Source organism: Cetorhinus maximus, chromosome 26 (genome assembly GCF_964194155.1).
Source record: "Cetorhinus maximus chromosome 26, sCetMax3.hap1.1, whole genome shotgun sequence".
Taxonomy (NCBI): Eukaryota; Metazoa; Chordata; class Chondrichthyes; order Lamniformes; family Cetorhinidae; genus Cetorhinus; species Cetorhinus maximus.
Window position 1 is genome coordinate 24,449,480 of NC_135904.1, and position 72,089 is coordinate 24,521,568.

The 72,089-nt window shown below is 43.0% G+C and overlaps 1 long non-coding RNA gene across 2 annotated transcripts; it reads left to right on the forward strand.

The window, feature by feature from the left end:
* The first annotated feature begins 6,854 nt into the window (after positions 1-6,854).
* LOC144668182 (uncharacterized) lies at positions 6,855-26,253 on the forward strand. 2 transcript variants are annotated; one of them, XR_013573440.1, is made up of 2 exons: positions 6,855-7,305; positions 25,278-26,253. It is a non-coding gene; the product is annotated as an uncharacterized LOC144668182 (long non-coding RNA). The 2 variants fall into 2 exon arrangements; XR_013573441.1 differs by lacking the exon at positions 6,855-7,305 and adding an exon at positions 21,808-21,923.
* Positions 26,254-72,089: the final 45,836 nt, after the last annotated feature.

A 72,089-nucleotide genomic window follows, 5' to 3' on the forward strand; every position in this document is an offset into this window, starting at 1 on the left:
AACAGAGGGAAGATCATGATGAAGACCTATCGCTTCTCATCTCTACCATGCCTATGCAATTCCTACATTACAGCAGTGACCACACCTCAAAAATGTTTATTGGCAGTAAAGTATTTTGTGACACCTGGTGGGTTGCGAGGTGGAGATCTAGTGGCGCAATGGGTAGCATCCCTGCCTCTGAGCCTGAATCGTTGGGTTTGCGTCCCATTCCAGGCCTTGATGGCCACTGAGCCTGTGTTCATGATGTGGCTAAATAGGTTTATTATCAATCTGTAAATCCTTCCAGTGTGATCATTGCAGGCGGTAAGAGAGGGAGAGTCTCCTTGTTAGCCATGCTTGATGCGGAGTGGTGTCCATCAAGCTATAGCCTTCAATGACCTGTGACTTGTTCCAGGAATAATTAGCGCAGAAACAGGCATAAGCGTGTGTGCTTTGTCTGCCTCATGTGTCATTAGACATGGGAAAGCCTCTAAGGCTGGAATTTTCTGGCCCTGTTGGCATCAGATGTCATGGCAGGCAGGTGGGACAATATGGCGAGAAGGCCAAAAATCGGTTTTACGCTGTCGTGAAACCAGTTTGTGATTGTCTGCTCCACCCTTCAATCGTAGGCTGTGTTTCCCGTTGCACACATTGGGAACTTAATTTGAATACTTTAGCATCTAATTAAAAGCTGAGCTGGCCGGAATCATCCCCCGACGTCAACTTTACCAACCACGTCAGCGTGACTTCAGAACAGCGTGCTTCATGGCTGCCTTTAAAAGGCGCGCACCTGGCGACCTGAACTTTGAGGGAAACTTGGAGGTGAGTGCACACACCTTGCGCAGAGTTCTTGATCATCGGCCATAGGACATCAAGGAAGAGGCACTTTGCATTTGCGGGGGACAGAGGCAAGTCGCTTTTTCCTGGCTGGCTTTCAGTGAGGTGCAGGGGCAAGAGCTCCAAGTGCAGGTCAGGATGGGGTTGGAGGGCAGTTGGGGGGTGGTGGGGGTGGGGGCGGGGGGGTTCCTGTGTGGTAGAGGGGGGGGAGGGGGGGGTGCAAGAAGTGGCCATGCCAGTGGAAAAGCTTGTCAGAAGTGAACATTCTTTTGCAGCTGAGACTGTTCAGCTGCAGCTCCATTGAAAGGCTTGCAGTCGAGCATCTGAAGCTTTTCTGCCCACTCAAGCAACACAAAAGCATGAAAGTGCCACCAAATGCTCCAGAACCTTTCACCCCTCGGGCACAGACTGCAAATTAATGTGCATTTTAGGGGGCTGCAGAGCAATTGGCCGACTGGGCAAGTTGTACAAACCCCTTGTGAAAGGTGGTCATGGCGCAGTCACTGGCGGAGGTGCTCAAAGCCCCTTGCAATGTCTTTATTAAGGTTTGGACCAGTATCCATCATGGTTCAAGCTAACAGTACAGCCTTGCAGTGCGGGATAGGAGAATGCCTGTGCCCGAGCTGAGAGCACAGCATGCAGTCCAGTGGCTGAATCTGCCGCCAATTGGTCAAGTGGAGTGGGACAGAGGTGGGTTGGGTTTTGGACAGCCAATGAGCACACTACACACTGGCCATCCAAGTGGTAGCCAGCACTCTCCTGCATGCGTGAAGAGGCCTTTACCAAGAAAGGTTCTTAGGACACATATGCTAACCCCCATCTCTCTCTTTGATTCTGCAGGAGGAGGACATCAGGATCTTGGAGCCTGGTGATTTAGTGGTTTGCCTCATGGCTTACAGGGAGCAGAGAAGAAGAAGAGCAGCGGAGGCTCTTGGCTTAGCAAAGGGAGCAGCACCTCCTTCAAGGTGAAGGGGCTGCAGGGCCTGCTGCTGAGGATCCACAGAACACCATCACTCGTAGGCACCTCACTAGACCCAGGGTCTATAGACGGTGCTTGTCATTCTTGCAGATGACTGAGAATAAGTGTTGCCGAAGACTGTGCATGCCTAGGGAACTGGACGGTCACATATGCCACCAACTGCAGGATTTTGCGCCACGGGTCATGGAGGGCATCCAATGCCAATGGTGATGAAAGTGACCATGGTGCTCAATTTTTATGCCACTGGCTCCTTCCAGGGCTCCACAGGTGACCTATGTGGGATCTCACAAGCCTCGACCCGCAAGTGCATCCAGAAGGTCACAGACGACATCTTCGTGAAGGCAAAGAACTTTGTGCATTTTGCCCAGGATCAGGAAAGGCAGGAAGCAAGAGCACTGGGATTTGTGCAGACGTCAGGTTTTCCACAGATGCAGGGTGACATCGACTGCACTCACGTGGCGCTTTGATCTCCATGGCAACAAGCAGTCAACTATGTCAACCACAAAGGCTTCCGCTCGCTGAATGTTCAGCTGGTGTACAACCACCAGAAACACATCCTTCAGGTCCGCGCATGGTTCCCAGGGAATGTCTACAATGCCTACATCCTTAGCAGGTCTCAGATTCCTGACATCTTCCAGGGTCCAGAGAAGCAGCAGGGTTGGCTCCTTGGGGACGAGGGCTACCCACAGAGGATGTGACTGATGATGCCCGTGCAGTGGCCTCAGACTGCAGCAGTTTTGTTGTGACCTCTCCATTTTGTTGCGTGCCAGCTTGTCCTACATGAATACAGATGGAGAGAGTGTAAGTAGGACACCTGCCAGGCCAGATAAGAAGGATGCCTGGCATGTGTGGGTGGTGAGCGGTGCCCATGGATAGGATGAGGACATGCAGGGCACTTTAAGGTGTCTGTGAGAGAGTGAATGGTGATTTCCCTTGAACTGGCAGTGAGTGAGACCCCTGTGGATGTATGATGGGTTTGTGAGTGTGTGAGTTGAGAGTGATGAGAAGAGTGACTTACCTTGGTGGAATGGAGGAGATCATTCATCCTCCTTTGGCACTGGGTGGCTGTCCTCTTTTGACCACCGCTGCCACTGCCTCCCATGCAGGATTGGTGAACTCACTTGCTGGCCTTCGCCCAGAGCGGGGATAGAGGACTTCACAGCGGGGTCTCCACTGCATCCAGTAGGCGCCCAAGGGAGCCGTCACTAAATTTGGGGGCAGCATGTTTCCTCCCTTTAGCAGCCATTGACTTTCCAGCAGTTTCTGATCCCCTTAGAGAGAGCTGGCTCTGTGCAGGGGCGCCCTTTAAGTATGGTGCCCAGATTACTGAAGGCCTGAGGTGATGGCAGGGTGGGCGAATCAGAGGCCGTCCTGCCAGTGATCCAGCGTGTCTCCCAGGAATGCATTATTAATAAGGCAGGATGCGCCAGGAATAGGATGATATGGTATGAAAGCCTGCTATCGCGGCCGACGGGTAAAATGTCTTTCTTCCCGCCCACTACCGCACTTATTGTAAATCTGGGATGATTGCACCCTGAGTCTAAGTCTAAAGTGATCTCGAAAGGTGCTATATAAATCCTTTCCTTCTTACCCTCTTTCCCTCCTTCCTTCCTTCCCTTCCTCCTTCCCTCTTTCTTTCCCTTCTTCCTTCCATCCCTCATTCCCCTTGTTCCTCCAACCCTCCTTCCTTCATTTTGTCCTTTCATCCTTCCTTCCATTCTTCCTTCCTTCCTGCCTTCCTTCCCTCCTTTCTTCCCTGCTGGCATATCAACAATCATTGTCCCTTTCTGCAGAATGTCCATTAACATGTCAATAGAACCGTTACCATTTATGACATTTATGAATGAAGAAAATTAGCTACTTGCTAAAGTTGTTTTCCTTGTTCAAAATGATACGTTCTCCACACACTGTGCTTTCACCTAGTCATGTTCTCAAATTTTGCAAAATGTGTATAGTGTAATGCTTTATTTTATTTTATTTCATATTTTGGCACTGTTGGCCTATATTTTAAAATGGACTGCAGCATCAGCACTTGTACTGTTGGAGTATATGCCCAAGGGTTCATTTAATGAATGTGCTGTCCCAGTGCAGAGCCACTGCCTTTCTACTGTGAGTGCCACATTCATAAAATTGGGCCACTAATTTCAGTGTAGGAAAGAAAAGAAGGAAAGAAATTGCACCTATGTAGCGTCTATGAAATCTGCAGGCCATCCTGAAGTGCTTTGTAGCTGAGGAAGTACATCCGAATACCGTTTAGTATAAAGTTTTAAAACCGCACCTTTTCCCGTCTTCTTGTGGGGTCCACTGCAGCATGCAAGCTAAAACAGTGAAATCCCTTACTCATGTAACATCACTGCACAGGATGAAACTTCCTTTTTCCAAAGTTAACTCAATTGTTTCAGGAGAAGTTTAGCCGGGTATCTTAGATAGTGGAAAGAAAGAGCAGAATGTGTGGCCTGGACATGAGGCAACATTTTGACAATGGCACTAATATGTGCTGACTCAATCTTATTACATGCTTGTTCAATTTTGTTCAGTGCTCATCCATAGTTCCTGCCATGTCTCATTAGTCCCCTTCACATCAGCACTTAGAATTCATGTCCCTCTAGCCTCATGGGGATCATTTGCTTAAGCTTTACTTTCATTTTGAAGTAGAAATTGCAGAATCATGCTTTGCATCCCTCCTTCTAAATATTAATTTTTACCATTGTTATAAGACTTGCGGTGCAGATTTTACAAATAGCTTCAAATTCAGAAATAAAATAGGGTTTTCTCAGTTGACATTGCTTTATTTATTTAAAAAGTGAAAGTTATAGTAAGTATAAACGTCAATAGCTGAAAGTACCCTAAGGTAAACATAAATTTCAGCATTGCAGTAGTCTCAGCAAATAGGATAAGGGTGTAAAAGTGATAACAGTACACTAGGCTAATGTCGAGCAGTTTTATTTCTGTTGGAAATGTAGATAGACAAGTGATTTGAGAGCCAAAAATCTATCAACCATGGTGAGTGAGCATTGTACCAATATGTGTAGTCTTGAAAGGATATATAGTGGAAACATTATATTACAAAACACCTCAATGACTAGATTTTACAGTATATTAAGCATATTAAAACTGCACACCCTAGAATTTGAAAGCATTATTATCATAGTGCTGTATGAACCAATGTGAGGTAAGACTTTTTCCATGGGATATGTGTAGCTGGGTTATAACTGCACTGATTTTCTAAAAGGATTACAAATTTGTTTCACAAAGATCGTGGAAGGGCTCTTCCCCTTATATTCCTCTAAATACCTTAAAATAAATATGCTGGTTGTTTAAAAGAAAATATTTTTTATTGGTTTTCCATATTCTTCATCAAGTTGCTTGGAGCCTTCAATGTATTTGCATTCTCTCACTTACACTGTTACTCCAAGCGGGGCTGGCGGGGAAGGGGGTAACTTAGAGCAGAGTTTCTGAAATTCATGCTTTGGATACTAAATCCATCAGCCCCCTTGGCTACTGAATCAGACTGAGCCGGTGGTACAGAATCTTGGCATTCTGTTCAACCCTGAGGTTTCTACTCTACATTAAGTCTATCACCATGACCATCACATTTGAGTACTGCTGTCCACTTCTGCCCAATACACCCATTCTGCCTGAGACCCATCAGAGAAGCAATTTCTCAATTTCCATACTTCCTTGCCTATTTCCATTCCTCCTAAACTTAATTTAATCCAGAACTCCATGGGAAAAGTCCTTTCCTGCACACTCATCACTCCGGTTTTCACCCAGCTCCACAGGGTCCCTGTCTGCCAGCAAATCAACTCCGCTAGACTATCTAATCCTGACACTGCCTTTCCTAACTCCATTCCTATAATCCTCGCCTGTCAATCTCCCAGCCCACATACTCCATTCTTCTCCCTTTGGAAAACTGCATTGCAGTATTGTATAGAAATGCAGTTCAGAGACATCTGATGCATATGTTTTAAGTAACTGATTTTCCCATAATATGTAAATATGGTTGCTGTTCTTACATTTGTTTTTTTCATGTGGTCTGAATCTTGTACCATTAAAACTGAATTTTCCAATTTATGCATGTCAAGTGTGTGCTTGGTAAAACTAGTCTCTAAAAAAAAAACACAGGCCAGTTTCATCGGAGAAGTATTTAGGACAAGATTAAAATTTTGTTGTAAAGGAGTATCTGCTTTAAGTGAGTTCATTACAATGAACTTGTGCTGTAGGTGGAATGGACAAGGCCCATTAATGCCATACGCGTGAACTCATTTAACGTTCCAATGCAGAAACATTGGCTTAAATAAATCTATGAAGCCTGGGGCTTTGGTGGTTTGATTCAACAAGAAGCCTGACCGCTATTGCTTTATTGAAAATTGTGTCCATATAATCTCATTTTAGTACTGTGAGTGTTGAACACTCACTGCGTGTCATGGGTGATTGATTCTCGACCAATAGTCACTTAGAATTCTTTTGAATTGTAATATACATAAATAAATATTCCTAGAATTAAACAAAACATTATAGCAGTTTATTCCAGAAATATTATTTTGATGTAAAAGTTCCGATTAAGTCTTTAAATGAAAGTCAAATTGCGAAGAAAACAAATGCTGGAATTTTACCAGTTCTTTGGTGACGGGCTGAGAGTAGGGAAGGCTGGCAAAATGGCACAGGAAGTGTCAATCGGGTGCCCGATGTCCTCCTGCTCCAATCCCATTTTGCCAGTGGCGATGAAGTTGGCAGATCGGCCGCCTGCCAGGAGGGCAATTGAGCCCAGTAAGATGTACCGCGACCACCCGCCTCAATCACCGGGGCCTGCACGCCTGGCCATGGCAGCCCCCGAAACCACTCACCCTTCTTCGTGGGTGCATGGCGATTGAGGCACTCTCTCCCAGCAGCTGCAGCCCCAGAAATGGCCACTGTTAGCTTTGGCGTTGCTGAGCTGCTGGCCCAGAGGGGCGGTTTGCTGTCTTTAATCGGATGGCAGCCCCAGGGGCAGCTGCTAAGTCGGCCACTTCCTGCAATATGACTCATCAAGTTCTGGTGCCAGTTGAAGCAGGGTCGCAGCAAGATTCAGCCCAAAGACTATAAAGTAGTTTTAAAATGCTTTATTTTTTGTTTTCATTTTACCTATGTATCAGAATAATTATGGGGGAAAGTATAGCAGCAGTAAAGTAATTTTGCATTTTTCACGAATAATTATTGTGAAGAATATAGAAATTTCACCCTATTACAGAGATGTATATTCAAGTGCTCAGTCAACAGATCTCCCTGAGGCCCTTCCAGTCTCACTCCGATGCCTCTCATCTCTTCCTACTTTCTTCTCCGCTGTGGTTGTGGCCTGATACTGAAGGACTATCACCCCACAGCCAGCCAGCCTCTCAAAGCACATACTAAGAACTGCTGACTTCTAAAAGAGACAGAAGACTTTTGCAGCTTTTTAAACTCAAGTTCAGAGTTGAAGAAAGAAATCTGAAAAAGAAAGCCTTCCCCTTGGCAGGCATTTTACAACTGTTGTAAGTGTGACAACATTGCCTTATATTTTATATGATGTGTCTTGCACCTTCTGATTTAAATGTAAATAAATACTGGAGTGATTTTAACATTCATAAGTTTGATATATGTGGTGATAGTCATTACTCAAAGTAATTGAGAGTAGCACAAGACAGCATAAAGTGCAGTACACAATTAACCACAATTAGGGCCTAGTGTTGCTCAGCGCTTTGAAACTGGTACAGATGAGGAAATAATAGTGTTTTAAAAGACTGAACAGCAATATTTTATTGAATTTCGTTCCCACTGATTAGCCTGACTGGGGTTTTGCCTCCTGTGTCGATATAAACATGCTTCAAAAAGCAGGCATAAAGCACCTGGGAATAGTGTAATAAAATACTGATTGAAATGCTGTATAGCACCAAAATCTTCCAGGAGTAGAATCGTGGACCCATAATAATCTGCTAAAATTTTGGCAAGCAAAGCCCATTCATCCATCCAGCCTACCACCCATCAGTTTGTTTACTTAGGGTGGAACCTTCCTGGTCTCGCAGAGACAGGTTTGGACGCAGGACCGGGAGCAAAGTTAAAGAACCCCACCTCGGGGTGGCTCCCAAAGGTGTTCCCACCTCTGAGTGATCTAGCCGGAGACCAGCAGGAGCGGGTAGCTAACTATGCTCTATTAAGTGCCCACTTAGGGGCAAATTGGTGACACCGCCCGGATCTTCCCTGTGGTGGATGGGGCTCGACTGAGGCTGAAGCCTGACAGGCGGCTGATGACGGCCTCCTAGCGCAGGGCAGGGGTCAGTGGGGCCTCCTTAAATCTGCCCCCTCCCACCAATTGCCCCCCCTCCCCACACCATCTACAGCCACGAGTGCCAGGGGACTACAGCTGCGACCACTGGCCATCCTGTGGAGAGATGGAGATTCCTCCCCCACAGCGATGGCCTGGCAGCTCTGGCCATATTTATTTTTACCAGCTGAAGAAATCTTCAGAAGCCGCCTCCATCTTGATGCTACCCACAGCCCGTGGAGACCAGCCACTGTCCCTAATTGACGGTAACAGAGTTGCAAGACTTTTTTTCTGATGGGTTTTATCGTTCAGATGTTTGCCTTCAGGACATTGGAATAACCCCTATCGACAGAGTAGATGAAGCGTATGCAGAAAAAAATCTTTGCCCCTGTCCTCATTGCAGTTTTATCATGCATTCAATGATATTGCCTCCAGACACATTTACATGCTGAATAATTATCTGTTTGTAATATGCAGTTTTGAATGACAAGTTATTATTTTGCAAACAGGAAAATGTTATGTTATGAAGGTCAAGTGATGTAACAGCTTTGTCAGTAGGACAGATGGTTTGCTGATTTATTATTACTAGATGTAAAAGGAAAGCATGAGTGTACTATAGTCGCATAATTAGAAATTAAGATTATAAACATGGTTTTGGATGAAACAGAACATTTAGAACCATTAGGTCAGTTTCGTTCTGGCACAAAGACAAAAGATTAAGAAAAACTATTCTGTAAAAATAGGTCCCTTTCCATATTCAAAGTCTTACTACTCAAATGGCCTTCCCATTATTAGGATCTTATAACAATTAACTTTGATGGGTTTTACATTCTGGAATTCTGAGACTATTTGTAAACGGAAAAGAAACCGCTACAGCGATAAAAATAAATAACTGACTGACAGCAGGAGGAGAGGCAACTGTGTGCTAGACAGAGCAGCTGCTGCCAGCTTTAATCTCATTACCTAACTGCAATTTGTCCACAATGCTTGAAATTCCTAGGCTACTATATTTGGTTATGTGTGTGGAGCACTGAAGCCTTGTGCTGCAACTTTGCTAAGATTCAATTTACCACAGTGATTTTTTTTAGCCGCTGCATGTATTTTTGCCAGAAGTCTTCAAGATTACAGGTATATATTTTGATTTTAGTGTTGTTAGGGCTAAATAATAAAGAATTCCCTTAATGTCTGTCCTGCAAGATTTGTGGGACAGAACTTTAGAAAGGATATTGTGGCTGGTTTGAACCTAAATGTAATTCATATTAATAAAGTAATTTTGCAATCCTTTTATTTAAAATTTGAATTTGTTGAGTACAAACCAAAGCGTACTAAATTCTTGATTTATTATCTTCTACATGACATGTGGAAGTCAGGTAATCCCATTGGGAAAAGTACAAGAGGCTCTTGTCGCTTTACTTCCCCATTTTTACTGGATTTGGCATCAAGTGATGTTTGTATTGATGTTCTATGCTGCAGAATTGCAATTTGCTGTGACTGTGGAAGGCTATCTTTAGCCAAAACATAGTATGAGATGTTGAAGTAATTCATTATAATGTTAATGCAGAGACATTCATGGGGATCATAAAGATTACTCAAAAGTGCTTGGAGTGGGCACACATAATTTCCATCCTCTGAGAGTTAGAAACCATATTGGAGAAACCAACCATTCATTTCACTGTAACTGATGTTTACATAATTTGTGAGCAAACCAGTTACAAGGATAGGCTTCCCACTTCACAGAGCCAAAGAGGTCTGCAATACAGAAGGAAGCCATTTGGTTCATCCTCTCTGTGTTGCTGCCTTCCAGAAAAAATCCCATGTCATGCTCTGTCCCCGTAACCCTGTTTGTCTCACTGCTCCAAATATATATCCACTTCAACAAATACGATGGTCTCAGCCTCAGTCATCTCCATGGTGAAGCATTTCATTTTGCAGCAACATTCACACACCATTTTTTTTTACACTATCACCATGTGGTCTATTTTTAGTTGCTTTTTTCACAACATCAGCGTCAATCATATTTGCTACTCTGATAAGTGGGACTTTTTTTAACAATAATTTGCATTTATATAGCACTTTTAGCCTATAAATGTCCCAAAGGCTAAAGTAGACCTTGAGCAGTTGGAGGGAAATATTTAGGGCTGGTTTTGGGAAAATTTGTGAGCAACTAGAAAAGTAGCAAGGCTGAAGAGGGGTAAGGAGAAAATCCCAATGTGAAGGGTCAATATAGCTCCTGACTATGGAGTGGTGGAAGGAACAGGTAAAAGGAGGGCAGAACTAGAAAAATGGAATGTGTGCACTTGTATGTAGTAGGAGACAGGATCTCTCTGGAGGCATTTATAGATAAGAAAAAAACATTGAATTCAATCCACTGGGAACAAGGCACCAATGGAGGGTGTTGGGAAGAAGAAAGATAGGATGCAGCTTAAGCAGTATTAGTTATTTTGGGATTATGTAAGAGCAACTTTCCACCAAGGAAATCATTGGGGAATCCGGGTATGCAATAAGTGCAGTGGGAGATAATGTTGATGACCTTTTATCAAAACAACCTGAAACATTTACTTCGTTTCTCTCTCACCAGATGCTGCCTAACCTGCTGAGTATTTCCAGCATTTTATGTTTCTCTTTCAGATTTCTAGCATCTGCAGTATTTTGCTTTTGTATTAGCACTAGTTGAGAATAAAGTAGGGCAGTTGAAGGTAATATTGGAACAGTAGAACTGTGTGTCATCAGCATTGTTATGGAAGCTGGTCTTTGCCTATTTATGTTGCGACTTTGAAGCATGTGGATAAGGAATAGAAAGGGGCCAAGGTTGAGGGCATTTCTAAGGGAGACATGCATAATTAGGAGGAGAAACTGTTGCAGGAGATGTACTGACTGTTTTCGGACAGGTAGGAGTGGAATGGAGGCACAATCTTGTCTATAGATATGGAAAAAGTTTTTTGTGTGCAGATGACACCTGGCCCTATCTTTTCACTCCACTTCTGCCTCTAACCAATTACCTGCCTGATAATTAAGTAATGAGTGAGCTAGGATTTCTTCCCATTGTGTACTATCATTGAGCTCAACTCGCACAACAAAAGACTCCACATCCTTACCCACTGGCTGCATGCCCCTCCTGGCTGAGTTGTACACCACCCCAACAATGTATTTGGCCTAGAGCTGAACTTCTAATCCCTGAGTCTGGCCTTCTGTGCATTCCTCCTTTTCCTATGTCCTCCTTTAGCATTTTTGCTCTTATCCTCTGAAACTTCTCTTCACCTATTTACTTCCCTCCCCACCTTTAAAGGATTTCTGAAAATCCATATCTTTGGTTAAGCTTTGGATCACTCCTCTCTGAGCTTTCTCTTTCAGTGTCTGTTCCTCTTCCTCCTTTGTAAATTGCCTTGGAGAATTTCCTTACTTTGAAAGCATTATATATATATATATATATACATATGCAAGTTGTCATTTGCTGAAATTGATTAATGAATACATTGTTACACATTCACTGGTTCTGGATTCTTTGGAGATGGGCAAGGCTCAGAAGATAATGTGGAGCTCCAGTTCAAGGTAAGTAAATAGGACCAGAGTGGCAATCCCATGGTGATGGCCACTCCTCAGAAGATTTGGCCCAATCAGTATTATTAGTAGTACAGCTCTTGCTATGTATATTGTTCCTGATCCGTTGCATACAGTTTTATCATTGAGCTCTGAGGGAAGTGACAGAAATGTTGTTCTAAAAGTATGAATATCGAGAGACAGATAAGACAAAGAGACCTGAAAGAGCATCTTCTGCTTCACGAACAAAAATCACAATATTCTTATGAGTCCATTATTTGCTAGTGTAGGTATCTGTAAGCTCTCCCACTCCTCCCCCCTTTTCAGCTGAGCTACAGGTTCAGCAGAATGATGAAAGAGGCAAATCTTAATGCTCTATATTGATCACATAAGCCAAGATGCTGCTTCCTAAAAGTTGCTCCTTCTCCAAGCCAAATATAGCTCAGATCTCTCCTAAAACGGACAAGTATTTTGCTACTTTGCTTTGTCTAATCCATGAATAATTATTTTTAAAAAACGCAAATTAAGTATAATCACTGCCCAATCAGAGCTTTCAAAAAACTCCATCCTTCAACAAATTGCTAAAGTTACATGAAGTTAGCTCGAAGAACGAGAGAAAATCCCATTGTGGATGTAATCCAAATGATCATCCTGTGGACTGAGTTTGCTAGAAGAGATTTACCGTGTCAGTTCAATTTCTCTTTCACCCAGCCTTTTCCTTCTGCCACACTTGTTTAACAAGTGTGTATGTAAGTTTCCAAAAATTCTGAATTTTTATGATATTATTACCTCCTTTTAAGTCTACACAGAGTATAGAAAGCTTTTTCAAGGTCAGGCACACATATAGCACGCCTTTGATGTTTCATTCTGAGCCATGATTTCATGATCTGCAAAAGTTATTAAAGGTTTTCAGACACAACTACGCAAAACAGGTTTCTTCATCTTAATTCAGGTGGAAGTGGCTGTTATAATTTCCAGATAAAAGAAAAAGGCTTATAAAAAAGCTGGTGTGAAGGGAAGAACCTCCGAGGTTTTGATGATGGATTTCAAGCTCCTCAAAGCTCCGTGCTGATGCACAACTATGCATCAAAACCAAAATGCCTCAAGAAAAACGCTAGCTCTGATTGCTCGACATCATAAGCCAGATAGATACTGTATAATAGTGTATTCTCTTACATAATGCTTTGAAGCATCTTATTAGCAATATGCTGCAGATTGACTGCCTACAACTACAATGCTGCTGCAATGTCTCCACAGATGTGTTGTGCTCCTCCATGAGGCTACTGGAGACCACAGACCACTCGTGGCTAAAAATGTCACTAATTCAGCTCACGTTTCAAAGCTTGCTTGCCCCTTTTGTGGCAGGAACTTGTTCTGGAGGAAAGTGAAGGAACCCTATCCACGTACCGAAAGGAACAGCAGCTCTCTGTTCTCTGAGGCAGGCTTTGGAAAGGCATAGGCATACTGAGGACACATATCCTGGACCCCATAGCAACAGCCATTTTGTGGCAGCAAATCTTTTTTTTCCTCCCACAGAATTATACACTAGAAACAACAGGCTGCTAGTGACTTGGTTCTTTCGTTGAGCCAACAGTGATGTACAGCAAATACCCCCAACATTGTGTATTCTGATGGGAAGCTAACTAATTAGGTTCATCAGTCAGCAGGAAGCCATCAACACAGGAATCTGGCCTCAGAAATCATTTTAAGTAGGTTTGGACTTTAAAGGATATCCACCTCAGTTCTCTTTGTTCTTTCACAGGATGTGAGTGTCGCTGACAAGGCCAGCATTTGATTCCCATCCCTAATTGCTCTTGAACTGAGTGGCTTGCTAAGCCATTTCAGAGGGCAATTCTGGAGTCACATATAAGTCAGACCAGGTAAGGATGGCAGATTTTCCTTCCCTAAAGGACATTAGTGAACTGGATGGGTTTTTACAGCAATGGTCACCATTACTGAGACTAGCTTTATATTCCAGATTTTTTATTAATTGTATTTAAATTCCATCAGCTGCCATGGGATTTGAACCCATGTGCCCAGGGCATTAGCCTGAGCCTCTGGATTACTGTTCCAGTGACTTTACCACAATGCCACCATCTTCCCAGTTCAAAGGCATAACCACATAAACTATGTGAGATTCCTCCAAAGAGATTCTCTGTCATATGAAGTAACATCAATCTTGCATTTCCAAGCTACAGTGGAAGTATCATATGGTCAAGAATGTAGGAGGTTTTATTATTGTTATTCTGCAGTCCACAAGAGAACAGGAAGATTCTAGAACAGAAGTTGCTAAACTGAGATCTGTAATGAGATTATAGGGGCAGCAAGGAGGGTGACTGTTATAGCTCACTAACAGATAATGCCTGCGCTACATATATTCTCCATTGGTGGCATTGAAGCGCTTAACACTCAGGCCTGCAACATGTTGCTATTCTCCCTCTGCTGTTATTTGTTATCTTCTCATTTAAGGTAAAAATAAGGAAACAAAAAGTGAGATTAACATTGGTTTCCATGAGCTGCAGTAAAACCCAGCTGTCAAAATGTATCGCGTGATGAATGTGATGACAGATGCATTAAATTCCTTGTGAGCTTTTAGTGAGGTGACTGTGGAGAAGAATGTGAGTGACGGAGCACTTCCACGTGAAGGCTGGGGACGTAAAGGGAATTGTGCTCTCTCTTAGGCACTGATGTTAAGCAATTCAAGTATGAAGGGAGATTACCAAGTGGCTAACGTTTTCAGTAATGGGGATATGCAGTACACTCTGCTTACCTTGCCATCTCATTGAATTTCCTGCCCTGTGTTGCTATGCATATGGTGGTTCCAATGACAGTCATTGCTCTGTCTGCCTCCTGCTGCAGCGGCTCTGCTGCTTTCCTTCTGTTCTTACATTTCAGCTTGCCAAACAATGTCTTTCTCCTCTGCGTGATTTCACGTAGAAGCATTTCCACAGCTACACCCATGAACTTTGGTCTCTGGGCCATCTTGAAAATCTGACAAATATCCTTGAAGAAATAAACTTCCTGTTGTGCATGGGAAACAGTTCTAAATGGCATGGCTCCTTTACACTACTGCAGAGCTTTAAATTCTACAATAATCTGTGATTTCCTATCCTCAAATGGCAAGATCCCAATGTTGGCCACTCATACTGCCCGGAGTTCATTGCAAATAGTGGGTGTGAATTGTGGTCTGCCATTCATTCAGGATTTCACCCATGACAAAAATCCAGATCGATATTTTTTATGCTCATTCCTAATGATTTTACTTCCTGAACTGCAGTGATTCTCCTCCAAAAGCAGTCAAATACAACTTAAATGTTCACCAGATGCATGCGGAACAGAGAGATAATGTGTCAATGAACGTGCAATTGATTTGATGACACTGCTGCCATTTTGGACCTCCAACCAGCACATCTTAAGCTCGCACAAGTGAATGTGCTTTAAGTAGCATGTAAGAAACCCACCAGCGCTATTGAATGGGATCATTAGCAACTTACAGGTTAGTTGCTGGTTGATTTATTCTGGCTGTTGCTATAATTCTACATCTTTTTGGTGCTTTCCATAGTTGATTCAAGTTTCAGGAGTCTACAGGGTGTGGTGTGGCAAATGCTGAAATACTTTTTGCTGACTTCAAGGCTTTTGCACCAAAGTTACTTCCTGGCATGGGTGCACTAATAGACCTTTCTTTTGAAATTGAGCATTCTTAGAAGAATAAGCAGAGGTCATGCAGAGCAGGACAAGCTGCTAAAAGAGGGAGGAGGAGGAGGGGGAGAAGGACTCTCAGCAGGAGGCCATATCCACCCAGGGTGTTTAGGGAGCAATTCTCTTATCTGAACCTCAGTGACAACCAATGTTTGAGACTTCTGCAATACAGAGGTTGTCACTAAAATCTTCCAACTGCTGCAGCCACAACTGCAACTTCAGAGCAGGGCAAACCGCTTTGCCAGTGGCTGAAAAGGTGATTGTGGCAATGAACCTTTATGCATCTGGCTCTTTTCATGCTGGTACTGGAGATATTAGCAACATCTGACAGTTTGCAAACTTTATATAGGGGAGGTCATTGAATCACTCTATTCGAAAAGTGGTAACTTTATTTTATTTCTCCTTGCAGGAGACAAGGAGACAGTGTGGGAATAAGAGTTTGCAAGCTTTTCGGGCTTCCCCATGTGCAGGGTGCCATTGACTGTATGCAGATTGCTTTGTGGATGCTTCATAGTGACTTGCCATGTACTGGAACTCCAAGGGATTCCACTCCCTTAATATGCAGCTGTTGTGTGAGTATAGGCAGCATATCCATGAGGTCATTGCCCTGTATCTTACCTTCATTTTAGGGTAGTTCACTGTGCCAGCTGTACTTCAGCCACCATGGTGGTTGCTGTGTAACAAGGGATATCCACTGATAACACAGCTCATGACTCTGGTTCATAACCCCCACACACGTGGCCAGCATGCATGCAGTGAAAGCCATGCTTCCAGAAGAAATGGGATAGAGTAGATAATAGGTGTGCTTAACCAATGTTTCTACTATCTGGACTGCCCTGGAGGAGCCCTGCATTACTTTGCTAAGTGGGTCTCAAGATTTGTGGTGGCATGCTGCACAATTTCACCACATGGAAGCAGCTCTTGCTACTACCTAATCAGGCAAGAAGCAGAGGAACAGGAAGAAAAAGAGGGGGAAGAGGAGGAAAGCTAGACAGCCCATTTCTGACTGGGCTTTGTGTGAAGAACTCATATGAGTCCAATACTAGTACCTTCAATGCCAATTCCCTATTCACAAACAATCCCATACCTTATCATTCTTCTGTTACTGACGATCACAGCATCCACTTAGTGACAATGCAGAAATAAAAACCAAAACAAAATAAACATTCCAAAACAAATTTACAAATGAAATCATGCCATAGTGCATACCAAAGTCAACAATCACCATTGTGCCTGTCTTCTATTGCCTTTGCTTGTCTTAGTGCTCCTATGTAGTGCTATCCCAGTGGTGGTAGCATGGCTGATGGAAGGCTGTTGATGCAGAAAACACTTCAAATGGGCTTGGAGGAAAACATTGAGTAGCTCTGGGCTGAGAAGGCTCTACAGCTAATTGCACCATCTTGGCAAGTGCAGCAGCAGGCGAGGCGGGCTGACAGGCAACAGCACAAGGGTGTTGGCAGAGTGGCTGGGGTGGAATCATGAATACTGTCATCCTTGAGACAGTTTTTTCCATGGGGTGATGCATCAGCAATCCTAATAACCTGTTGGAAGACATATTGCTAGACTATTGTGACACCCTTCAATCCTCTTTAAACACTGGTACCTACGGTCAAAATTACAGCAATCTGACCATGTACGGCAACAAGCTGACTTGGCATTGTATTAGTCTTAATTTGCATTGCAGCATGCAGACTTTCATTGGAGGCCACTTGTGCTGCAGTAGAAGCTGAGACATTAGGCATCGGCTAGTGGAGTTGGCCACCAGTTTCATGCTGGAGAGTATGGGTTCCAAGCTCTGCACAAAGCCCCATGCCAAGCTGGTGCTAGATTCCTCCATGCTCCTTGACATTGAACACAGGGCCCTATTTAACTCTGTGATGGGTCTTGAGTGAGTTAAAATTGAGCCCACAAATTTTCTGGCAGGCTTCCCAATGTAGCAAAAAGCATTTTGTTCTGGACACCCATCCACCTTCTTCTGTTGCCTGGCCCAGCAAAGTCCTCACCTGAGTAACCTGCAGCAGAATCTGTGCATGATGTCGTCCTCTGCTGAGCTGCCATTTGTATTATCCTTGACCCTTGCCCTGGTTGCAGCACATTCATGTCTGGTACCTCATCATGTGCAGATCCCAGCTCTAAGCTGTGTGAAGGTAATGCACACTATCAATATCTGAGCTGGTGGCTGCAAAAGCAAAATCAAATGATGGTGGTTTTTCATCATGGCTGTCTTCTTGGTCCTCCTCCACTGGCTGGCCATGTTGCACTTCTTGGGTATTTGAAAGGAAAGATGCACACAAGGGTAAGGTTGTCAGAAGGAGTAAGGGGAAAGTAAAAAATGTGTGCTTACACCATCTGCAGCTTGTGACAGAAAAAATCGTGGGATGAGGGCCAAGTGGTATGTGAGAAGGAGGATTGGATATGAAGACATCGTCATCTTTAATGGATTCAGCTCTGCTTCACAGGAAAATGTGCCTGCCCTCTCCGGTTAGTTCCTGCTGTCTCTGGTTGTGCACCACCTTGATCTGCAAGAGAAAGGGAAGTTTGTCCGTTAGCGTTATACAGTCTGTTAAGCTAATGTGGATGTCATAGTCAGATGTGTCTGCAAGTTGTGAGATGAGGATGTGAGGCTTTCAACAGTGCTAAGTGGGTGAGGTGAGGCTATGAATGCAAGATTGATCAAGATTGTTGGTAGGTGAGTGATAGGGGTGTGGTGAATTTAACAGTGACTTAGGTTAGGTGTGCAGTTGGTAGGATATGGCATTTGAAGAGGAATTTAGGTGAAGTCATTAAATTTCTTTCAGCACTGCATTCAGGTTCTCTGAGCTAAACTCTTGGCATTGACTTCCTTAGTTATCTACTCCCTCTGCCTTGTCCTTGTCTGGAGGGCCTCCTTTGGATACAGGACATCTCTCCTCCTTTTCATCTCCTCCACAAGATCTCTAGTACAGCATCCGAAAACCTTGGGTGCACATGGTCTCCCATGGTCAGCTAATGTTCTTTGTTGCACAGCACTATTCCAAATAATGTCAGCTCCTCCAGCTGGCACAATGTACCTTACTCATAAGAGGTGCAGGATAGAATGAAGCAATGCAGGCTAGCTTCAAGTAGTGCAAGAAAGTAACAATATTGGGTCCTTTGCTGACGTGTGCAGTCAATGAACAGCGTGGTTAATGCAGGTTGCATCGAGGAATTTCTTGCGCCCATTTCTGGGAACTATCCATGGGGAGAGGAAGGCAATGTCAAAGGAAAATTCACCTGCAGCTGCTTTTTGCTCAACTTCTAGTTACAGCACTGGTTGAGAACTGGGTACTGATTGCCTCCCTCTGTCTGGAAAATTGTGCAGAGTATAGAGGAAAAAAGAAAAAGTAATAACATAATAAATAATGTTCCAAAAGAAGAATGGCTGGAACACAATGGCAGTTGTATAATGAAGAAGAATTTTAAGATTGTATTCAACTGTATCTTTGATCAGTAGAAGAAGATACTTTTGCTTTCTTCTTATTCTTTTTTGTTTCAATTATTTTATTTATTTTTCCATACAATTTACACACAATACAAATGATCATGATCACAGCATTTAAGACAATTGCTAGAATGAAATACACCAATACCTATGGATTGAAGTATATGTTTGTATGGGAGAGGGAGGTTGTAAGCATTTTCATGAAGGTTGACTCCCCTCGAGGGAGAGAAAGAGAGAGATATGCCAAGTCATGGCATATAGATAGGAAAGAAAGCCAGAAAGCTGAATCCTCATGTTATACGCTGAGATAATTACAGTTAATTACCATACATTTACAATGGGAGAGTACTGATTCAAACAGGAGAGCAAGAAGGATGAATTTAGACAGCAGTACTTAAGATTACTTTAGAGCATTAAAAAAGTGCATAATATAAGAGACCGTTGGTCAGATATTTTACTGTGTTGTCATGAAGAGTATCTGTCAAGAAGAAAGATTTTCACTTTAGACTTGAGCGTATGTTTTGTTGATTTGATCCATATATCCAAGGGTATTGAATTCCACACATCTAGGCCAGTGTCTTATTGATTTAAGCGCTAAAGCAATTTTTGGATTGACCAGATGCGTATAGCTGGAATTTCTGGTAGGGTAGTTATGAAGAGAAGAACTCAATTGAAATATTTTGTCGAACAAGGGTAGTAATTGATTGGAATGAAATCAAAACATAAGGAGGGAATTTTGTACAAAATGTATCACATCAATTTTCAAAGTCTTAAGGCGAATAAGTAATGGTCAGTGTTGTCAAAATCGCCTGTGCCAGCACAAATTTGTATAGCTTACTTCCGTAATAGGAGATTAGGATGTGTTTTTGATTTGTGGTATGCTCACACATTGCTAATAGTGTGTTAATTGTATTGTTACGTTTAAGGATACATAGGTGATGGGCATTAATTGATTGAGTACCTTGAGCACATATAAAGAAAGACCTGTGTGCTGCCCATTTGTCAAAGGGTATGATTCTCACTTCAGAATTTTCATTGACTGGACATGCAAGAGGTCCTGGGTTTAAATCCTGGACGAGTCCTGATGTGTCGTCACTAGTAGTCCGAGTTGCCTGTTGCATTTCAAAAAAAATCCTGCACCGGAGTGTGCTTAGAGAGGGAGCATGTGGTGTCCATTGGTACCCTTGAGGCCTTCCACAATCAGTGGGTACCGCAGAGGCTGGAGTGCATCATCTCCCCATAAATATTACTTTTATTTAAATTAGATAACTTTCCTCTAAAGATTTGGTTTTTGTTACAGTGCCCTTTGAAGGGGCTGTCAGTTTGTTTATTAGTTAATTTGTTTATTTGATTTTTACTCAAAAGTGTATAAAGAAAGACTTCTGTGACTGGTAGGCACTGCAGGGGCAGGAGTGCATAATCATTCCCCAAAACGATGTTTTCATTTGATAAATTTCCGTTAAAGTTTTTGTTTTAGTTACAGGCAAGTTATAGTTCCCCTTTCCAAGGGGTTGTTCATTAGGCTATTTGTTTATTTGTTTAAGGCACTTTCAAAAGAGTACATAGAAAGACTTCTGGGAGATAGTGGGTTGAATTTTACACTGATCGGGCGGGCGCGTGTCCTACCTGATCGGGCATGAAATCATGCGAAATGCTGTCAGGCGAGTGTCCCAACGTCATCCCGTGCTTGTGCGATATTTCAGTCGGCAGGCGCGTGTGAAAGTCAGAAGTGCGCCCGCCGACAATTAAGAGGCCAATTAAGCCCATCAATGGTGCAATTGTCTGTTATTTTACGTAGCCCGTCCAACCTTACGGTTGATGGACGAGCGAATCGGCCAGGTGGTCTTTGCATTTTTCAGCAAAGCTCATCCACGAGCGGAATGAGATTTCTGTGATGAAACAAAATATAAATACATTTTTGCGGGTAGCATTTTCATAAGCTAAATTTTCAGGTGACTGATTATGATGCATGGACATTTTTCTTCAACTTTTGGAACCATTAATTTTGCTGATTCAGGTCTTCAGCTCCCTGAGGCAGCTGTCTGCCTTCAGGGAGCTTTCTGTCAGCGCTGGCGTGCGCCCAGGCTGACATCATCACCTGCCCCCTCCCCACCCCGGCAGTGCTGAGTTTTTCAGTTGGTCAGCCAGCGTGAAATCGCAGTCAGGGGCCGATCGCAGTCGGCGGTCCGTTTCCCGGCCAATCCCGGGCCCAACGATCGCGCCCACCCGCCAAGCTGAAAATTCAGGCCAGCATGTCGGTTAGGGAGGAGGCAGGCACAACGTAATGTTGTATTCTGCAAATAAATCTAGTATTAAGGGAAAAATTGGTGCCTGGTTCCCTACTTCACCATCTGGCTTCAGAATGAATTAACAACATTGTTACGGTTGGTTACAAAGAATAGAAATATGTATTTGAACTGGCAAATGATATCTCAATTTATACAATATTCCTATGCAATGAGAAACATTTTTTAAACATTTAAAAACTTGCCAATCAAAACACCTAGGAATGTTGTAGTCTTCAGGTCGTGTTTCTAGAGGGCAATCACAAGTCTTCATTTCAAAATTAAAGAGTACAGGAATCCCAGAGTTATTTCATGATTTTATCTGTCTTTATTTATTATTTTCCTATTTCCTACTTTTCCTATTGCAACGTTGTTAAGGCCAAAGCAGCATTTATAACTGAATTCTGAATCTTGACCTCCAAACATATGCAAAATAACTTTGTCCTTTACATTTACTGTAATTGAAATCAAAATTAGAGATTAATTTGCTTAGGTTTAGGGCATTAGGTTTGATTCTCAATAGTAGTATTCTCACTTCTGGGTCAGAAAGTTGTGGGTTCAGCTGCACTTCAGAAACTTCATAATCTAGATTGATAGCACCTGCATTAGGGTATCTTTCGAATGAGACATTAATCCAAGTTTCTGTCTGCCTTCTCAGGTGGCTGTAAAAAGGTGGACTTAAAAGATTCATGACACTATTCGAAGAAGAGATCTGTCCATGGCCTGGCCAGCATTTATCCTTCAGCAAGCATCACTACACAATCTATATGGTCATCTATCTCAGTGTTGTTTGTGAGACTTTGCTGCATGCAAATTGTCTGCTGTATTTCCCTAAACTGCAGCAGAGACTCTTTAGGACCTCCTGAGGTATTGAAACGAAATATATCTGGTGCAGTTTGCAAAAGCATCATTGTTACATTTCTGCATGTTCACACATGACTGCAGATTTCTCATTACCTATTTGATTATAAATTCAGCAGCCTGTGCTATTGCTATATGTTTACATACTCTTCGTTTTGATTTGAGATCGTTTATTGACAGTTGCAACCCTCAGACTCACAAAACCACCAGATTTTGAATTCTAGACCCAGAGGGAGTCAGCCGACCATGTGAAAAACTCTCCATAAAACTGATGTTAACTCTGAAACAACTAGAGAGGACTCAAGTAACTTGATGATCACAGTCATCTCTCTGGATCATGTGCATTTCCAAAGACATTAAAATTAAGAACAATACACAATCCAATGATTCGTTACTTAATGAGTGCAAAGATATTGAATTGGTGATTGTGACTGTCTTGCTAGATTTCTTTTCCATGTTCCCATTTATCCTAATTTGCTGTCTGCCTCAGTCATCACAGAGCCGTTGTTCTCCAAACCTTAATAATTAAATGAGCTTCTGCAGCCAAAGATTCTTATTTTTGAAATATACCTATTGATATTCTGTTCTTACATGTCTCTTTTACAAAGGCAGTGATCAGGGCTGATTTGTAGATGAAAGAATCAAAACTGGGGACCATTGACACTGACATTTAGTATTTCTTTAAAGAAATGCTTGAAGAAAGCTACACATACACATATGATCATGTTGGCTTAATCATTAGATCTTGTATGATTTTGGCAGTCTCACATCAGCACAATGACAAACAAAACCTAACTCCAATCTAAATATTGATAAGTATCAAGTGCCCTTTTGCAATTTTCCTTCAAGTATTTTAAGAGGAGAATTTATATGAATAAGTGGGAAAAATTAAAGTATGGAGATGTTGATAAAATTGAAAAAAAAGTAGAAGAAAAAGGATCAAGGGCATCCTATATAAATAAAAGTGGTAAATTACTCTTCAATGTCAGAACCAGATGAAAGCATCAGAACAGAAGACATGTGTTGGGTGAATGGGGAAAATGTTCAGTAATAATCTAAACTACTTAATCCATAAAAATCAAAGTTTCCAACAGGTTCTATCACAGTTGTATTATCATAAATATTTTTCACATTCTTTCAGCTTTCCTAATGCTCCTGGTTTGATTCCATAGAGATACAACAATGCTCATCAATGCCAGATAATAGATTACTATCATCAGACATTGTTGCTGAAGCACTATGCCCTGACCAGTCCTTTGTTAATAGTGCCTTTCTGCCCCAGTTACCCAAACCTTAAATGCTGCTGAACAATGCACATTATTCATGTAGCAAATATTTTACAGATACTGATTTCACCATTCATTTGCTAGCAGATCACTGATTGGAGAAGAAATATTAGGCTTTATATCAGCAGGTGTCTTTCTGAATCCGAAACCTGGTAACTCATTGATTAATGATAGCTGCATTCCTTGCAATCTGTGCATTCGGTATTTCATAATCTGGTGGAGAATAGGTTAGCTAACATCATGGTTGTGATTAACGCAGTGATAGCTAAGTGCATTGTGGATTCGGCGATCACCAATCCTGATTTTTCCAACAGCTCTAGAAATGTTGAAGGCAGCATGTATTGTTTCCAAATTATTGTTTACAGATCTCTGCAACTCAGTAACCATTTTTGGGTTGATTCTCTGAGCCACTGCTTCCATCGAAGCACCTTAGCTGTCACAAGGGTGTAATGGAAAATCATAAGGAACATGCACATGATTTTTCAATACATCCTCATGCTACCACACCACGGCTTAGTGCACTGACAATTTCATTTTATTTTAAGACAAAGGAGTTTCATTCACTATAACATAACAAAAGTTATAGAAATATATGATCAGAAGTAAGCAATTCAGGCTCTCGAGCCTGTTCTGCCATTCAATTGGATCATGGCTGATCTGTATCTCAACTCCATATCCTCACAGCTGGTTCTGTAATCCTTAATACACTTATCTTTAATACACTTACTATGAGAAAATGATGTTTATGCCACAACTCTGCCCTTGATCACACTAAACAGTGCTGGAAGTGGTTGGCAAATTCTGCTGCTTTGTGTCTACAGTGACAGAAAATCTGATTCTTGTTGCAGAACTTGACGCACACATAGGCAAAGCAGCTACCACTTTGGCCAACTCAGGAAGCGTGCGTGGAAAAACAAGAGCCTGACTCTTAGGACTATTATGATCCCTGTAGAGGCTGATAACTTTTAGAAAGATATTCAAATTTCTAGCTACTGACTGTAAAGACCACAGGACAAGGTTTCAAGTTTTAAGACTTTCATGTAATAGAAAAACTAAAAGCAACATTTCTAACACCATTCAGTCGATTTATACTCTAAAGTACAGAAACATTTTCCCATTTAACTTTTAAAATGACCGAAAGTCTCCCTCCATGACTATACTTTAGTCTGTCCCTTAAGTGGACACTTCATTCTCCAGGAACCAGTTCAAAGCTATTCTCAGCTCCTGATGGCTTGCTTCCTTTTCCCTTTTCTAACCAGATAACCTCTAATCCACAAAGTGACTTCCATGGTGAGGGTTACCCTGGAGATTCCTTCCTCTAACCAAAGCTAGGCAAATCTTCCAGCCCTGTGTAAATCTTCATGAACTTGGTCTCTTCAATCAAGCATGAGCTCCCACACGCATTGTGATGAACAATAGAGGCTGGCTGCCTCTATCTTTCTGCTCTCTCTTTCACAGATTCTTGCAGACTGACCTGTCTGTATGATTCAGGGATATCTTAAGAAAAATCCAATGACATGGTGCCACAATGGCTTTCTATGGACTCCTCCCCTCTCAAAGCCCATCAACATGAATTACATGAATTGCATCCAGTTAGAAATGTTAATTAGCTATCTGTTAGACCCTCAACTCCATTCTATCTTGAAATTAAATAGAAGCTTAAAGCATAATTATTTACAAAAGTTGACATTCCTAACGCCTGCCTGTGAGACGTGAGACTAACAGTCTACCCAGAGTCATCACAGATGTCTTTGCTATTATCCACACATGTGAACATCTTGCACTTTCTTCCAGTAAATCAGCCTGGCCCGCACTGTCCCCAAGTTACCCAGGCTTGTTGTCAAGCAGTGTTCAGGGTAGGTTACATGAACCTTTTCACTACTCTGTTATATCTTAGATTAAACAGACAATCCAAAACCATAAGAATCTTACAAGTGTCATATTTGTAACAGGGCCAAGATGCTGTTTTATGAGGCCTGTCCTCTCAGCACATTTGTTGTATGGCTGTGAAACATGAACAATTTACAGCTATCAAGAAGGGAATCTCAACAATTTTCATTCTCGTTGTTTACAGCACATTCTTGGCATCTCATGAATGCAACAATCCTCTCAAAGGCACATCTCCACGTATGCTCGCACTTATCAAGCAGACGTGACTTTGTTGGCTTGGGCACGTTTGCAGGATGGAAGATGGATGCATTCCTCAGGATTTTCTGTATGGTGTTTGGCCGGAGCCAGAAGGTAAGTCAGACGCCCAAAGATCCACTTCAAGGAGGCTTGCAAGCATGATATGAAGGCCCTAAACATTGATTTTCACACCTGGGAGACAACAGCCAACCGGGAGAAATAGCAACATCACCTGTGGACCGAAGTACGTCGCCATGATGATCACTGGTAACAGCGGCCTGACAACAGACGCCAAACTGAAAACAGCAACCGACAATGACACCTGATAACTACCTCATTTGCAACATTTGTGGTAGAACCTCCCTGTAATGGATTTGTTTCTTCAGTCATCAGCAGAAGTGCACCATATGAAACTATTCCATCCCCAGTGTATTTGCTGCATATCCATCATCATAGATCAAAGGATGCCAATGAATATTCCTACCAAACAAAATACCTATCAATCTCAGTTTTGAAATTTTTGATTAACATTGCCTCGACAGCTTTTGGGGGTAGGAGCAAGAATTCCAGATTTTCACTGCGCTTTGTGTGTAGAAATGCTTTCTGACATCACCAACGAACTGTTTAACTCTAATTTTAAGGTGTTGTTCCTTGTTCTGGACTGTTTTCTTACTTTCTACTGCATCAAATTCCTTAATCGTTTTATATAGCTCAATTAGATCATTCCTTAACACAGTTCATGGATATTGAAAATGAATAAAGTGCAGAACACATTCTCTATATTTTTGTGTAAATAGTCCCTGAAGAAAATAAATATAATTCCTATAAATGTTAAGAGTGATCTATATGCTTACTGCTAATTTTGTTTTTATTATCCCATGCTATAAGAATTCACATTAAAAGGCAGCCTGGATTTTCCTGTGGCAGTCAGTGTATAGTTGACTTCTCAGTCTTCTTAGCAGCTGGTAAGGCGACATTATTTTCCACTGGCTTTAACCCTGCCAGTAATGACACACCACTGAAGGGGCAGAATTAATCAGCCATTTCCTGATTTTCCAGCTTCCTTTCATTGTAAATTGTGATAATGCTGCGCCGTCATTTTAAAACAAAAATACCATTTCTACTCCATACAGAAACCTCAGTGGAGAAGGACTCCAGCTGTGTGTTAAGCAGTATTCACGGGAGACTGCAAGAAAAAAACATGTAACCAGGCTTAACTTACCGCTTGGGTAGACAGTCGCTTCCTATCACTGGCACTATGCCAACCTTGGCAAACAGTCCTTTGAATATTTTAATCTGGCGGTTACCACCAGTACAACAAAATGTTTCTAGGCTGAGCCCCTTGACTTTATTTGCATGCGGTTGCACACCTGTCAGGAAATTCCGAAAATGAGAAATTGGCATGTATGGGGAAAAGCGGACTTAAGCTCAATTTAATTACAATTCAAACAAGGTGAAGGTATCATTGAGTTACTTCAATCCATATTAACGCCATTAGCAGCTTTGTTAACCCTCCAAATCATTTGTCATGTCCGTAGTCCGAACAATTCTCAGATTGTGCTCATTGTTTTACTGCTTATTTTCAGGGATTCTGTATTTTGGGTACACCTCAATCTCCATATCCTTGACAGCATGCTGCTTCTAAATATTGTGATACATTAGTGACTGGCTTCTGTGTAAAGTAACTCTATGGGCAACCATGATTAATAACTCCACAAGTGAAGCTGAGCAGATTATTCATGAACTATGAAGTACCTTTTATAGCACACATCTAAAATTTAATTTTAAACACCTCTGTATTTTTTATGACATCTCAAGATATAGGAGGCATCCATGGTTCCCAGATTACACTTGTGGTATAAATTCATAAATTCAGTTAGTATAGGTCACCACACAAAGTGCTACACAAATAACTCAGTGGTTTATCTTGTACTCTATTTATCCACATTAGTATGCTATAGCAGCCATGCAGAATAAAAGCTTGTCTACCTGCTGAATGTGACCAACTGAGGCAAGAAAAACTGATTCTTACATATTACAAGTTTGATTATGTTTGCACAACTGAATATTAATAGAGTGCTAGGGGGACCTGAAGTCAGGAAACCAGTTCAGCAACATCATGCTTGACTGAGATGGAGTCACTGCATCTTTGCAGTAAATTTAAAATGCCAGTGGCAGACCCAGAGATGTAAAGTCAAGGCAGAAAATTGTTTTAAGACATGAGAAACAGTACATGAAATACTCTGCATTTTAGATTGTAGTAGAACAACTTCATCACTAAGGGAGAAAATTTCCTCTGTGTGTTAGAGTCGGTGAACACCTTCAATACTGTTGTAGGTTGGTAATTTTGTGCTCTCATGTTAGGGAGTCCATCATTTCTTCCCCTCTCTCCCTTGAAATGGCTTGTGACTTGTGCATCAGTAGCTGTTACACGGGCCAGTGTTAAAGGTATTTCTGCTTGTTAAGTCCTTCTTAATGAGCAATTAACTTACAAATTTCTTCAGGATTAACTTCATTTACACATCACACTAATTTCCCCTAATTAAAACTGGAGTTAAAGCCCTAAAGGGAGGAAGAAGAGTTTGAGAAATGAACAGAGCAGCAGATAATGTAGTTCACTGCATCACAAGGTGCCTATTTCAACCAGTATATACATACACGATGTTCAACACCAGAATGCAGCAGCAGGTGAAATGACAGACCCGCTTTTTTCTGTGATGAGTTGCATTTCCAGGCTACAAGTGCCATTGATAGCACTCCTAATGCCAGGCCTGCACCTGCACACAGTGCCCTTCCTATTGCTAACAGTTATGGCTCAATTAACTTGCAGCCACCTGCTCCTGTGATTCTGTACAAATGCTGCTTTTGGAGGCGAAACCCTGAAGATGGCCACCTGCATGTCTGTGTGTTCATTACAATGTTACAAGTTCACTGTATCTTTGTTTTCTAGCACATCAAAACTAGTCATAATTACTTCTTGGTTTATGGATCTCAATGTTTAAACCTAATCAGTGTTAACATTCCAGTGAGATATTTCAACATGCCAGCCCTGTGCAGACCTGAAATGCCCCTCTCCAAATGACACAGATGCTGCTTCCCAGTCAATGGCAGCCTGCAGGGCAGACAATTGTTGCAGAATGTCATTGCATAGTTTGGCATTAGGAATGGATTGTTAGAAACACCCAGATCAGCTGGCAATGTGTTCTGCAAGGAAATAGTGACTCATCCATCTGATCTTGACGTGGGATGCCCCATTTCATAGGTCAGAATAAAGACACTGCCCATCGAGACCAGAGGTCACACTGAACCTCTATCCAGCAGCCTTACTCCAGCTTTCCTCTTTCAAAATCCTTAATTCTCCTATAGTCCCTTGCTAAACATACTAATACTCTCCAAAATATGTACCTCTAACCTCGTGTCTGCTTTAAGTAGCGTGAATAATGCAGCATGCCAATTTGAACCAAGGTAATGGCTTTCTGTTTGTGGCCTTTCTGTAAAAAGAGAATACATGCTGAGCACATAGGCATTGCTATGCATATCACTGCTGTGCTGACAGTACATGCTGTGTTTTGCAGTGAAGCACAAACACTGCTTTTAACCTTATCCATGTCAAAATTATTGCCACAGCAAATATACATGATTGCCATTGCATTAAATGAGAAGGATAAATATCTTCACAAACGTCAGCACCTGCAGGCCTCATGGTCTCCCCACTTTAGGACAGCTGGATCAGAGCAGATAACGGGGTTCAGCCTGATCAGTTTTGAGATGCTGTTGTCCCTTGAACACTTCTTCTGCAAAGAGAGGAACATTTCTCATTGCATGGAAGGAATTTTTGCAAAGTGAAGGACAATTTGGAGCATGATATATATCTACTGCTGGGCATAGTGGAATAAAAAAAAATACCTTGTTAGATGAACTTTAAAGAGTAGAGGAGCTACTTTTGTCAGTTTTATCTATGAGTAATATTTAATCAATCTTTTTCATCTGCAAATGTGCATGTTTTTCTTACTCAGACCTAGTACAGTAATTCTGACAAATCCTCATTGTCTTTTGTGCTCTACTTCCACCACGTTAGTGGATACACTCAGGTGTAAGGGCAGAATTTTCTGCCTACCGGGTGGACGGGCCTGACCCTATCTCCGGCAGGCGGGGAACCGATCCCCACTGGAGAAGCGGGCCCCGCCGCCATCTTGCGTGACGCCTAACGTGACATCTGTGCGGGGGGGGAGGGGGGATTCCCCAAAAGTGAGAGTGCGCTCTTTTGCGCATGTGCACAAAAGAGCGCACATCTCCCTGAGGCTAAATGCCCCCAGTGGATGATGTTTCATGTTTTTTCTATTGGCCACCGGGGCTCCTGGCCTGCCCGCCAGCCTTAAGGTTGGATGGGCAGGTCCTTTAATTGTTTCAATAATCCTGTCAATGGCCTCAATTGGCCATTGACAGGTTGGCGGGCGCGCAGCTGATTTTGCTGCACCCCCGCCTTCCTAAAAGTTTAAATGGGGCGCGGTGACGTCGGGGCAAAAGCCCCGACGTCATCCCGCGTCATTTTACGCATCGGCGAGTGGGTCCCGCCCCCCCGCTCACCGACGGCAAAGTTCTGCCCTAAGAAGATTCAGATGAACATGTCTGACAGTGGTGGCGAGCTGATGTCCTGGGTTGGGGAGGAAGTTTCCCCGCAGTGAAGGGTAGGGGTTAGAGGGAGTTGATGTTCTTGAGCTATTAATCCCTTAACTAGCTTCACTAAAACATTTATCTCAGTAACGGAACTTTGTATGTGCAAATTGACTGTTGTGTTTCCTTACATTATGCAAGTGATTTTACTTCAAAAGTACTTTCAAGACATTGAAGTACTTTGTAAATCCCAAGTCATGAAAGGGACCATGTAAATGCAAGTTCTTTCTTAGTTTGTGAGATCATGGGGTCTAACTGAAGTTCCTCCGAAAATAACCCTGGTCTCAGGAGCTAGAAATGGGTTCAAGAAACTGGACAGTCAGCAGATTAGATACCTGTCGCTCTGCACTTATGGGGTGGTATTTAATGGAGGCAATGAGGGCCTTGTTTGCTGGCTGGAGAGGCCAGCAGCTGTGCATTTCTCCACAGTGTCACCGGGGAAGCAGTGGCTGCTGCCGGCAATGCACTGACCCAAGGCTCAGGATCGCTGAGGGACCCAGGCTACATGTGCATGATGGTGGGGCAGGAGTTCCCGGGGTGAGGAGGGATGGGGGTCAGCAGTAAAGGCAGGGGGTGTCTCTCACTTGCAGTCTTTGACGAGGGACCCCCTTGGAAGTCTTTAGCTTTCAGGCTTCACTCATGGTGAGTTCCCCGCCCACCACTGGGTGAATACCAGTGGTGCTGGGTGAGGCCCTTAAGCAGGCATTAATTGCCCGCTCAGGGGCCTCAATTAGCGATGAGCGGGAAGGCTGTCTAGCCTTCCTACCCTGGACTTATTTGGCCAGAGGCGCAAAGGCAACCGGATCCCCAACCGACACCCTCCTGTCCGATTAAACGTTCCCCGCCATTAAACTCGCCTTGGGGAAGGGCGAGTTAAATTCTGTCTATGGCAAATGAGTGGAAATGCAACAATTTTGAACTTTTGATATACTGATGGAGAGAATATTAAAGGTGGTAGTGTAAGTACATTAGGCCAGAATAAAGGCAACCCAGGATTCTTGGTATCATATCCAGAGACATAAATATGAAAACAAGGAAATGTTTGACTTGTAGAAGAATTTAGTCAGGCTGCAGTACTAAGTTATATTTTGGCCACCTTGTTGGGTATAAAAATATTGTAAAAAGTGCGACATAGGTTCATTAAGATGTTACCAAGTGTGGCCTCAAGAGATGTTCAAGTTCTTTAAATGTTCACATAAAGTTACGGTAGATAGTTTCCACTGGTAGACAAGACAGTTAAAGAATGCATACATTTAAGATGATCATAATAAATTAAATGAGAGTTAGAAAATAATTCTTTACATGGTGGGAGGGCTCTCCCACTCCTTCAAGCACCATGACCTAAGAGGGCATTGGTGACCATTGGATTGGTTCATAATTATGCTTGGCAAATTACTGCAGTGGTTTGCCGTTGCCTTCTGCAGTATGGCTGACCATGAAACTCAGTGTGAGGATAGCTCCGGAATTCGCTGATGAAACAGTTGTTAAGCATAGTCTATAAGTTCTTTCAAAAGGGAATTAGCTGTCTGAAAACAAGGACCATGAATGGATTTGGGGTGCATACAGTAGGACTGGGTTCAGTTGCAGGAATGCATCGGCCAATTGTTTTGGTGCTATAAACATAAATGGAGATTACAAATAGTGTAATCTGAAGCTGGTCTCCCAAATATATACCACATTGTGTATGGGTTTTCTGCTGGCAGATGCCAACTCATCAGACAAGTGCCTTGCCAATAGTTTATGATCTGTAAAATCATCAATGTTGGCTGCTAAAAAAAGATCCTCAACGAAATTGATTTTACACTGGATCCAAGGTGACTGGTATCTGTGCACCTGCTCCCTGCGTTTAATGTACCAAATTCTGATCCCCTTATACGACAATGGAATCATAAGGCCAGTTTTTTTGCGGGTCTATGATTCTGCGGAAAGATTAGGGAAACAGATTTACTAGGGTAATTAGGAGGAGCTGGCGTGTAGATACTAAATTTCTGATCAAATTCCAATGCAAAGACCCCTAAAAGAAAACGATGTTAAATGTACCAGATCTGACCACTAGTTTATGGCCTTGGCATAGTGTTTGTTTGGAGCTCAAGTTTTCCATGTGTAGCACTTGAATTTAAAGGTAACCTCAGAACTTCACTTGGTTTAGCTAGAGAGAAGGCCTGTTTCATCTTGAGAAACTGTTCTATTTCGAGAGACTGTACAAAAGGCTGGAATCTGTTTAGTTAGATACATAGAAGGGAATTAGCCTTTTGCAGACTGATTCTAGATCCTTCACTGATACCAATGAACAACGGCGTGCTGGCTGCAGAAATAGTGCCTGTGGCACTGCCTGCCCCAAGGAGATTGACATACGTCTGCGCACTAAGGGAATACATTTCTCACTTAATAACTTTTATTCCATGGTTTTGCAACACAAGACATTCACCCCTAACTCTAATGGGGTGTGGTCCATGTGAGAGGAGTCTGTTACAATGACTGAATAAAAACAATGTTTAAAACCACCAAACAATAAGATCGTTAAGAGCCGTGGTCTTTATTTGCCTTGGCGCTTTTTTTTCAAATCAGACATTTTTTTAAGCACAACCTTTATCATATAATGTGTGGGGCACCCTCTTTCCAGCTTCCAATTCATTACTTGTTAGGTTGTCTGGTCATAAATAGTAGTTGATTGCCCTTAATCCTGAAGAAGGCAGTTTGCTATTTCCTCAAACTAACCAAAATCAACTGCAAAACTTTTTTTTGTCATCTCCATCTTCATTTTATGAATGCTTAAATTTGACTCCTTCATGGCAGATATTATCTCCCTGTACATTATTGTTTAGAGGTGGGCTAGATTTACACAGCACTTGCAAAAAGCTTAGAATGGTGCAGTGTGCAACCACCATGTGTGGAGTTAGCTCGCCATGTGCAAGGACTTGAAACATATACCATTGCAGGCCTATTTGGATGACTAACGAGTGACTTGGCAGTGTTACTGAAGATGCATTCCAACTGACCCCTTGCAACTGATCTGAAATGGAAGAATGCAACACAGCATATTTCTGTGAGTACACTTCAAAAACAGTATAAACTCTTGCTTAATGCACTTTCAATATGTCAAGAGGAAACTCAGGTTCCACCAGGGAAAATATTTTCCTACTAATGTCAAAGTTATGATCCATTATCCAGTCTTGGGAACCTATTTTTCTCTTCCATGGATTTTTCAGTAAGCATTGGCAAAATTACACTTTTTCCCATTGATTGCTACAATTTATTTTTAAGGAATTTATGGTAATGCACTTCTTATAATCAAGTTTTCTATTGGAATGTTTAGTGTTTTCTTTACTGTACTACACATTTATTGTGCGTTTGTTTTCCTTTTCAATATCTCTGCCAGCATCTTGTTGCTCCAGATGTACTAGAATTCATTTGGGACACTCTGGTTTCTAACATGGAGCCATTCTAACTCATCACAACATATTTAATTCTCACAATCTTGTGAAGCTAATAGTTCTTGTAGTAAATTGTTCCCATTCTCCTGCTTTTTATTGAATTATGTTTCCAGTATCCATTGTAATGGTTCCAGTTGTCAAGATAACTTGCACAAAATCCTTTTCAATGTCTAAATTTTGGGCACCATTCTGTCTTGCAAAAATTCTTTGCAGAGCTCTTGTTTGGAAACACATTGCAATTACTCTCCCTCCATGATGGTTTTCTGGTTCTATTATCCTGTTCCTACAATGGTTGGTGAAAGTTCCTTTTATTCTTTCATTAATTGACTGCAATGATGCTGTATCTCACTGGAATCATGTGTTTCTAACTTTTCTTGAGGCTTCCTCGACCAAACTCTCAATTTCCACTGGAACCTGCCTTGATGTTTGTATTGCCTGTGTTTTCATTGTAGGGGGTGGTGTGTGTGTCAGCTTCACCTCTGACTTCTGAGCGGTTCGAATCGCTCCCACTCCCTGGACTTATTTGGGGGTTGTGACAAATTGCAGCAGGCAACTGGTTTTGGTGCAAGAAAATAAAATTGGGTTTACTGAAGTCACAAATGAACTTATAACATTAGGATTACACTGAGATTATACAGACCTACAAAGTACACTTAGGTAAGAATGGGGAACACGGCATAACAAGGGAAAATCACGCTACTAATCCCCTTACCCTTGTCTCACCCCCAAAACCTAACTAAATTGGACTAGGAGAGGTCATGGATCTTGCTCACCAACCAGGGTTCCTTGAAAGTTCCAAATCCAGCCAGGTAAGCCGGTTGCAGTTTTGGGGTACGCTCTTTGTGTCCTCTGGGGCCTGCCGTCCCCACGTGGTCCTGGTCTGTGGAATTTGCGAAGGTTCTTCAGTTGGGTGGAGGGCGCGGTTATGGGTGGTCGATCTTCGTGGAGGGCTGCGGTTGCGGCCTTGTTGTCTTCGGTTGAGCCTGCCACCCCGTGCCCCTTGCCGTGATGTTGCCTGCGGGCCTGCAAACCTCCAGATCTCCTTCCTCCGCTTGGCTCAGCTCTCTGCTTAAACTCTGCTTCAACCGCTCCAAAACTGCTCACCCTCCTGTGTCTGCTTCACCTTCATAACTGGTGGCCCAGTTATACTGTTTTTTCGAATTTCTTATCTCAATCCAAATCAAGGTTAGTTCTTTGTCTGATTTTGGTGCGCTTCTTCAGGTGATTGTTGTCTCATTGGTTTTAATGGGCTCGCATGATGTTTATCATTGTCTTCCTGTCCCCGTTCAGTCTTGAACTGAAAGCCATTGTATATGTGGACTATTGATGGGTTCGCATAATTGCATTGATTGCTGTCTTCCTGCCTTAGCAGTTAGTAGTGATTATTTATGCAAGATTTTAATGGGCTTTAGTTTCATGTAAGATGAAGTCTTTCTCTGGGTTGATTGTTTTAAAGGGAAGACTGCGTATTCTGTCTCCTCTCATCTGGTTCCAGGCAACAATCCACACTGCACTCAACAAGCCCAGGCATGTCCAGTCCCAGGCCTTCATGGGCCTAGCCTCCTGTCTGCAGGGTTCTACACTTAACTCAGCAGTTGGGTCCTCTGCCATAAAAGTCCAAAAGTCATATCCTTGTTGATGATATGAAAAATGTGGGAATTTTGAGAACACTTCATCATAGAAAACAGAAGAAAGCCATTTGGCCCCTTGTGCCTTTGTCTGCTCTGTGAAAGTGCCATCGACTTACTCCCACCCTCATCTACTTTCTCCACAGCCCTGCACATTTTTCCTCTTCAATATTTATCCAATTACCTTTGGAACATTACTAATGATTCTTCTTGTACCCCTTAAGGCAGTGTATTCCGGATGATCACTCGCTGCCTAAAAAAAACGTTCTCTCCATCTTCCTTCTAGTTCTTTAGTAATGCATTGAATATTTTTATTATAAATGGTCTTTTTTTAGTACAGAACTTGAGCATTGCTGAACAAAGAGATTTTTTGTCAAAGCTTTTCGTCTTGCACTCATCAGCACAATTCACAAGAAAATACCAACGTCAGGGGAAGCAACAACTTAATACTGTATGAGAAGAGAGAGTTGATTGGTTAGCAAGTGGATGCTGATTGCTAGAGGCGTTGCCATGCAGAATGCACTAGTTGATGGTGACTGACAGATAACTGCCAAGCATTGTTTGAAATTTAAACCAGGCGGCTTGACTCTAATTGGTCAAGACATTGTCCTGGGAAATGAACCAGTGAATGGCTGTCACTTATTTTGTTTAGCTGAAACAAGCAAATGTGAGTGTGTATGTTCTTCCTGTCTGCAAAGAACAGAGCTCTGTACATTCATATAAGCAGCTTCCAGTACATTTAAATGCATAACACTGTGTGCCCAACTGACAATCTTAAATTGGTTATCAGTGTAATTCTTAGAGCACTGAGAATTATTTAACAAATGTTGTCCAATCGCGGAATCATATCTAATGTTGGATGCTGTGTTTTGTGTTTTGCAAGCAAGGGCTGGTTGGGTATGGTCCGTGCTCTGCCCATTGCGAACAGCAGAAGGGTCCACTTGCCAACCAATCAGCATTTTATTCTCAGACAAGATAAATATGTTATTTCCCCTGGCGTTGGCATTATCTCGTGAATTGTCCTAATGAGTGCGAGATGAAAGGCTTCGATAAAAAATCTCTTTCCTCAGCAATTTTTTTTTTATTCTCAGGATGTGGGTGCTGCTGAGAATTGGCCTGAGAAAGTTGACGGTGATCTTTTATCAGTAGCAATTATTATTACAGAAAGCATTAAAAATCAACGAATTATTCTGGAACAGGAGCCATATGTAGACCATGTACAATAGTGCTGACAGGTTCCTTCCCTGGAGGAAATGAGTTGAACCAATTTTTTAAAAAATTAGTTTTTGGGATATGGGCATCAACGGTAGGACCAGCATTATATTGGCTGCTGTAGTTGCCCTTGAGAAAGTGTTGGTGAGCCTTCTTCTTGGGCCACTGCATACGAACATATGATTAAGGAGCAGGAGTACGTCATTTGGTTCCTCAAGATCATGGCTGATCTGACTGTGGCCTCAACTCTACTTTCCTGTCTATCCCTTAAAATGTTTGATCCCTTTGTTAATCAAGAATCTTTAACTCAGCCCTAAAAATATTTAATGACCCTGCCTCCACAGCTCTCTGGGGAAGAGAATTCCACAGGGTAAAGGCCTCCTGAGAGAAAACATTTCCCCTCATCTCTGTCTTAAATGGGAGACCCCTTATTTTTTATGACACTTGGCAATGGTTTCATGGTCATCATCAGACTTTTAATTCCAGATTTTTATTGAATTCGAATTTCACTATTTTTTGGTACCTTTAAAGTCATTAGGTTCATCAAGAACAGTTTCTTGTACGCAGTTGCCCTCCTGTTCCCAGGTACCTTGTCTCACTAGCAGAAATTCAGACTGAATTGTTTATAAAGACGGCTAAGGTACAATCCTAAAATGTTACTTCGACCAGAGAACCCTGAAACTTAGCAATATTATCAAAATCTTACAGCAGCCACTTCTTTGAAGATTCCAGGATGTAGGCCTTCAGGTCCTGGGAACCTGTCAGCTTTTGGTCCTAATAGTTTTCTCAGTACCCTTTCCCTAGTGTTTGTAATTGTTTTAAGTTCCTCCCTTCCCTTTCGCCTCTTGATTTACAAGTGTGTCTGGGATGTTATTTGTGTCTTCTACGGTGAAGACAGGCACAAAATATCCGTTCAATGCTTCCGTCATTTCCTTATTTCCCATTATTAGTTCCCCATTTTCAATTTCTAGAGAACAAATGCTCATTTTAGTTACTCTTCCTTTTTAAAAACTTGTAGAAACTCTTACCACCTATTTTATATTTCTAGCAAACTTTCTCTCATTCTCTAATTTCTCCCTCATTATTTTTAAGTCATTTTTTTGCTGGTTTTTAACTTCTGTCCAATCTTCTGACTTACTACTAATTTTTGCAGAGTTGTGTGCTTTTTATTTCAATTTGATACTATCTTTGACTTCCTTAGTTAGTTGCGGATGGTTCATCCTTCTCCTGGGACAGGATTTTTTTGTCGCCGTGTGGGGGCGGGCCCAACATGTCGACACGTAAAATGACGTGCGATGATGTCGGACGTGTGTCCTGATGTCATCGCGCGTCATCAGATATTTAATTTGGCGGTCATTAGTAATGCTGCCCGTCCAACCTTTGCTTGTGTGAAAGAGCGCTGGCCCCAAATGTCTGTCCTAACCCCCGCCCGCACAGGAAACGCTGAGCGCTATCAGCCGCGTATTACACTGGACGGGCCTTAGTTGGCCCGCCCGCGTAAAATGGCAGTGCAGAACCAATCACGGGCAGCGATCGGCTCCATGCCTGCCCCCGCCCGCTCCTGCCCAGCCCATCTGCCATAGGAAAAATCTTGGCTCTAGACTCTTTCTCACTGGAATGTACCTGGGTTGACTATTATGAAATATCTCCTTAAATGTCTGCTACAGCATCTCTACTGACTTATCCTTTAACCTTAGGTTCCAAGTTCACTTTAGTTGGCCCTGTCTTCATACCCTTGCCTTTACTTAAGTTTAGAATACTAGTCTTGCACCCGCTCTTCTCACCCTTAAACTAAATGCAAAATTCAATCATGTTATGATTACTGTTACCTAGAGTCTCCTTCACTATGGGCAGAATCTTTGGTTTGGCGAGCGAGGGCAGGGCCCACTCGCCGTGGTGTAAAATGATGCGGGGTGACCTCAGGCGTGCGTCCCGACATCACCGCGTGTCATTCAGATTTTCAGTTTGGTGGCCTATTAAGGCCATTTAACAATCAATTAAATCATTAACCTAAGCTGCCCGTCCAACCTTAAGGTTGTCGGGCAGGCGATGAGCCCAGGCGGCCTTCGCATTTTTCATGGAACCTCATCCACGGGCGGGGTGAGGTTTCATGAAGGTTTTTAAAGTCTTGTAAAACTTGTTAATAAAATGAATAGACACGTCCCAGCTCATGTGACAGTTTCACATGAGGGGACATGTCTCAAATTTTTTTTTTCCCCTTTATTACATTTTTCTGAACTTAAACTAATCTCCCTGAGGCAGTTCTGTGCCTCAGGGAGATTTCTGCGCTCCTCCGAGTGCATGCGTTAAAGAGCGCAGGCCCCGATTCTGTCAAGCGCGCCCCCCCCACCCACACAGCGAGTGCTAAGTGCTTCCGGGCACGTGGCATGCCAGGCAGGCCTTAATTGGCCTGCCCACGTAAAGTGGTAGCGTCCAGTCGATCGCAGTGGCGATCGGCTGCGTGCACGCCCGCGCCCGCTCCTGCCCAAACCCCCCCCCCCAGACGGGGAGAAAATTCTCCCCTATGATGTCATTAATTAATCCTGCCTCATTGCACTTTACCAGGTCTAGAATAGCCTGCTCTCTAGTTGGCTCTAGAACCTGTCACTCTGAGAAACTGTCCCGAAAATATTCTATGAACTCGTCTTCCAAGTTACCTTTGACAATCTAATTTGTCCAATCTATACGTAGATTTAAATTACTCATGATTATTGCGCTTTCTTACAAGCCCGAATTATTTCTTCCTGTGTACGCCACCCTACAGTGTAGTTACTGTTGGGGAGTCTATAAACTGCTCCCACAAATGGCTTCTGGCAGTTAGGTGTGAAGGCTCTCCTACAGCACTGTTAGACAGAGAGTTCCAGAATTTTAAGTCAGTGACAATGAAGGAACGGTGATATACATCCAAGTCAGGCTGTGTGTGACTTGAAGGGGAGCTTAGAGTTGATAATGTTCCCGTGCACCTATTGCCCTTGTCCTTCTAGGTGGTGGAGGTCGCAGGTTCGGAAAGCCCGACAATCGCTTCTGCGATCATTTTATCCTGATGTCTGCCAGCCATTTACCAGATTTATTGAATTCAATTTCACAACTTTCCATGGCAGGATTTGAACTCGTGACCTTGTGGTTGCTCGTCCAGTACCATAATCATTATAGTACCATCATTCACTGGCCTTACTTTCACACTGTAATTGACTCTGACGCTCCTGCGTATTGAAGCAATTTGCTGTGGCGCTCACACTCTTTGCAAGGCTCTGGCCAAATTTCTTTTCACGTGGAAATTGCTGCAATGTTCTCCTGACTCAATGTTCTTTCTCAGAGATTTACCAGAACAGTTTGATTTCTCAGAAGGATTCACTGTGCGCTTTTACTTCGTGCAAGGATAATTCCATACTTCGCAGTGTTGGTTTCTGACAGCAATTTTATTCAGCGTTGTTGTGTGTCAGTGATTTGTTGCCACACTTTTTTATAGTTCACTACCACTCTTCCGTTTCTCACAGGAAATTGCCATGATGTTCCCTTTTCTCACTGCAATGCTTATGTTTCTCACTGTGATTTACAATTGAGTTCATACTTCTTATGGCAACTTGCCACAACACTTATTTCTCAAGGGTACACAACTCAGTGTTTATCTTTTTTGGAGGTGTTGATCATGACTTGCTCATTTCTCATACAGATTTACAGCAAAACTCTTGTTTTGTGCAGAAATTTAACAAAGTGCTCCCAGTTTTGACAGCGATTCAACCCAATTCCTCAACCAATACACCCAGGGGTAAAAGTGCCCTCTCATCCTTTTTCATGTCCTGTGAACTTTAGGGTGTCACTTGCAGGTTGGTGCCAGTAATCTTTTGCTGCTGGCCCACCTTGCAGGAAAGCTGTGAGTGTGACTTTTATATCAGTATGAGGTGCATATCAGAATTTAGGGAATTGTTTTAGGGATTGGGAGACACATTTGAAGAAGAAACTACAAGATGCTGGAGAACTGAAGTAAAAATGGAAGATGCTGAAAATACTGTAAAGTGGGGAAGCGCCTTAATGTTTTAGATGTCGGACATTTGTTAGTCCAGGGACTTACACTTACAATACTATTCAGCATTTTTTTTTCACAGGTGCTTGCTGACCTGCTATGTTTCAGCATCTTCCATTCTTATTTGACCATCATGTCTCTGTTTACAATAGATGTTTCTCTTATTCTTTCATGGGATGTCAGCAACACTGGCTGGGCCAGAATTTGTTTCCTATCCCTAATTGCCCTTGAGAAGGTGGTGGTGAGCCGCCTTCTTGAATCATTGCAGTCCATGTGGTGTAGGTACACCCTGTTGTTAGGAAGGGAGTTCCAGGATTTTGACCCAGCGACACCAAAGGAATGGTGATATAGTTCCAATACAGGATAGCGTGTGGCTTGGAGGAGAGCTTGTAGGTGGTGGTGTTCCCCTGCATCTGCTGTCCTTGTCCTTCCAGGTGATGGAGGTCGTGGGTTTGACAGGTGCTGTTGAAGAAGGCTTGGAGAGTTGCTGCAGTGCATCTTGTAAATGGTACACACTGCTCTCTCTGTGCACTGGTAGTAGAGGGAGTGAATATTTAAGGTGATGGATGGGGTGACGATCATGCAGGCTGCTTTGTCCTGGATAACGTCAAGCTTTGTTAGTGTTGTTGGATGGTCTTGTGGTCCTGTGGTAGAGTCCCTACCACTGACCCAGAAACTCCAGGTTCAGGTCCCACCATGTGACTTGATGACCATGGAAGTTGCATTCATAACATGGCCAAACAGGTTGATTATCAACCTGTGAATCCTCGGTGATTATAGGGCTAGCTCCTTGGGGACGAGGGATACCTTGACGTGGCTGATGACATCAGTCTGCCATCTGCAGAGTGCCACCAAGGAGAGTTATAATGCCACACATGCCCTCACAAGGGCCACCATTGAGCAGATGATAGGCCTCACAAAGGTGAGGTTTAGTTGTTTGGAACGCTCAGGCAGAGCACTCCAATATACCCCACAGAGATTATCCCGATCATGTTTTCTGCTACGCCCTGCACAAAGCGGGGGATGTCTTTGCAGAGGGCGACATAGAGGACTGAGATGTCTCCTCTGACGATGAGGGCAGCAAAGGGAATGGTGATGATGAGGGGCAGGATGTTGCGGAGGCTCATGCAGAGGTCATTGCAAGGGTACAATGTGGCAGACAGGCCTGTGACAACCTAATAGCTAACAGATTCCAGGCAGAGAAAGTCGCCGCTAATCACCCTTTATTATTTTGTTTTCAATCTCCTGCTGGCTGGCAGAATGTGGCCTGGTTAGAGTCTCCTACACAGGTGCAGGCAGCCAAGCGCTCCATGCTGGAGCCACGACAGCAGACAGAACGTGGGCAGAATCCTCCAGCCTTCAGTTCCGGTCTGTGCATGGCCTCTGGCATCACTACCTGATGTTCCCATGCCTGTCTCTGCATCTCCAACATGTCTCTCCATCTGCATGGGGCTCAGCAGGGACCTGGCCTCCAGCAGTCCCCTGAGTTCCAGAGACCTCGGCTGTCGCTTCCTCCAGCGGCTGTGGACCCGTTTCACAGTCACCAGATTGTGACCCCGAGCCTACTCTAGAATGTGTACCCGCTGAGGTGAAGTCTCTGCGCTGGTGGAGGGTGCAGGTGAGCGCCGTGACAATGCAGCCTCTGAGGCATCATCCTTAGAGGTGGTGGTGGAGCTGAAGCTCAAGCTGGGGCTGCCTCCTTTCACTCCCCTTTTCTTTTTATGCTGGTACCTGGAGTGGAGAAGATGAAGATTTAGTGGATGCCTAAGCAGGCTCCCTTATTAAAAATATTTCACTCAGTGACAACTGCAGACTGGAGGCATCCTCACTGGCTTCCGGGCAGAGTCCTGTCTCACCTTCAGCGCAGGCAAAGCCCTGATCCTCCCCGGCTAGTTCTGTGGCTCCCTCCTTGAATGGAGTGGGAACTCGAATATTAGGCGGTCAGCTGCCGGTCTTGGCCAGGTCCCTCTTGTTGTGAGCATTTTTGTCCTGCAGACAGACAGGGGGGGATTGAGTGTCATCCCAATGGGTGTATGAGCTATTTGGGAGCGTACATGCCTATGCCCAGGGTCTGAGCCCTCCCCAGTAATTGATTGATAAGCACGCTGCCCTGCAACTGATAGAACACTGAGAGCGTGAAGTGGCTGCCACACATTCAGTGCACATGCCCCACCTGCTGCTGAGTCCTGCAGCCCAACCTCCTATATGACATCCCTCAGCACTTACCCTGCCTGATATCCTTATGAGTGTCACTTTGCAGTGAGTAGACGGTGCCAATTACTTACCCTGGCGGAGCACAGCAGATCATTCATCCTTTTCCTGAACCGCTTGCTGGTTATTTTGTGAGCCCCATGAGCGCTAACCTCTGCTGCGACCTCTGCGCAGGTCAGATGAGAGGTGTCAGATGAGAGGGCGCCCTGCTTCCATCTCTGGGGAACAGGACCTCCTGCCTTTCCTGAATAGCCTGGAGGAGAACCTGCAGGAAGGCATCTCTGAACCGTGGGGCCACACATAGCCTGCTCTGTGACATCTGCTGTTTTCAGCGAGTTGCTAGACAGATAGCAACAGTGATGCTGCAGGCTTGTAGCGGCTGAATAGCTGTCCGGGTGCCTTTTAAATATGGAGCCAGGACCTTTGACTCCATGGGGTAAGGGCAGTGACCGTGACTTCCTGCCCGCCCCAGTCTCAAGATTTGCCATGTTCCTTGCACATGTATATGTATTGAGCTGAGCAGCGTTAGATCACAGGAGGCCAGCTGTCCTGCACCCCACCCAGCGGAAGTCAGTCACACTTATACTCCAGAATGGAAGATTCCATTGAAGGAAATTACACACTGAGAAAGAAACATGGGGAAAATGGACCTTTGCATATCCCACAAGGATATTCTCAGCCAATGTTTAGTCTGCAATCAATCATTGCTGATTTGTTCACGTGTAATATCAAATATTCAAGGAACACCAGTTGCATATTGAATCTGAAACTGATAAAACTTGTTATCATTCTCAACCAATATTTCAACGGATCTTAATGGCCCACAGGTCTCTTTCCCTTTCAGAGCCATGCATATATAATAAACAGAAACATGTACTGTGTTCAGAGACATATTTAGCTTTTGTGACAATGATATGCATGAGAAAAAAATTAGCATTATTGAATAATTTATTATATTCTACATCTCAGTATTGTCCAATAGAAGTTAATGACTAACCATGGGTGTGTGTATGGAATAACATTCTACCCTCACGCACTGATTTTGGTAGAAAATGTATTATCTCAGTACAGGTAAATTTACTTCACATGCAAATACCCTTACACTCATTCAGCACAAATCTTTACAGTCTTTCTCTTTCACCGATAGGGTTAGATGCAGAGGGTTGGGAGCCGGCTCGGGTGGAGCAGGTACAACAGCAGAGACCATTTGGGTTAAATGGTCTGTTTCTGTGCTGTAGAACTATGTTAACTATCTAACTCTATACAAATTTGGCATTTTGGCATTAATCTCAAACGGTGCACATTTTAGTGCAACTGCTAAGTTTGTGCCCGGCAGTTGTGAGAGATGCTTTCACTTCTTTCATGTGATTGCTGAGAATGTCGACTCACAAATCTAGCCACACCACACCGTCCCTTGCTCTCCTTCTGAAGCATGGCTGGATGCAGTTTGCCCTTTGCTGTGAGATGCCCTGTTGGGACTGATTGTTAATGATGGATTTTGTTCTTTCTTTCTTTGCCAACCACAATGACAGCTTTCTTCCTCCCCATGTAATAGTGCTGGTGTTTTCGGGGTGTTGAGTTTAGGCATTTCCATCTCTGTTACAGACCTTTTGGGAGACCACCAATAGGCAGTAGCTGTACACAATTTTAAAAAATTATTCATTCATGAGATGTGGGTGTCACTGGGCATTTATTGCCCATTCCTAATTGGCCTCATTGAGAGGGCATTTAAGAGTCAACCACATTGCTGTGGGTCTGGAGTCACATGGCAAATTTCCTTCCCTAAAGGGCATTAGTGAGCCACGTGGGCTTTTATGACAATCGGCAATGATTTCACAGTCATCATCGGACTATTAATTCCAGATGTTTATTGAATTCAAATTTTACCATCCCTGGGTCTCTGGAATACTAGCCCAGTGACAATGCCACTATGTCAGCGCCTCCCTACAATGATCAAAAACACTCTGCTTTTGTCTTAAAATTTTGCCAACAGATGCACAAAAATGAATATGCTGGATGAACATGAAATGATGTGCCCGATGCTGTCTTTTTTAAATTTACTGATCAAAAAGGCAATTAATTTCATCTGGATTCCCGATTAGGAAGATGTAGATATGACGGTACAGGATCAATTTCAAATGATTATTACTTCTGGCCCTCTCTTCCTGAATTTACTTTGTGTTTTGCAATTGATGAATAGTTGAGCACAAGGCCTCTTAAAAACTACTTGTTTGCCATTTTATGAATTTAAGTGTTCATTGATATATGACTTTTAACAGGAATTCATGCCTTGGATGCCTGGTCATTGACAATCTTCATCCTGATCTTGATATTCCCTCAAATTCCCGTTTAGCCCCTGGAACATCTGAATTTGGTGGGGGTGATCATTTGTATGCCCTGGTTACTCTGCTGGCCTAACACTACCACTTTGCAGCATTGTCTGTTGTAAAATGGAGGGTGCAGATGAACAGACAGAACTGTAGATCTTAGAAGCCATAGCTGAGGGATTGGCCATCAGTCTTAGTGCTTTCTGGTTGCTGGTGAAGAACAGCAGCCTGATCACCTCCAGGTATGAAGAGGCTTGCCAAATAAATAAGGCCTGCCTATCGGCCTTGCTGTGCGGTCCCCTCAGATCCTCTAGTCTAAGGGTGTTGCACATTGAGAGTACCTGATGGTACATAGGATGCCTGATGGCAACTCCTCTGAGTGCCCTCCATCAATCTGAAAAGAAACGGAAGTCAGAGAGTCAGGAATTCCCCCGACTGCCTCTTTTCCTGGGCTGCTCTGGCCCTGGCTCTGTGTAGATGCGGGCTTAGGTTGACCACTCTCCATAGTGCTAGGGAACTAAGTATTGCCGAGCTGCTACAGAGATAAATCATCATGCCTTTATTTTATTTATTTTACACTCATTAGTTTTCAGTGCAGTGGTCATGTTATCTCCAATTCAGTTTACATCATGCTGCATCACATAATAATTAATTCATTAATTCATAAAATATTCTTTTGTTTTATGGTTATCCTTTTTAAATCAATACAAAAAAACATTTAGAAATGGATTGCTTGGAATTGGATTTTATAGCATTTCTTCTCATTAGAAGAAGCTCCATAATTTATTAAAATATCAACAATATTTAATCATACATTCAAACACAAAAAGCAATTATTGTACATGTATGTTAATCATGCAGCGTGATTATGCAAAATTAAAACATAGTGTTTGTACAGACTAAATATGAATTAAATCATTTATGTTATCAAATAATGAAAAAATGGGAAACAAAAAGATTGATTTCATGCTAATTTAAAACTATGTGTACAAATGAATAAATGATATCTTTTGTTGCCAGCAATCCATTATGATTAATTCATATGATACACATATTCCACGTTTTTAACTAAAAGTTGTGCAAAAGATAAAAGTGTAAATGTTTGAGAATTAGGCACAAATGAGCAGATACTTGATCGGAGTAAAGTTACAAACCAAACATTGGACTGGATTTTGCAATCAGCCTCAAACAATGGCACTCACCACTGACTTCGAAGAAAGCTGTCCACAAAGAGCTGGTGACCTTTGTGGCGTGGATTTCTCCTTTCCCACGTCAGGTTGAATTTGTCACCAAGTCCAAGGGACCTCCAGGCGTCCAGCAGCAGTGCTGGCAGTAAGCAGAGCAAGCAGTCAATCATTTTGAAGTTTCCTCACAGACAGCAAACCAAGAAGTAAAAACCATTGAATCTCTGCACTTTTCATTTTAGATTTTACAGAAATAAATTACTGGGACATACACATGGGATTAAAGTAGAAACTAAAATATTATAAACAAACTTTGAAAAAAAATTTTAGGATTTCTTATCATGGTGGAGAACTTTGACATTCAACAAATGTTAAATTGCTCTTCCAGGCACTGTAAGGTTGTTCAGCAGTCATTATGAACTTAGTACACCGTTAAATGCCCAGTTACACCTGATTCAAAAAGCTATAACTTTTTCAAGGGATACCAAGAGTGTAAGAGTGGAAGTTCTCATCAGTTCAGTAATTTCTAATTGATTGCATTCTGCATGACCTCACCTGTTGGAGAGGCATAGAATCACTAACAGCAACTCCTTGGTTTCCATATTTACCTGCGCATGTGTGGACTCCAGAAGATCCTGTTAATTTCGGGAGAGTAATGACAAAGGAGGCTTACAGTTTTATTGACATTACAACCACAAAATCTGAGCCATTATATTATCATTACCTAACTATTTCTGTTTTATGACTGCAGACCTCAGGCAAGTCTTATACTTTATGTGCCACTATTCGTACAGCCATGCCATCACACTGGCATTCACTGTTGCCTAATAAAATGGTGTGCAAGTTAAAGATGAACTTCAGTCTTGTGTCAGTGCTACATTTACACTTGAGCGGTATTAAATTATAGTCAGAGGAGTAATCCTGCCCTGCAGTAGTGCCAACATGAAAGCCAATAAGTATACATTTGCTTCCATGGGAAGTATCACGAAGGTTCCTCAGGAATCCAGGTAACAAATGTAGAGATATTGATTAAATTAGGGGAAAATGCAGTGGGACTGATTGATAACTGGTAAATTAGGCCATCAAAGATATTGTCATTGAGATACATAATACATATTCAGGGATGCTTTCATAGCTCTTGTTTTTAATGGTTTACAGATTTTACATCATCATTGTGTGGAATTTTGTAGGTAGGCTGGACCTGCCTCAGGACACTTTTATCATCTTTGGAGACAAGGGCTACCCCTAAGAGGGTAAAACTCACCTTTAGTGCACCTCCCAATTTCTAAGTTTAGGTAATATCAAGGGAGTTCTTACAATATATATGGAGATTAAAGTCAGATGCCCATGTTGTAAAATGATTTTGTTCAGCATGTTCGATTGGGCCACAATCTAGAACTTTTGTAATTGAATTTCATTACTTACTGTGCTTTCCAAATGTTGCCATCTGATAACAACCACAAATATTGAGAACTATTTGAATAGAGGATTACAGTTCAAAGCACCAGTCAGCTGTTGTATTTTGGCATTTTTCTTTGCAGGTAGACTTCAGCACAAAAAAAAAGAGTTTGGTCTTTATTCCTCTGGTTCAATAGAAACAAGACAACAGTGAACGGTTTGAGTTTTAGTAACTGGCTGAATATGCTGAATTGGAAAGAAAATCTGCTTTGCACTGTTGGTGAAAATAAAATCTAAATAAAAGCTCTATGTATAGTAAAACCGATAACAGAGGCATCTTTATTGAGGGGATGTAGTATAGAACCTGCAGAATTAGTGAAGTTGAACTTACTGCTTATTATTGTTTACAATGAGGAGTGGATCTGTACTAATTTGCTGCTGCATATGTAGGTACAGTTACAGTACTGGTACTTAATGGGTTATTGATTGCCAATCTTTGACATAAAAGGAAGAAGACATCTACCTGGTTCCTCAATGTACTTAAGTCTCTTTTATTGGCTGTAGTGGTCCCAAAGAAATATCTGATTCTAGCTTTAGATGCAAAAGCAGTTTAATCCAAATGTTATGGAATATCACGAACAATGCTGAATGATAGAGCAAAAATCAACATAATGCTATTGTTAAATTAACCTCTAGGAATGAGAATTCAAAGTAATTTGGATGTTTTGGATTTAACTTCAGTTCAACTAGAGTTAAAGATTTTGAAACTGGAACATGAGCCGGGCAACAATAAAAACAAAAATACCTGGAAAAACTCAGCAGGTATGGCAGCATCTGCGGAGAGGAGCACAGTTAACGTTTCGAGTCCGTGTGACTCTTCAACAGAACTAAGTAAAAATAGAAGAGAGGTGAAATATAAGCTGGTTTAAGGGGGGGGTGGGGGGTGGGACAAGTAGAGCTGGATAGAGGGCCAGTATACGTGGAGATAACCAAAAGATGTCATAGACAAAAGGACAAAGAGGTGTTGAAGGTGGTGATATTATCTAAGGAATGTGCTAATTAAGGGTAGAAAGCAGGTCAAGCAAGGTACAGATAGCCCTAGTGGGGGTGGGGTGAAGGAATCGGAATAGGCTAAAAGGTAGAGTTAAAACAATGGATGGAAATACATTTAAAAATAATGGAAATAGGTGGGAAAAGAAAAATCTATATAAATTATTAGAAAAAATGGGGGGGTGGGATGGAGGAGAGAGTTCATGATCTAAAGTTGTTGAACTCAATATTCAGTCTGGAAGGCTGTAAAGTGCCTAGTCGGAAGATGAGGTGCTGTTCCTCCAGTTTATGTTGGGCTTCACTGGAGCAGTGCAGCAGGCCAAGGACAGACATGTGGGCAAGAGAGCAGGGTGGAGTGTTGAAATGGCAAGCGACAGGGAGGTCTGGGTCATGCTTGCGGACAAACCGAAGGTGTTCTGCAAAGCGGTCACCCAGTCTGCATTTGGTCTCTCCAATGTAGAGGAAACTGCCAGGCATGAGCCAGGCATCTGCACATTAAAAAAAAGTAAAATACTGCGGGTGCTGGAAACCTGAAATAAAAACTGAAAATGCTGGAAAGGGCAGACAGCATCTGTGGAGAGAGAAACAGAGTTAACATTTCAAGTCCAATACCTGTCATTAGACCTTTAGACAGTTCTGTGCCAACTCCTGTCTTTATGTCTTTAACTCGAGTGCATTTGAAACTCCTGGGGTGCCGGCTGGTATGAGATTTGAAATTGTTAAATGCTCATTAACTGTTTTAACTCAGGATTTTGCCGTTATATCTGAGTGCTTGGGTTTCCCAGACTTACTGGAACTCACCAGATAAAACTAGGTGAGAGGACAGTGAGGATTAATGGGGCTGAGCAGACAAAAATGCCTCCAAAGACTGATATACATCAGCTGCTTTATTGCCCAAGTGACAGATTTTGGTCAAAGGACTTGCTCTGATAGTGTGCTTTCATTGCTTTGGAGGTGATATCCAATACTTTGGAGATAATTTCTGCTACCTTAGAGTTATTTTTCCTTTGATTTAAACTTCCCAGGCGTCATCCTTCACAGCAGCATGGTTACTGCACATGCAGCACTACCTTGGGCCTCTGATGAGGAATGTCACAAGTGTCATCAGCCATGTCCTTAGAGGGTAGCCATTGTCTCCAAAGAGTCATCCGCTAACTCTGCTTGGAGGCGCAAATTACTGGGAGAACTCCATCTCTCCATCACCAATGGTCAGGCATTGACCAAGACCTCACTTACCCCAGTCACTCCTCCTTACTGTCAAGGTGGAGATGACTGCAGGGCTAGCTCTGGTTTTGCCTGGTGGCCCATGCTCTCTCCTGCGAGGAAATAAAGATAAGACCTATGAGTGTGAGAAGGGGAAAGTTTTAAGAGGATAGATGGGCAACATTTGTGGCGGGTCACTGTGAGGGACAGGTGTTTTTCTTCATTCGTTCATGGGATGTGGGCGTTGCTGGCTAGGTCAGCATTTATTGCCCATCCCCTAATTGCTCTTGAGAAGGTGGTGGTGAGCTGCCTTCTTGAACCACTGCAGTCCCAGCAGTGTAGGTACACCCACAGTGCTGTTAGGAAGCAAATTCCAGGATTTTGACCCAGCGACAGTGAAGGAACGACGATATGTTTCCAAGTCAGGATGGTGAGTGGCTTGGAGGGGAACTTCCAGGTACTGGTGTTCCCTTGTGTTTGCTGCCCTTGTTCTTTTAGATGGTAGTAGTCATGGGTTTGGAAGGTGGTGTCTAAGAAAGATTGGTAAGTTCCTGCTGTGTATCTTTTAGATGGTACACACTACTGCCACTGTGCGTTGGTGATGGAGGGAGCGAATGTTTGTGGATGGGGTGTCAAACAAGCAGGCTGCTTTGTCCTGGATGGTGTCAAGCTTCTTGTGCGTTGTTGGAGATGCACTCATCCAGGCAACTGGAGAGTATTCCATCACTCTCCTGACCTGTGCCTTGTAGATGGTGGACATGCTTTGGGGAGTCAGGAGGTGAGTTACACGCTGCAGGATTCCTAGCCTCTGACCTGATCTTGTAACCACAGTATTTGTATGGCTAGTCCAGTTCATTTTCTGGTCAATGGTAAATCCCCGGATGTTGATAGTGGGGGATTCAATGATGGTTATGCTATTAAATGTCAATGGGCAATGGTTAGATTCTCTCTTGTTGGAGATGGTCATTGCCTGGCACATTTGTGGCATGATTGTTACTTGCCACTTGTCAGCCCAAGCCTGGATATTGTCCAGGTCTTGCTGCATTTGGACATGGGCTGCTTCAGTATCTGAGGAGTTGCAAGTGGTGCTAAACATTGTACAATCATCAGTGAACATTCCCACTTCTGACCTTATGATGGAAGGAAGGTCATTGACAAAGCAGCTGAAGGTGGTTGGGCCGAGGACACTACCCTGAGGAACTCCTGCAGTGATGTCCTGGAACTGAGGTGATTGACCTCCAACAACCACAACCATCTTCCTTTGTGCTCGGTATGAATCCAACCAGCAGAGAGTTTTCCCCTGATTCCATTTTTGCTGGGACTCCTTGATGCCACACTCGGTCAAATGCTGCCTTGATGTCAAGGGCAGTGACTCTCATCTCACCTTTGGAGTTCAGCTCTTTTGTCCATGTTTGAACCAAGGCTGTAATGAAATCAGTAGCTGACTGACCCTGGCAGAACCCAAACTGAGCATCAGACAGCAGGTTATTGCTAAGCAAGTGCTGCTTGATAGCACTGTTGATGACCCCTTCCAGCACTTTACTGATGATCAAAAGTAGACTGATGGGGTGATAATTGGCTCAGTTGGATTTGTGCTGCCTTTTGAGTACAGGACATACTGGGCAACTTTCTACATAGCTGGCAGTGTTGTAGCTGTACTGGAACAGCTTGGCTAGTGGTGTGGTAAGTTCTGGAGCACAAGTCTTCAGTACTATTGCTGGAATATTGTTAGGGCCCATGGCCTTTGCACTATCCGGTGCCTTCAGCTGTTTCTTGATATCATGTGGAGTAAATCGAATTGGCTGAAGACTGGCATCTGTGATTTTGGGAACCCTTGGAGGAGGCATAGATGGATCATCCACTCGGCACTTCTGGCTGAAGATTGTCGCAAATTCTTCAACCTTATCTTTTGCACTGATATGCTGGGCTCCTCCTCCAGTGAGTTGCTAATTATCCACTACCATTTATGACTGGATGCGGTAGAACTGCAGAGCTTAGAACTGATCCGTTGGCTCTGTCTATCGCTTGCTGCTTAAGTGGTTTGGTCCGCAAGTAGTCCTGTGTTATAGCTTCACCAGGTTGACACCTCACTTTTAGATATACCTGGTACTGCCCCTGGCATGCCCTCCTGCACTCTTCATTGAACCAGGGTTGATCCCCTGGCTTGGTGGTAATGGTAGATTGGGGGATATGCCGGATCATGAGGTCACAGATTGTGGTTGAATACATTTCTGCTGCTGCTAATGGCCCACAGCCTCTTGGTTTCCCAGCCTTGAGTTGGTGGATCTGTTTGAAATCTATCCCATTTAGCACGGTGGTAGTGCCACACAACACGATGGAGGGTATTCTCAATGTGAAGACGGGACTTCATCTCCACAAGGATTGTGGTGGTCATCCCTACCAATACTGTCATGGACAGATGCATCCGCAGCAGGCAGGTTTGTGAGGTTGAGGTCAAGTAAGTTTTTCCCTGTTGTTGGTTCTGTCGCCACCTGCTGCAGACCCAGTCTAGCAGCTATGTCCTTTAGGACTCGACCAATTCAGTCTGTAGTGGTTCTACACTCTGGACATTGAAGTCCCCCACCCAGAGTACACTCTGTGCCCCTGCCACCCTCAGTGCTTCCTCCAAGTGGTGTTCAACATGGAGGAGCACTGATTCATCAGCTGAGAGGGTAGGGGAGGTTGGTAATCAGCAGAAGGTTTCCTTGCCCATGTTTGACCTGATGCCATGAGACTCCATGCGTTGATGTTGAGGACTCCCAGGGCAACTGCCTCCTGACTGTATACCATTGTGCCGTCACCTCTGCTGGGTCTGTCCTGCCGGTGGGACATACCCAGGGATGGCAATGGTGGTGTCTGGGGCATTATCTGTATGGTGTGATTCTGTGAGGATGACTATGTCAGGCTGTTGCTTTGACTAGCCTGTGAGACAGCTCTCCCATTTTTGGCACTAGTCCTCAGATGTTAGTAAGGAGGACTTTGCAGGGTCGACAGGTTTGCCATTGTTGTTTCCGGTGCCTAGGTTGATGCTGGGTGGTCCATCCGGTTTCTTTCCTTTTTGTAGGCTTTGTAGCGGTTTGATATAACTGAGTGGCTTGCTAGGCCATTTCAGGGGGCATTTAAGAGTCAACCACATTCCTGTGGGTCTGGAGTCAGATGTAGGCCAGACCAGGTAAGGACGGTAGATTTCCTCCCCTAAAGGGGGATTAGTGAACCACATGGGTTTTTACGACAATCGACAATGGTTTCGTGGCCACCATTAGACTTTTCATTCCAGATTTTTTTTATTGAATTCAAATTTCACCATCTGCCATGGTGGGATTCGAACCCGGGCCCCCAGAGCATTACCTTGGGTCTGACAATATCGTTACGCCACCACCACCCCGTAAGGTGTGACATTACAATAAGCTGAGGGTGATTGTCAGATGGGGCTATGAGTGGAACTTCGAGAGAGACGGATGGGCACTTGCAAGCTTTGTTAGTTTGAGGAGCAACAAACAGAAGAATGCTGGGGAATGCAGACTGATTTTTTTTTTTGACTTGAATGTGAAATGCCACTCACCTTTCTTGTCCTAGTCAGGTCATTAAACCTCTGTATCCAGGAGTGAGGTATGACACTCCTGCTGCTGGACACCTTGAACACTTCCAACCGTTTCTGCTTGCTCCCTGAAACTGCTTTCTTCCTCCTGTCCATAGGGAACAGAATATCCCTGTGAACCCTTATGACCCACGACATGATGCCCAGGAACCAATATGAGGAGTCTGGCGCTGCTTTTACTCCATTTCTCAAGTTGCTGGCTTTGTTATGACACATTGATTATCCTTCAGTTCACACCCTCACAGGGTTCCTTCACCTATTGGAGCTGAAACAGAAATATGCAGATCCCTATCATGCCCGCCTGTTCTAATTGTTGGGAAACTCCAGAAGTCAATGGCAAATGCCATGGCTGGGTTAAAAAGTGACTGGCAACTGTACTGCTGAGACCTCTGGGCTTGTGACATGCCACTGTCCCCCTTACTGCAAATGGGACTGAAAATGAAAATTCAGCCCATGGTATCTTGACCTCACATGCAACTATATCTATGAATAAAGTAGATAGATCAGTTCTAGAAGTCTGGTTACCATTTGAATTAGATCATCAGTGATTATGTGAATCCACAATACCATCACAAATCCATCTTTCACAACCCACACCCTTCATTTTCCTCAGTAGATGATGGGTAACTATATTGCTCCAATATCACATGGAAACCAAGTAGCCAATGGAACAAACACTTAAATATATGACATTGTAGTGATGTACAATCTTATTATCAGGCTGAGTAAACTGCTCCCATTGTACACCAAAGATCAAGCGGATTGACCACCACTATTCATGAACCAAGTCACCATCAATGCACTCGACCACCAGAGAATTGGGTGAATGTACAAACCAATAGCATTGTGCCACACGTTTGGCTCTGCACTAGATTAGCAGGCTTAAATAGATGCATAAAGGATAAAACCATCTAAACTCTCCCTTTCAGATTACTAGGATTCTGGTATAAGTTAACACAAAACAAATTAAATTAACAAAACAAACCCTTTCCCAGTGGATGATCAGCATGAAAAAAAGATTAATTGTGGAGGAAAGGCAGGTTGTCACAAGCAATTCAGTGAAAGTCATGATGAAGATGAGAAATAACACGAGGAAGGAATGGTTAAAGAGGGAAAGAAATCATCATTTGTATTTTCCACTACTCTACTATGGATTGTATGAGTCATCCTCCATTTACAAGGCGGACAGTAAGATGCTAGCATTGTCCACCTAGTGGCTATGTGAACTTGTCCCTAAGCATACTTTTAGTTATATACTGCCTACATTTATTAGGTCACTGACCTTAAAATTTAACTCTGTTTCTCTCTTCACAGGTGCTGCTAGACCTGCTGAGCATTTCTGGCATTTTCTGTTTTTTTTTATTACCCCCCCACCGGTCTCCATATTCCTGCAATTATAACTTTGCAGTTCACTCTACAAAAAGCAAGACAATTCCAACCTGGTCAATTATAGCCCCATCAGTCTACTCTCGATCAGCAACAAAGTGATGGAAGGTGTCATGGACAGTGCTATCAAGCAGCACTAACACAGCAATAACCTGCTCACTGATGCTCAGTTTGGATTCCACCAGGGCCACTTGACTTTTGACTTCATTACAACTTTGGTCTAAACATGGACAAAGAAGCTGAACTGAAGAAGTGAGGTGAGAGTGACTGCGGTGCCTTCAAGGCAGCATTTGACTGAGTGTGGCATCAAGCAGCCCCAGCAAAACTGAAGTCAGTGGGAATCAGGGGAAAACTCTCCAATGGCTGGAGTCATACCTAGCACAAAGTAAGATGGCTGTAGTTGTTGGAGGTCAATCACCTCATTCACAGGACATTGCTGCAGGAATTCTTCAGGGTAGCGTCCTAGACCAAACCATCTTCAGCTGCTTCATCAATGACCTTCTCTGCATCATAAGGTCAGAAATGGGGATGTTTGCTGATGATTGCACTATACTCAGTATAATTTGCGACTCCTCAGATACTGATGCAGGCTGTACCCATGTGCCGCAAGACATGGACAATATTCAGGCTTGGGCTGCTAAGTGGTAAGTAACATTAAGATAAAAGCAAAATGCTGTGGGTGCTGGAAATCTGAAATAAAAACAGAAACTGCAAGTCTGGCAGCAACTATGGAGGGAGAAACAGAGTTAACATTTCGAGTCCGTATGACTCATCTTCAGAGCTGAAGAGAAGTAGAAATATGATAGATATTATATTGTTTAAGAGGGGCTGGAGCAGGTGGAGCAAATAGAAAGTCAGGGATAGGTTGGAGCTCAGGAGAGATTGACAACGATGTCATGGGAGCAAGACAAAAGGAGTGTTAATGGGAGGGTTAAAGACTAAAGAAGGTGCTGATAGTGGCATAAAGGGAAGATAGCAGAATGTGTTAATAGCAGAACAAGGGTCAGCGTTCTGTGAAAGCACAACACAGAAACAAGTGACAGATGGCCATGTTGGGTTGGGGGGGAAGGTTAAAAAAAAAGAAATACAAAAACATGAATAAATAAATTTTTAAAATTAAAAATAAATAAATAAATAAGAATGAAAGAAAAAGAATTAAAAAAGGGGTAAAAATGGAGGAGCAATTTCATGGTCTGAAGTTCTTGAACTCAATGTTAAGTCCAGTCGGCTATAAAGTGCCTAATCGGAAGATGAGGTGCTGTTCCTCCAGTTTGTGTTGGGCTTCACTGGAACACTGCAGCAGGCCAAGGACGTACATAAGGGGATGAGAGCAGGATGGTGTGTTGAAATGGCTAGCGACGGGAAGGTCTGGGTCATGCTTACAGATTGAGCAAAAGTGTTCCACAAAGTGATCAACCAGTCTGTGTTTAGTCTCCCCAGTGTTGAAGAGATCACATAGTGAGCAGCAAATACAGTAGACCAAACTGAAGCTGATGGAGGTGAAGCACCTGAAATGATTGGGGCCTTGGACAATGAGTGGGGAGGAGGTAAAGGGGCAGGTGTTGCACCTATTGTGGTTGCATGGGAAAGTGCCATGGAAGGGGATGAGAAATTGGGGGTGATGGGGGAGTGGGCCAGGATGCCACAGAGGGAATGGTCCCTATGGAATGCTGACAGGGGGCGTGGGGTGAGGGGAAGATGTATTTGGTGGTGGCATCATGTGGAAGTTGGCAGAAATGGTGGAGGATGATCCTTTGAATGTGGAAGCTAGTGTGGTGAAAACTGAGGACAAGGGGGGCTCTATCGTGGTCCTGGGAGGTAGGGGAAAAGGCGAGGGCAGAAGTGCAAGAGATGGGTCAGACACAGTTGAGGGCCCTGCCAATCACAGTGGGGGGAGCCCTTGGTTAAGGAAAAGGAAGACATATCAGAAGCGCTGTTTTGGAAGGTAGCATCATCGAAACAGATGCGTAGGAGGTGGAGGAACTGGGAACATGGGATGAAGTCCTTACAGGAAGCAGGGTGTGACCATGTGTCATGCCGACAGTTCTCAATGAAAGTCATAGGCCATCTTAATTTCTCTGCTCCTCTCATCTACTCCAGCTTGTCTCCTTCTGAACTTGCTGCACTCCTTTCTCTCAGGTCCAACCCTGACTTTGCAATTGGACCTGCTGACAAGGGTGGTGCTGTTGTTATCTGGCGTGCTGACCTCTACCTTGCAGAGGCTAAGTGCCAACTCTCAGACACTTCTTTCTACCTCCCCCTGGACCATTACCCCACCACTGAACATCAAGCCATTGTTTCCAGGACTGTCACTGACCTCATCTCCTCTGGAGATCTTCCCTGCACAGCTTCCAACCTCACAGTCTCCCAACTCTGATCAGCCCGCTTCTACCTCCTTCCTAAATTCCACAAACAGGACTGTCCCTGTAGACCGATCGTGTCAGCCTGTTCCAGCTCCATGTAACTCGTTTCTTCCTATCTTGACTACATTCTCTCTCCCCTTGTCCAGTCTTTCCTCACTTACATTCCCAATTCTTCTGACATCTTACATCATATCAACAATTTCCAGTTTCTTGGCCCTAACCACCTCCTCTTCACTATGGATGCCCAGTCCCTCTACACCTCCATCCCCCACCAGGATTGTCTGAGGGCTCTCCGTTTCTTCCTTCAACGGAGACCTGAACAATTCCCATCCAGCACCACTCTCCTCTGCCTGGCTGAACTTGTTCTCCCTCTGAACAATTCCTCCTTTAAGTTGTCCCACTTCCTCCAAATAAAAGGTATGGTTATGGTTACCCGCATGGGCCCCAGTTATGCCTGTCTTTTTGTGGGGTATGTGGACATTCCTTGTTCCAGTCCTACTCAGTTCCCCTCCCACAACTCTTTTTTTGTTAATTTGTTGACTGTATTGATGTTGCTTCATGTTCTCACCTTGCCCTTGAAAAATATATCAATTTTGTTTCCAATTTCCACCCCTCTCTCACCTTCACATGGTCCATCTCTGATAGTTCCCTTCCCTTCCTTGACCTTTCTGTCTCCATTTCTGGTAATAGACTGTCTATCAATATTCATTATAATCCCACCGACTTATACAGGTACCTGGACTACAGCTCCTCACCCCCTGCTTCCTGTAAGGACTCCATCCCATTCTCCCAGTTCGTCCACCATTGCTGCATCTGTTCCAATGATGCTACCCTCAAAAATGGCGCTTCTGATATGTCTTCCTCTTTCCTTAACCAAAGGTTCCGCCCACTGTGGTTGACAGGACCCTCAACTGTGTCCGACCCATCTCCCACACCTCTACCCTCACCCCTTCCCGTCCCTCCCAGAACCATGATAGGGCCCCCTTTTGTCCTCAGTTTTCACCCCACCAGCCTTTGCATTCAAAGGATCATCCTCTGCCATTTCCGCCAACTCTAGCCTGATGCCATTGCCAAACATATCTTTTCCTCACACTCCCCACCAACAGCATTCCATAGAGACCGTTCCCTCTATGACACCCTGGTCCACTGCTCCATCACCTCCAAATTCCTCATCCCCTACACACGGCACCTTCCCATGCAATCGCAGAAGGCGCAACTTCTCCCTCTTTATCTCTCCACTCACTGTCCAAGGCCCCAGACACTCCTTTCACATGAAGCAGTGCTTCACCTGCACCTCCTTCAATCTAGTCCACTATATTCATTGCTCCCAATGTGTTCTCCTCTACGCTGAGGAGACTAAACACAGGCTGGGTGACTGCTTTGTGGAACATCTTTCTCAGTCCGCAAGCATGACCCAAACCTTCCTGTCGCTTGCCATTTCAATACACCATCCTGCTCTCATCCCCACATGTTTGTCCTAGGCCTGCTGCAATGTTCCAGTGAAGCCCAACACAAACTCGAGGAACAGCACCTCATCTACTGTTTAGGCACTTTACAGCCTTCTGGATATATGAGTTCAAGAACTTTAGACCATGAACTGTCTCCTCCATCTTTAGCCCTTTTTTAATCCATTATTTTTATTTTTATTTTTAAATTTTTAAAATTTATTTATTTTTATTTATTAATTTTTGAACTCTTTTTATTTCTTTTCTCTTTAAAACTTTTTTAAATCCTTCCCCTCCCCTGCATGACCCCCCACCCACAGGACCGCCTGTCACTTGTTTCAATGATGTGCTTTCACAGAGCGCTGACCCTTCTCCTGCTATCAACCCATTCTGCTATCTTATCTTATGCCACTATCAGCACCTTCTTTAGCCTTTAACACTACTATTAACACTCTCTTTGCCTTGTATCCATGACATCTTTGTCAATTTCTCCTTTGTCTAACCATGTCCTTCTATCTTGCTCCACCTGCTCCACTCCCTCTTAAACAGTGTAAAATCCATCACATTTCTACTTCTCTTTAGCTCTGAAGAAGAGTCATACAGACCCAAAACATTAACTCCGTTTCTATCTCCATGGATGCTGCCAGACTTGCTGAGTTTTTCCAGCATTTTCTGTTTTTATTTGGTAAGTAACATTTGTGCTACACAAGTGCCAGGCAATGACCATCTCCAACAAGAGAGAATCCAACCATCTACCCTTGACATTCAATGGCATTACTATTACTGAATCCTCCACTATCAACATTCTGGGGGTTACCATTGACCAGAAACTGAACTGGACCATATAAATAGCCATATAAATACTTTGGCAACAAGAGTAGGTCAGGGGCTGGGAATTCTGTGCTGAGTAACTCATCTTCTGACTCCCCAAAGCCTGTCCAACATCTACAAAGCGCAATTCAGGAATATGATGGAATACTCTCAATTTGCCTGGTTGAATGCAGCTGCAACAACTCTCAAGAATTTCAGCACCATCCAGAACAAAGCAGCCCGCTTAAGTGGCCCACCACCTTAAACGTCACTCCCCCTATCACTGGCACACAGTAGCAGCAGTGTGTACCATCCACAAGATGTACTGCAGCAACTCACCAAGGCTCCTTCAACAGCACGTTCCAAACCCACAACCTCTACCACCTAGAAGGACAAGGGCAGTAGATATATGGGAACACCACCACCTGCAAGCTCCCCTCCACCATCCTGACTTGGAACTATATCGCCGTTTCTTCACTGCCAGTAGGTCAAAATCCTGGAACTCCCCATGTCGTGTAGGCACACAGTGGGTGTACCTACACAACATGGACTGCAGTGGTTCAAGAAGGCAGCTCACCACCACTTCTCAAGGGCAATTAGGGATGGGCAATCAATGTTGGCCTAGCCATTCACACCCTGAGAAAGAATTTTTTTAAAATCCCAGCTATTTATTGTTACACTGTAATAAAATTAAAATTTACAGTGGCCAAGATTATGCAATATGGCATATCTTTTCTGTCAAACATTTCAATGTATATGAGTTATATTTGGTGGTCTTTGTGTTCAAGGTTTCCAATTTTGTCAGGCAATAATCAAACCTTCTTAAACTTCTTGTGTGGTACAGGGCAATACCATGGTTTATGACTGCTTATACTGGCATTGCGAAAACTGAGGATTAGTTTCCATGGAAACTAAAAAAAATAGTAGTAGTTTAAATTGAGAACAGCTGAGAATGATTGGCGGGTCAATCCCTTTTGACTGACAGCTAGAGAGGAATGAGAGAGCTGGAACATATCAAGCACTTGTGAAGAGTTCTTGACAGGTTCAAGTACTTGAATGTTTTACTGCTCTTTTTTGAACTTGGAGCTTTCTAAACAAACCACACAAAGTATGAAAAGCAGCAAAATCTGTGGCAATGAATTGTACTTTGATGAGTGCTGAGGTGCTCCATAAAGTCTAGTTTCACCTTAACAAAGAATTCTTATAGTGATGGCTTGCCACTCTGACCTTTGTAAATCCCAGAGACTTGCTAAGACATTTTAAACACCCTTCATGCACCATTTTGGCTGCTACAATATATAGAACAACCCCGAGGCCCATGTTATTAAAGGGAGGTCCAAAAAAATTAGAAAGTGTGCATTATCTAATGATTAGCAAGATTGTATTCTAATCAATAGGGTTCAGAAGATGTCATAAACTCAGAGCATAGTTCGCAGTTTTGGAATTTGATCTGAAAGCAAAGATAGCTTTAGAGCATTGAAACCATCTGCCATAATATGCTCAAGATGTTTTAGGAGGTGTATGAAGGAAGGAACAGTGTCAGTTTGACTTACGAGGTAGTACACTCACCTCCGAATCACATTTGGATTTCAAATCCCACCCCAGGATTTGAGCAGATAACTCAGGCAGGCATTCCAGTTCAGCAGTTAGGATTGCAGTATAGTCAGAGATGTTTAACTGATCAATTGTATTCAGATAGCCATATTTTAGACATTGAGGGGGTACATGTAGGATCAGAAGGGGAATCTTAAAAGATCTAAAGGCAGTGGTTAAATACGAGACGGGTGTCCAGACTAACACTTCTCCCTCAGTCGAAAACCGATTAATTAGTTATTCATGTCTGTAGCTGTTTGTGGAATATTGTTGTTTACATGTGCAACAGTTGCTACACTTCAAAAAATAATTCATTAGATGTTAAGTGCTTTGGGATGCGTGGGCGTCATATGGTAAAACTATGTAAATGCAATAAAAACAAGAAATGTTGGAAAAACTCAGCAGGTCTCGCAGCACCTGCGGAGAGAGAAACAGAGTTAACGTTTTGAGTCGGTATGACTCTTCTTCAGAGCTCTGAAGAAGTCATATTGGACTTGAAACATTAATTCTCTTTCTCTCTCCACAGATGCTGCCAGTCCTACTGAGTTTTTCCAGTATTTCCTGCTTTTATTTCAGATTTCCAGCATCCGCAGTATTATGCTTTTCCATAAATGCGAGTTGTGTTTTTTTCACTTGTTCATGGGATGTGGGCGTCGCTGGCTAGGCCAGCATTTATTGCCCATCCCCAATTAGCCTTGTTCAGAGGGCTTTTTTTTTTAAAGAATCAACCACATTGTTGTGGATCTGGAGTCACATGTAGACCAGACCAGGTAAGGATGGCAGATTTCCTTCCCTAAATAGCATTAGTGAACCAGATGGGTTTTTAATGACAGTCAGCAATAGTTTCATGGTCATCATTAGACTTTTAACTCCATTTGCCATGGGGTGATTTGAACCCAGGCCCCAAGCGCATTACCCTGGGTCATTGGAATACTAGTCCAATGACAATATCACTATGCCACCACCTCCCCTTATGGCTGGATGATTGTGCAGTTGCAAACTTTCTATTAACCATGTTCCTGTTCCATGTTGGTGAATTAAAATAACTTACAATATGTGAAAATAGACTTCACAGGATAAGATAAAAATTATGGAGGTTCCAAGCTGTTTATCCCCCTTGGGTCTGGAAGGACAGCAGTGGCAATAGAGGCAGCATCAGTCAAAGAGAGATGTTAAAAGTATACTAAGGTAATCATTACAGGTTTACAATGAGGTAATTTGAAGTTGATTACAGAGAAATTCTGGCTAAGAAAGTGGACATGTACTAAGAACAAACCAATTTCTGGTTTGGGTACTAAAACAGGCATTAGGCTACTTATTGAAGAATTCTAATAGCTGTCTTGGCAGCTACTTTGTGGTGCTCAAATTGAACTACTTCCAATGCTGTTCTGGCATGGGAGGTTGACCTCTAAATTGGACATTGTTACACCTGGAAAATGGTCACAAAAAGAGCTAATGCACTCCCTTGATGTCTATAATATGGATAATCTGAATACAAATTAGGAATCCAATTGGAAACGTGAGATATTTTCCAAAAATTTTAAACTTTTTGTTCAATACACAATGAGTGGAAGGTGGTCATTTCATTTAAAATATGAATTCACATTGGCTTTGGAACATCAATACGTTAGAGCAGTGAATAACAAACAACAATACGACAGGGGGCAAGTATTGGTACAGGTAGAGTACCTGAAATCCAGCAACCTGAAAAGCAGTGGTGTATGGAAACTGGGCATTGTTTTTTACCCGTGCTCCAGTGAACCTTGACCCCACCGGACCCAGTATGGATGTGGCAGAGACGGTTGAACACACCCAGGAAGAACAAAAGACTCTTGCAGAATCCAATAAGGTAGCGTTCTTAACTGCGGATTGAATTTGGGATCAGGACACATGCCTATTCTTGCTACAGTACAGGGTACCTACATTGAGTTTTGATGCCATTAAGGCCACCCAGATAGAAGCTTAAATTCAAATATTGCACTTGATTCTCATAAGCCTTTAAGTTCCGTGGGCATTGGTTGCCTTCTTGTAGCCCGCCCAAGTCAGTTCAAAGAGAGTTCTTAAAGAGTACTGTACAATCTTGCATGAATAAAAAGCAAATGGTTTTCAGTTAAACTACAGCGTATTTTTAACACCATTTCAGTTTGATAGATCATTTCTCATTTTAAGCAGCTGATGTAGGGAAGTGGGGGAGGCATGAAAGAGTTATTAAGTCCAATGTATGAGAAGTGAATCAACATCAGTAGCAACATGGCCATTAACCTAAAGTGCTTTGCAATCATGGGTAGAATTCTCCCTCTGTCGGGGGGGGTTGTGTGGGGGCGAGCGTGCACCTGATCGGCGTCCCCGATCGGGTCCACGCCACCATTTTACGTGGGCGGGCCAATTAAGGCACGCCCAGTGTGACGTGCGCCCGGAAGCGCTGTGCGCTCCCTGTGTGGGCGAGGGAGGGGGTGGGGCATTCCCTGAGTCGGGGCCTGCACCCTCTCATGCATGTGCGCCAAAGAGCACAGAAATCTCCCTGAGGATCTCTCTGTGCCTCAGGGATATTAGTTTTAAGTTTTAACAGTTCAATAAAGTGTTGAAAAATTTTTTATGACATGTCCCCTCATGTGAAGCTGTCACATGAGCTGGGACATGTGCATTAATTTCAATAAAAAATTTTGATTGTTAGTTAAATGGCCTTAATAGGCCTTTGACAGTTTGGCGGGGGCGCAGCTGACCCGGCTGTGCGCCCGCTGAACTGAAAATCTAAATGACGCGCGGTGATGTCCTGCCCGCGCTCGCCAAGCCAAAGCTTCTCCCCATATCAGCTGGTTTCATGAAATTAAGGCATTCCAACTTTTTTTTCCAGAAAACCGATACAGACTCAGTCCCAAGGTTGCCGGATTTAAGGGCCAGAATTTTTCCGTTGGCGAGTTGGGGGCAGGGCCTGCTCGCCGACATGAAAATGACGCGGGATGATGTCAGGGGGAACCCCCGGTGTCACTGAGCCCCATTTAAATAGTCAGGAAGGCGGGGGGACAGCGTAATCACCTGTCCGCCCGCCGACCTGTCAGTGGCCAGTTGAGGCCATTGACAGAGTAATTATGATAATTAAAGACCTGCCCATCCAACCTTAAGGCTGGCGGACAGGCCAGGAGCCCCAGGGGGCTTCTGAAAAAACATGAAACCTCATCCACCGGCGGGATGAGGTTTCATGTCCGTTTTAAAAAACTTTAATAAACTTTATGTGATATTTATTAACATGTCTCATCTCGTGTGACATTGTCACATGAGGGGGACGTGTTAATAATTTTTTCATTTTTCTATTTTTGAAGTTTATAAAACTTTCAGTGATCTCCCTGAGACAACACTTAGTCTCAGGGAGATGTGTGCAATTTCACGCACATGCGCAAAAGAGCGCACTTTGACAGTTGGGGAATCCCTCCTCCTGCCCGCACAGGAAGTCCATAGCGCTTCCCGTTGGGTGTCACGCTGGGCGGGCATAAATTGGCCCACCCACTTAAAATGGCGGCAGGGCCCATTTCAGTGGCGGCGATCGGCTCCCTGCCTGCCGCCGAGCCGGTGGGGCCCACCCGCCCATCGAGGGCTAAATTCTGCCCAAGGATTCTCCCTCTAATGTTTTTATGATAGAACAGTTGTGCATTGTGGACACTGGTTAGCAGCTTTCTGCTTGTTTCTGATGATGGAAATGAGTTTTGCAAACCTTTTGAGAAACAAAATAAACTCCCCTTAATTGAGGGCATTTGGGCTGCTGGATCCAATTTAAGTGGACCGTGTTGCACTTCCTTATTATCTAAACGGCCTGTACGGCATGTTGCCCTATCAGCTGATGTCCAAGCTGCTTTTAATCGATCAGACACTTCACTAGAATTTCAAGTTGGCAGCAGTTAGGACTTGATTATTTTGTCACCCTTTTAGATGAGAAGTGGACAACAGGTGCCGCACTCTCAGGAGAAGACTATATCTAAAGGAGAGCTCATTCCTAGGATTAGTGGAAGAGCCATTGTTGAAGAGGTTGAGCATTTACTGAACTGTGTCAAATATAACAAATGACTTGGGGGTGTCCTCAATGACTAGAAATGCTTTGCCTATGGCTGTGAAAGTCACAGCTGCTCTAATTTTTATTTAGCTGTTGGCTTATTCAAATCTTTTGGTATAGATCTAGTGGATATTAGTCACAGTGCAGTGCCTACCTGCATTGAACACATGACTGATCCACTGACCCAAAGGGGCAGCTAGTTCAGTCATTTCCAAAGCAGAGCAATGCAATAGCTAGAGATACAACAACAATTGTATATCATCTCCACCTTCTTCATACTGAGGTGTCTCCATTGCTTATTTTGACAATTACTTTAAATCTGTTTCTCAATGGGAACAGTTTCTGCCTGTCTACTCTATCCAGATCCCTCATGATTTTGACTAGCTCTATCAAGTCTCCTCTCAACCTTCAGTTCTTCAAGAGGAACAGTTCCATCTTCTCCCATCCATTCCAATTTATCAGGTCTGCACTCTTCTCCTGCTCTCTCTCTCTCTTTTATCCTCCACTGCTGCTATCCCCAATAGGTCTGCGCTCTTCCCACACTCTCTCACTCTCTCTCTTTTAGCTTCCATTGCTGCTACTGTCTCTAATCAGGTCTGCGCTCTACTCCTTTGCTGCTCCTCTCCTCAGTCCTGCCTCTTGCACAATGATAGATGCCTAATTTCGATAATGCTTGGGGGGAAAAAGCCACAAAATTGATTTCACAAGTCTTGCAATTTTGAATTATTTTACCACAATAATTGGACATGGAAAAACTTAAGTATATAAGTGCCCACTTTTTGTTATCCTATCATTGCTGTGTTGAACTGTGAGCTTAATTTCAAGATGACATTTCATCAAATCCTTTCCTGGGGCATTTGGTTTTAGAAGGGAGACAATTTCTGCAAAATAACTTTCGTAGAATAATTAACAAATACATCAAATTTCTGCCCTTAGATTTTAATTATTAAGCTTCAGCAAGTAGATTTGTAAATCAGAAGTAAAATTATTGGCACCTCTATGATTGGAAACATATCAGTTATTTAATGGTCAGAATTTGCTAAGACAGTAATGATGTCCGAAAGATTCGGGCCATTATTAATCTGTAAATCGGCCAGCAACTAGTGGTGAGCAAGAGATGCCCTGTGAATTGCAAATCACCACAAGTTGTTGACCTACTTGTGCTGCTCCCCTGTTAGCTTTACAAAAATGGCATCTCACCCTTAACCTCCCCACATTAATTGCACAATAATCTCGCCACTTAAAAGTAACTCTTGTAACTAATAGCGTAAGTACCGTTTTAGCGACATGATAATTGTTAATGACTGCCAATCGACCTCTCTTGCCCAGAAAATGAACAATTAAAAGCATGTAGTTCATTCCTTCAGGTTGTGAACTGTTGTGGGAAAATTTGAAAATGGCAAATTTAAATTTAAAAAATCTTACTTTTTCTTTCAGACCTTTCTCTCTTTCTCGCTTTCTCTTAAACAAATCTTTCTTTCCTTTTCTGTGGGCTGAATTTAATCCCCTGTTCTGGGTTTGGTGGTGGGGTGGGGGGGGCATTTAATTGGGCAGGTGGGTGGAAGGTGGGGACCCCTCTGCCCTGATTAAGTCCATGGCAAGGAGGCTTGTGGAGGGTCTTCTTGCCCTACTGCTAATTTAGGCCCTGAAGTAGGGCAATTAATGCCCACTTAAGGCCCTCATCCTGCTGGTGGGAGACTCACCATGTAGGAAGCCCACAAAACAAACCCAGTTACAGTTGCTTGTGGGCTTCCGGGGAGGGCGGGTGTCCGATTGGCCGGCAGCTTTTGGCGGGCAGTACGTCTGCCCCTGGGGTCCCTGATCCTGGGGAAGGCCTATGGCTGCCCAGTTAAGTGCCTGATGGCACATAATGTGATGGACCTTCCTGAAAAGGAGGGACACGGAACTCTCACTGGCTCTCCAGCCAGCAGGCAAGAGCCCCGTCGCCTACATTATACTCTGTCCTTCATTTCTCTTCCTATACCTGATTTGACATTGAAATTACCCACTCTAGTTCACCTTTCTTGCTCTGTTTACTTGTTTCATCCCATTGGTTAAGGAGAAACACTGTTTGTCCTTCTGTTGCTCTCTGTAATTTGCTCATCCTTCCAGCAACTTTAAGGCAAATCAATGTAAAACCTAAGCATGTGAAATGAAAATGAAATGTCCTACTCCAGCAACTCCTGGGCTTAAATATTCAATCTACTCCTGATGGTGCAAATTTACTTAAAACATTGCTGAATTCCCCTTTTATTTTAAAAGCAAAATACTGCAGATGCTGGAAATCTGAAACAAAAACAGAAAATGCTGAAAAAAAGACGCAGCACGTCTGACAGCGTCTGTGGAGAGAGAGACACAGTTAACATTTCGAGTCCGTATGACTCTTCTCCAGGAGACTCATCCAGACTCGAAACGTTAACTGTGTCTTTCTCTCCACAGACGCTGTCAGACCTGCTGCGTTTTTTTCCAGCATTTTCTGTTTTTGTTTCTGTTTTATTTTGGTTGTTCAATTCAAATACTGAATAATTCTAATGATTTAGCTTTGAATGAACGGGAGCAGGCGATGTCTCTCTAAGCCGTTTCAAATGATAAGAATGAAAACAGAAAATTCTAGAAACCCCCAGCAATTCAGGCCGTATCTGTGGAGCAGGTAGTCAGTTTAGATGTGTACGTTAACAGACAGATCAAAACACGAGCTAAACTTCCAATTTGGTCAAGCTTATAAATCTAATTTGAAGAGATGCAAAGTGATCTTTCAATCCACATTATAGTATAAACTTCACTGCATTGTAGTTTCCACTTTGGACTTAGTTCTGGTGCTAAAGATCTATCCCAAGCATGGAGAGGTGTAGGAGCGCAAAGTTGACGATGTATTTCCCCTTTTTATTAAACAGAGTAATGATGCAGCAAAACTACAATCATCTTCCGCTTGATTTTAAGCCAAAATGAGCAGTATTAATGGGAGATAACAAAGCAAGAAACAGAGCATTTAAAATAACTCAGGACTTTTGGCCCTGGAAGTAAAAATCAGTCCGAGTTGCAGGCATTTCACTTTAATAAGTAGGTGTTTGGAGATTTATTTTTCTAAGTTGAAGTTGGATGTAAAGGTGAGCCAAATGTGAGTACAACCTTGACAGTGGCAGTGAATTTGGAAGCAGTCCTCCAATTCGATGGCATTAGTTCATCATGTTCGCTTTCTAACGATAAGGACTCATCATCCAAACTGTCAATTCTAAATTTATTAATCAGGTGTACCTGTCAACCGAGCAGATCATTCTATCTGCCCTTCCATAACCCAGGGACACCAAGTGGAAACACAATTTCGATAGTACTGCAGCTCTCCTCGAAGGTCTGGGCACAATTGCTTTAAGGAGGGTCTGTCTGTCTCTTCATTGAATTTACTTTCCGTAACGGGAAAAGTTTTCATTAAATGAGCATTGGGTGGTTTTGTGATGCGATGGGAATGTCACATGTTTGTTTTCCCAGGATGATGGTGGCTGACAGTGGTTGCACTGAAATTACTGGCTCATCACGCCGTTCCCACATCCATAAATCCCAGGATATAATGAGGTGTATCGGGCTACAGGCAGCCTAATAGAGAAGACCTTTGGCATGTCAAAGACATATTTCAGATGCCGAAATAAACTGGCATTCTGCACACTGCGCAACATTCTCACTTACCCTGGGAACACAGTATACATTCCGGAGGAGGCATTAAATGCTTTTTAGACATGAGGCTGCAGAATCGTGTGCGTTTCTTGTGGGTTGGAGCTTGTGCGGGGCAATTAAGGGTGAAATGGCAGAGCAACATCTTGGTACCTCAAATTTGTAGTTAGACTTTTAAATCCATTCGTTCAAAAATCTCTTTTGAGCATTAGACCGGGATATTGCGGACCAAACTCCCTTTTTATAAACCCGGTGCCTTTTTTATTGAAAGGCTTCTTCATGGGGTTAACGGAAATGTCGTCTTGTTCCTGATCTGGCTTCGTACCTTAAAAAAGAACCTTTACATTGTAACCATTCATCTCAGTACACGTTCCTCAATCTTTGAGAAGTGGCTGCCTTATTTGCTTAAGAATTTTTTAAAAAACGAACAATTATATATTGCTATAAGTAGCTGTGATATTGCCCCTTTCCTCAAGGAAAGCACTTTTTTCTAGTTCCAGTCTTTGGATTGGGTTATATGCTGGTGTACTCTTCCATGGTCTTTTTTCTGATGCAGACAAACCGTTGGTTCTTTGACCCGCTGGAATCTCCTCGGGGGCACACAGAAGCAACCCTTAAAATAATCCTGTTCCTAAAGAATATAGATCAGGGGCTGGAGGGAGGGATGGTAAGCGTGAATTTACCAGAATAACCTATAGCTTTAGTTGAAAAGAGGTTGGACAGACACAGCCCAGAGCTAACTAATCACCAGCACAAGACAGGCAACATCAGGGCTCTGAGCAAACATTTTTGAATGTGTTCCTGTGCACCTTTTAAATATCTTTGGTGTATTGTTAAACCCATAGCCTGAAGTTTGGAAAGATTGTTGTGGCTGCGCAATTTCTGCAAAACAGTGAAGACATGCTGTATGTTTCATAGCTGGGGATTACTTAAAAGTAAATTTTTACTGAGCAACAATAGGAATCTGAATCATGCATACCTCATTGCTTCTGAATTGAAATGCTAAGGAAGGATTGATTCAGACTCGTGGTGAGCCAGAACACATGTTCCTTAATTTTCTGTACACAAGGTTCCCTGTGTATCTAAGAGCCCTGTAACTGCTGATGATTCTGCTGTTTGGTTGGGATTTCTCATCTGGCGCTATACAGAACACAGTATGCAGCCTTCACTGAATCCTGCAAGTGGTTCGAGGCAGTTTTGGATTGAATCTTACAACTTGCTAATTCCGGTTTGGTTTACCTCACTGCCAGCATTTATTATACTATGAAATTGATATAACCAAAGCTAGATTGCCCATGTACATCAAGATAGCCTTGCTATTTGCTTTTGGATTTACTACTGGTTGAACCTGCTTGTATTTTGAATAGGCTGACAGAGACTGAAACACCACCTTCAGCCATTAGCTCCCTCACAGCTTTTCTCAAGGGTCTGTGACCCAATAGTGGGTAAGCTTCTGCGGTAGCCCAGTGATTGTCCTCTGGCCATCTTGTCCTCTCTCTCGTCCATATCAAATGAAAGTAGAGCACTGCCTCTTAATTTACGCTGCAGCATATTCCCTAGAGAATTCAAATGAATTACTAACGCTATATCTGACACACATCCTGGTGAAGGAGTGATTGCTATAGATGTGGATATGGGCTGAATTTCTCCTCTACCTGTGGATCAAAGGAAGATGGTTTCTGGAATGTTAATGCTTTGTTACGTACCTCACCGCTACGAACCCCATTGTTGTGCTTTGATAAGGCAGATTTCTACATTGTATCCAGTTGGAATGGGAACCCTGACAAGTTAAATGATTTCCCTCAGGTTAGGAACAGGATTATTGGAAGTTTCAATACCAATGAATGACAATTAGATGTTGTTTACCAGATAAGTGAGACACTTTATTGAATGTCTATTCACCTTCGCCCATGTAGATTCGCATTGATTTATTATACCCCAGCAATCCACTAAGCCTAGAAATTACTATCGGTAATGGGCAGATAAATTGCTTAATACATTTTATATAACATATGACAGCCATGTCAGTTTGTGAGGGAACATGCTACTTTAATATGGGCGTTAACTTGATTATTGTAAGTAGTTAATGCTGCCACTGGAATAGTGTAGAAAGGACATATATACAGTAAGTGTTTGCCTGTGAAGATCAGCAGCAATCCTTTTCTGGCTCTAGTCAGGGGGTTTCTGTGAGGGTAAAACCAGTGTCAGGAAATGGCCAATCCCACATTACCTTTGTCAACGTTAAGCTTTTCCTTGCATGCCTGTGGACATCATTAAAGAGAATCCTACACTCCATCCTTCTTCTCCTGGCCCAGGTGGTTGCATTGATCACTGGTGCGAGTTGCCTCAGGTCATTTTACCATAGGTTCTGAGGGCCTTTGTTTCTGAGGACCTCTTAATCAGGAGGTCAACTCTTTGCCTCATGAAAATGTGCTTTGCGCTGCTTTTCTACACAATACCTGCCATTTTGGACGGCAGCCAGTGGAGCAAATTGCGTGGGGAATATTTAAATAAGTCCCGTGGATCATTAGCATGTAATTCTGCATGCTAAACACAGGATTCGCATTTGGGACTCGATTGGGCAACATTAATCTGCACTAGGGCAGTTTGCTATTTTTGATGTAAAAACAGAGATTTTGAAGATATATAAAAAAATAACTGTCTGGAGGTACACAATGGGACCAAGTAAGGCAAAAATTGTATGAATCTTACAAATGCAAAAATAGGATCAATAACATTTAAATTGGCATAACAGCTTTTGGATTAAGCAGCAGCGTTTTTAACTTTGCATCTTTGAATTCTGCTCACCGTTAAAATTTGTGGTAAAGTTTCTCTCTTACATTCCAATCACACCCCTATAACCACAAGGCCTGTCCCCTTTATTTGATTTAAGTGGCCTGGCTGGATTTTACCATCACACTATCCAGCTTCCTTTTATCTGTTTTCTTTTTTTTACACCAATCACTGTGTGCCCCGCCCCCTCCCCCAACCAACACACTCTACTGTTGCAAAAATTCTTTTGTATATTTCATTGTGACATTGTTATTGTTTTTAAAAGATCCATTTTCCACAATAAATTGGCAAAAGCAAGAAAGTGGTATTTTTTTCTTAGTGGGTTCATTTTGATTGCATTAAGTAACTTGCACACTCTTGTGCATTAATCATTCGTGAATTCCCATTCACTCTGGAGCAAGTTGGTTCAATGCCAACAATGATCATTTACATGGTACCTCATGTTAAATTTCGTACAGCCAGCAAATGGGGTGGGGGGTGGGGGCGGCGGCGGTGGGACTAGAAATCAATCTTTACTTAGTTTTAAATTTATTCACAAAGTGAGGCTTTACAAATGTAGAGCTCCTAACTCTACAATTTACCTCTCGTATCAATAAGTGCCTCTTCATATGTGCACAAGCCAATGAGTGCCCTCCACTGTAGACACTTAACCTTAATCCATACAATTAACACCTCAGTGATTGCTTTGATAAATATCTGATAAATTAGACAAAAA